Below are 67,752 nucleotides of genomic sequence, written 5' to 3' on the forward strand. Positions count from 1 at the left end.
AATTAAAAGAAGGGCTAGGCTAGGAAACCCATGTGCCTCCCTATGTTCCAAGAAGTGTCTGGCTTTAATTTATATGGGGAAAACAGTAGCATGAAATGAATCATATGGGTCCTATAGCCATGAAATGAGTCTTTCACAGAGAAAGATATGTGGCTTTCGTGGATGTGACTAAGCACTGTTGTTCTTGTCTACTAATTTATACTTCTTGCTTCTTGGTCTGCTTGTTTTTAAATCTTTTAGTATCACTACTTAATCTGTAAAATGATTTTCTAGGACATTTTGTTTGTTAATGACAAGTGCGATGGATTTTATCTAATAATATCAGACAAGATCATGGGGTTGATTAAAAAATATCATACTGTACTTGTAACAAAAGAAGAAAAATAAATCATTCATACTGATCACACTCTCTCTCTCTCTCTCTCTCTCTTCATACGGGACCTACTTGCACTCACACAAAAACAAAATTATGAAGCAAATTTGTAGGACAGAGACTGTGCGTTGTTCAAGCATAAGAGCTCATATTTTGTTAGAAGACAAAAACTAAGTACAATTTCTTGATTATTGTTTCTTAATTGAATTCAAACACATGGTTTTTCATATCAATAAATTACAAATAATGTTATTTTAGGTTTAAGTGATAGTTTAATGGTAACAACATTTTTTGTAGTGCGTCACATTTGTGATTTGAACCTCACCTCTTATTTCCCCATTATCTACTAAATTGAAAAAGAAAATTCTCTCTCTCTCAAAAGACAATAGAATTGAATGTAATAATGTTTTTAAATTTAATTACAAACTTAATTTACTACATCTAAAGAATTGTACATAAGTTTTAATTTTTTTTCTATCTGCATTTTTGTGTTTTTTTGGGTTCCGCACAATAAGTTGGCTGTGATTTAATTAGGATTAATGTTTAGTTAAGTGGAGTGAACTAAATATTGGCAACTTTTATTTCTTAAAAAATTAGCAGATTAATTCCAAGATTTTATGTCCATCAAATGAAGTTTGTAGAGAAAAGGAATTATGGTTTAAGTTTAGTGATTTATTTTATTTTATATTTCAGTTTTGTGTAAATCAATTAATATTGCCAATGGTATATTACTGATTAAATCCCTTAGAATATCAAAACTGTTCATACACTTGGCTAGTGTTGCACTAGATGCAATAGCTTCGGATGGTTGAGATTAAGGGTTGAAAAAAATAACTTTCAATCTTAACTATTAAATAATAATAAAAAAAAAAGTAAGAAAAAGTTAAAAAATGAAAGTAGTAAAAAAATTTTGTGAGAAAAAAATATGGGTAATTAGACCCGGATCCAAATCCCTGAATTGTCAAACTTTCTTCTGTTTTTTTGGGTCTTGCTAATATAATATTAACTTTTACATGGGCCTGACTTTGCACAATTGTGTTTCAGCATTTCGGCCCATAAAACCAGCCCACATTCTAACCTAGGCCCATAAAACTAATAAATCTCATTCTCTTTTGCTGAATATATGCTTTGAATATCGAACTGGGATCCACCAGTTTAGCCATGCAACAATAATTGGATTTGAACCACACATGAGAGAAAAAATAGTTATTTAATCTAAAGTCTAAACCATGTCTAGTCTCTTCATTTGGTTAACCAACTGACATTAAGTTTAGCAAAAAAATTGACATTACTTTACTATGTGCTCTGTCTCTAGGAATATGTATATATCATAAAATTGACACTTTACATTAAACTATGATAGGGGCAAGATAGTGGGTCTTGTCTATTTGTCTGCATATTTAGTTGAAGTGGCCCAAGCATGTCTTGGGTCCAGAATTAATTGGTAGCATACTAGCATGTGGATCTTGGCTACACTTTGGGTATATGATATTTTAGATGGGCTGAATTTCAAAATCCTGACCAGCCTGCATGGTTGGTGGGTGCCCTTTTTTTCTTTCATGTGTGTGTGTGTGTATATATATATATATATATATATATATATATATATAGAGAGAGAGAGAGAGAGAGAGAGAGAGAGAGAGAGAGTTCTACTCACAACAAGATTTGGGGGTAGACTAACAGGAGTGGCTTAATGCATTTAAGGGTCTCAGGCGAAAATTGATTTAAGATTTTTTATATATTTCAATGACTTTTTTTTTTTTTGGAGAAAAAAAAATAATATTACTTAAATTTTATTATCTTGTTTTAGATGCAAAATTACTAATTAATCACATAGAGTTTTTTTCTTCTTTAGAAAATCTATAGATAAAAAAATTGACAAAACTTTTTACAGCTGTTGTGTAACAATTTGATAGTGGTAAGTAAAAAATGTGATTTTAATGATAAACCTAGATGGAAACTAGTAAAAATTTGCTATCTCAACTGTTGTGAAAGATATTGTGAAATTATTGCTCTTTATTTTTTGTGAAAAATGTTATATTCAGTGGTAGGTTCAAATTAGAACCAGTAACAACCTGCCACTTAGGATTCGTTGTGAAATAAAGTTGTGGACATATTATTTCTCTCTCTCTTTCTCTCTCTCTCTCTCTTCTTGTTTTATATTTGATAAAAAATTATTTTATTTATTGGCTAATATTTAAGCTTAATTAATACTATTATAATAAATGAAATTACTATATTGGTTAAAATATGGAGACATTTTTTTACTCGAGGTCTTAGGCGACTGCCTCATTTGCTTCATAGTAAGGCTGATCTTGTAGACTACACCAATACACCTTCCTCTCACATAGTGTGGATTCTATATACGTGTGAGAGTAAGATGAAATACATAAGATGTACTGAATGATTTCATAAGAGATAGGACGTATGCTATATTAGACTAATATAGAAGATGATATATACTTTGATATTAGAGCATCTCCAGTAGTCTCTCTAAATTTTTGTACTATTTGACCTATTTAGTTGAATGCATAAAATGATGTCCTATTCTATGCTTGGGTGTGTATATGTTCTAACATGTACATCAACCAACATGACATAAACTACATTATAAATCACCTTATAATTCAAACGGAAAAACCTTCGCGTTGGTTCTTCAGGCAGTTTTGGGGATTGAGAAGTTTGAACTAAGTAGACATGTAGCATGTTGCAGCAAGGCTCGTCAAACTTATTATGAAATCCAAAATTTTAATCAATTAGGTCATAGTATCAGCAAATAAACACTTAATGTTTATTCGTGTAAGCAAAGCTTTACTCAAGCTAATTATTGCCATCTGATGCAATACTTTTTTTTTTTGGGGGTAAACTAGGGCCTTTGCAAATTCAATTTAAGTTGAAATGATTAAAATACGGAGTTTGGAGAGAATATATTATACAATTAATATTTTTTTCTTCTTCTAAATATAATAATAGAGTGTCACAATATTAAAATTGTGGCACTACATAAATTCTTAGATTTATAATATTTAATTTGAATCATAAAACCAATCCATACTAAATGGGGAGAATCATTGTCCACTGCTCAAGATACTAGCACTAGTTTTTGTCCTTTGCACAACTATTGTTTTGGAACAAATTCGAGTTGTGGGCAATGGTATGCATAGGATTCATAATTTAAAGTTAAATAGATGTAATGGTTGGATATAATTATTAAAAATGCAAAATAAAGGTTTGAATAGAAGGCATGTGAAAGCAATTAGTCAATACTCATGGCTTATAATGACGAGGTAATCTCCAAATTAATAAAACAAGACATAAAAATACGAAATTATCTAAACAAATTAGGTGAAAAAGTTAATTTTTAGATTAGGTGACTTGTTTTTATTGGTGTGGAATATCACGTCAGATTTCCTAATCTCATCCTATCATAGTTCTCTTTTTCTTTTTTTAACTGCACAAATGAAACCAACAACTAGCAGAAAAATGTCATATAAACCCACTTGGCAGGAAAACTACTTCACAAATGATTTTTTATTGAACAAATAATGGATGACTCTAAAAAATATATCAGTTTGTAGGAAAAGTCTTCCTTTGCTATCTTGTACTAAGTCACTTCCCTGCAATAAAAAGGCTGGCCATCTCATTCATTCATCTCATCAAAGAAATAGTTTATAGTAACGTGCCAGCCTAACCTACATGCTCATTCAACAATGCGTATAAACCATTCTCCAAATATTCTTTTTATTGAAGCAGACTGATCTAGGGGAAGTTCAAAGGGAAAAAAAAAAAAAAACATGAACCAATGCATTAGTTTGTAGCATGCCACCCTTTATAATAATATGGGGCTCAAGTTCATCCAAAAAGACTTCTCCAGATAGTCCTTCAACTGAACCATACTTACCTATGTCTAATGCATCTATTAATCTATCATCATTGACACATACAAAGCTACTAATATCGAGTGATTGAATTCCTTTATGGAAAAGTCTTGGGACATTGAACTAGTATGATTATAACCTACCTATGTGTTCGACTGAACTAAGGAAAGTTCTTCTACGCGACTGAGGATTGCAGGTCATGAATGTGTTTAAAGTTTACAAAACATCTCTTAAGGAGTATATTGTTCTGCATTGACAACTTCCAAACAGGAAGGGAATGGCCAAAAGGGGATGTGAACAGAGGTAGGTTAGAATGTTTTTAAGCAGCCTGAGCTGTGATTAATTACATTAAAATTTGAATAACAATATACATGGCCAATTCCTAAAACCTCGGGCTAGCTAGCAAACAGAGAAGACAACATTCTGTTCTGAAGAAAGACATTCATTGAAGAACTCCTATTATTTGCATGCCCATCATTTGATCATCTTTTGCAGCAAACCATCATTTAAGTTTCCTAGATTCATTGTTAAAAGTGCTCCAAGATTTCAAGTTCATGATCATGCCTCTCATTGTATTTTCATCCATGTTAGACTTGTTTTATGAACATATATTTTTGTTGCTCATGGTTACCTTTATAAAAAAGAACAATCATGTCCTAAGGTTATCTTATTTCTATACATCCTCATTTATACACGCCTCATTTACTTAAAGAGTGTTTGATTGACAAAAGGGGGAACATTGCTGATCTTCTAGCCAAGGACTGAAAGAAATGGAGACTGGAACTTTACAACTAACTGTAATTATTGGCAGTCATAAAATATAAAATTTCCCACTATATTCCTTTGTGGCCAAGTAGATTACTATGGAAAATTTATTTTAAAATTCCTATAATTAGGGATAACGATAGGGCAAGACCGGGTCAGATCATGGGTGTCCCACCCTTGTCTTGTAGAGGAGTAATTTTATCCCGCGAGGCCTCACCTCACATTACCCCACCTGGCTCGCAAATAATTTAAAAATATTATTATGAAAAATTAATAAAAATCCAATAATAAAGACAAAAAATTAACAATAAAGATATATATATATATATATATATATATATATATATATATATATATATAAAAAAACTTGCATGGAACCGGTTGGGATGAAATTGCCATCCCTTATTGTTATTACTTGATGACGAGCCGAATAGAAGAAATGGCAATAAACATGCTGCAGTTCAAATCTAAATGAACCTTGCAAGAGCAGTCAGTTGTAACTATGACGATGATATATTAAACATCTGCTCTGAAGTTTGGCAGCATCATTGCAACAACAATATACTATTCTATGAATTTCATTCATTAAACTGAACACATTTTTTCAAGGACTACAAGAAAATTATATTCAGAACATTGATATGCAAATTCATCATGACCGAGAGGTATTTATTTACATACTGGGCTTAATACAAAGTATTCAGAGATACTAAAACTAAAAGCTTCATCCTCAAGTATATAATTTTGTAGAGTTAGCCTTGTATTATGGAAATGAGCATATACATTGACTTACTACTAATCTTTATGAGCACTACATTGGGCTAATAACTAATCTCTGCCATAGAGATGTTACATTGAAAGCTAGTATACCAATATGAACTTATGCAGACTGTTACAACGGGGTCAAAGACACATGAAACTTACAAATGATTTCTGTGCTGCTACTTATTTGGCTTGTGATGCTGATGACCCTAAGGTTTCCACTGTTTCCATTGTTTGTCCTTTAGTATTCACCATCTCATTTGTGCTACAATCAATAATTGTGGGCTGACAGTTTTCTTCCCATGGTACCCTCATTTTCCTGCTTCCATTACCAACACCAGACTGCGATGATGTTCCAGTATTTGGATGAGGGCATGTTAAGTTAGTCTGACATTGTAGGCCAATTGCCCCATCAGTAGATTGCACCCCACAATCACCTTCTTTATACATGGTAGTACCATTGCACTGCTTTTGGAAGGGGAAAATACCCAACTCATGATCAATCTTTCCTCTAAGGTCTAGGAAAAGACTTCTCAATCTCAATACCTCAGCTTCAAGAACTGTTTGCCCTTGTAATTTTCTGACCAATTGCTGGTTCAATAGCCGCAATTTCTTGACTTCCTCTTCAAGATAAGCTGTGTGAGCCTTCTTTTTCTCCCTATACTTCCGAACGGCTTCTCTGTTTCCTGATTGTCTTTTTGGTTTTGAACTAGTTTTCTTTTTATTATTTGGTTGTTCATCTTCTTGAGATGAAAGAACCTGGGTGTGAGAGTGATAACATGTATGTGTATGAGCCGCTTCAGGGCCAGGTGGGTTGCAAGTGTGAGTGTGGGTGCAGGTTCTGGTGTTTTTCAAGAGATCATCAAGAAATGAATCAAAGGATGTTGTAGCCGGAAAATCAATAGACGAATCAGGATTCAATAATTGAACATTATCAGAAAGCTCTACCTCCCCATCATCCATGGTTTCTATCATTTCTATAAATGAAAATTATCTGCAGTCAAACAACTCCATATCTGCTACATCCAATTAACAGTTTTTAGATAAGATAAGCACTACTATTCCAAAAAAGCAACAATCTTTATGCAAAGTCAATCTACTTTATGTAGAATTGAATCAAAACCGCAAAATTTCACTCAAAAGTAAGAAGCCATGACTATATATCACATAATTCAAGAATATATGCAAAGAAGCACAACCTCAGAACAAAATTTATCGATTACCCACAGCATCAAATGTCATAATCAACAAGAATTCCTACTAAACCCACTTAATTTTCTTGACCAATAAGCAGGGACAAACCCTAAGCTAAGCTCTAAGTAGAAGGCATAAGTTATGAAAAGCAGCTTTATTTAGCCATTTAAAGAATGCCCATATGGAGATTCTTCATGAAAAAGATGGAATCAAGAACAGACAAGATTTTTGGCGTTGAAAAATCACTCAACTGCTAAAGAGAATCCAAAGCTTCAAAAGCTGCAAGTGGGAGCAACAGGATAGAACGTTTTTAAAAGCAGAACTTTTGAGTGAAGAATCTAAGGAAAAGCTTAAAAAAATGGGGTTTTGATCAGATTGTGGAAGCTGCAAAAGTCAGCAATTTATTTGATAGTTGCATTGAGATTTGTTTACCTGAATTTTGGGCTTGATTGTCTGACCATAATATTTTCGGTTTATCTGTCAGCTAACCTTGGAAGCAACCTGCATCTCTGAAAGTCTTTTTTATACGTTTTCGCATGTTATAGTAGGCACAAAAGATACAAAAATGTCAACCTGTGGTGTACATAACGTGTCAGACTAACCGTTTAGTTGCCTCTTCTGTCCAAACATTGACCTACCACTTGAAAAAATATATATTCAAAAAAGAAACAGTGAAAAGTAATTTAATTAATTTTGTCTCTTCACCCTTTTTTTTCAAGTATTATTAGCGTTAGGACCCATAGGTAAGTCTTCCGTCCGGTGCTTTTAAATGGATCGCAGAGTCAGCACATGATTATTTTAAGATATAGTAATGTTGTACATGTGTTGACTTTCACGGGCAAACTAAATTCTAAGGCATGACCTTAGCAGCATGCTCACACAAGGCTGCCATGACTTTTGCGTGCCCATGAGCCATGCCATAGCCTTCATATCACCCATTGATTTTAATTATGTATTGTTAGTAAAAGGAAGGAGATAATTGTAACTTATAAGAATAAGAACTTTGATCTACAGACCTAATTCTAATACAATTAAGTTAGTAAATGTTAATGACAAGACTAGATGAGAACCAGTAGAAATGGAATATTACTTATTTTAATAATTTTACCAAAGAAATGGGCTAAAATGATTTTTATTTTTGGCTAAATAGGTTAAAATGAATTAATTTCCACTAGGATAGCTTTCAGAATTGCAGAGGCACATGCACATGTTCAACCTCTTTAAACTATCTAGTAAAATTAGGATGTCGGATGCTAATGCAATTTTGGCCAAGTGAATGAGTGATACCTCTATCTCTTATGACTTGTGACTTGTGAGTATAGAATATTGGATGAAGTCTTGTTAAGAAAAAAAGAAAAGTGTTATTGTCAAGTATTTAGTTAATAAAGTTTTTTCTTCTTGTAAAAATAAATGTGAGATTATTTTTTTTTAAAAAAACAATAAATGTGAGATTCAATCCTAGTTAATATTGAGAGGAGGGGAAGAGAGTATAAAAGAAGAAGGAAAATTAACTTCTTCTACATCGTCCATAGACCAATGGACCTATGAACTAAAAAAAAAGAAAAAGGATTTGGCTGAATAATGGCAAAAAATTGAAAAAGAAAAGAAAAGAAAAGATACATTAGAGGTATTACTATATTCTGCATGATTTACTTGGGCTGTAGAAGTACTTTAAAACTCATAAGTCTGATCCATTTTCATTGATTACAATCTAGGCCCAGTGAACCAATAGGTGGACTGGGCCTAATTTATATTTTTATTCAAGACCTGGGCTGTAGTCTGTTGAGCCTGGTGCCAGTTCAATAAATTATTGGATTCTTTCTATCCTATAAATTCTGGTGCAAAATGTCTTCTACCCAATACTACTTTCCCAAAAATGAAAAAGAAAAAGCTGTCATATACACTAACATGTAATCAATACCATGTAAAATTGAATTCATCACTGCTAGCTTCTAATAAAAGATAAATTGAGATTCTGTTGTCATCCCTATTGCTTGATAAAAGATGGTTATATATATCCAGAAATATTATTTGCATTGTTGAATCTTGGAAGTGAGAGACTCTAGGCCATGACAAGGTGCAACACTACTACCATTATACTATCACTAAGCTTTGTATCATAGTTATAAAAACTGTACCAAACCACCGTGAACCAAAGTATTATTCAGAATAGTTTGGTGTAAAATACCGTATATGCAATGACTCATTATCAAACTAGGTAAAACGAAAGATTGCACAGGTTAAATCTTTTTAACCTGTGGATAAAACCAAAAATACCAATTGGTCTGCATGGAACACAAGCGACCAATATCACAACGATAACACATTAACACCTAATTGATTTTAATCATTAATTATACTAGCCAATGTTCCTGTGTGATGCACGGGTGCAGTTTTAATTTATTTTAAAATATTTTATAAGAAATTATAATGCTTGAGGAATTAATTTCAATTACATCACATGTTTTTAAAAATAGAGTAAGTATAATTTGTTAGGATTAATATATAAAAGAATATGAACCTAATGACCATATTTAAATTGTTAAGTTTACTCAAACGAAAATGGCGGCTGTGAAAGCTAAATAAAAAGAATGTTGTTCTTTCAAAATAGAAAGATAAATGGCACAATTTTTTTTTTTTGCAACATAGGCTCCTGCTTCATTGATCATTGCCTTAAACACGGTTGAGAATTTTAGATATGTAAAAAACTAATCTAAAACGGTGAAACCCATATCTATTTATTTTTAATATCTTCCAGGGAAAAAAATATAACTGAAGTTACAACAAATTTTGAGAAAATCAGTAATTGTTTAAAATAAATTTATCAACTATTATATTATACTTCATGACAAAATAAAAACACTCAATGCAATAGGTATTAGAAGTGTAAATAAACCAAGGTGTTGACAGTAGATTAGTAATCGTACTCCTACCAATTTTTGCATTAAATTTATTAGAATTATTAAACGCTTAGGGTGCAACATATGGATCAAATCTAATGACAGAAAATTGATATTGACATAAAAACTTCTACAAATGTAATAGTGATCATAAGGGTCCACAATGGAAGTGCATTTGCCCATGGAGGATAAAAAAAAAGAAATCAATGAAAATGCAGCAATAATAATATTGAAAAAAAAGAAAGAGTCAAAACAAATGACATACAAAGTGAAACAAATAGAATCATATATCAAAACCAGCATAGAGTAAATGGAGCAACTGAAACTTTTCTTCTTTGGAAGCATTTTAGAGAGACATAGTATGTTGGGGTATTGGTCTCTTCCCCCCCCCCCCCCCCCTTAAACTAATCAAATATAACTTGAATTAAATACTATTCATTTTCATTTCATCAGTGTTTAGCGAATCAAAAAGCAAGCCATACCAAACAAATGCATGTTGATTCACCTCTCACCTAGAATAGCTTACCTTCCATAGCTTGAACAGATTCATTCTTAGTATTTCTTCCTCCACCATAGCTCCCAGCATGAATTATCTTCCTCCTCGGATCATAGCTTGTCAATAACATTTGCTAAATCTCCCTCTAAGATGATATCTCTTGCACTTATCCCAATTGCAAAATTAATAGCCTAGCAGCCTAGCCAACCACTGCTAGTTCAGCCTCCTCCTAATCCATAATTACTCTCCCTTTGCAACTCAATGCTGCAATGAGGTATCGATTATCATCTCGAATAAAAACTCTTGCTCCCAATGTGCTTTGTTCTTTAAAAATTGCTCCATCAAATTTTATCATCAAGGACATCTCTTGAGGAGGTTGTTTTTTATGCTTGATTGGTGGATTCTTATGTGCAATCATATCATTATAGGTCTTGTAGTCTTGCAGCAAAACATTTGGCCTCTTCGGCCATCACACCAGGCAGTTTGTACTGCTATTCAAAAAGTCATTAATTTCTTTAACTCCACAACATCCACGCTATCTCAAAAAGTTCCACCACCACCTCTTCTTCCTTCCCTTCTAAAATTTTCCTGTATGTTTAATGACAAAAAAGTTTGATGAAGAGAATGTATTGATTGGAAAAATTTGTAGAGACAAAATATCAAATTAACCAATCCATTGAATTTGATTCTTACAATTTTGCATTGAATCCATCTTAAACATTTAAAGTAATAAAGGCATACCAAAGATTTGAGTTGTTTGGCTAATTTAATGTGGAAAAATTCCTTTCACCAATTAGCCAAATCCCTTTTACCCATTTAGTCAAAAGACTTTGATATAAGTTGAATTGAACCACCATAATCTTTGTTCCAACCAAAAAATAATTTTCAAGAAAATCAACCTTAAACAGTGATCACAATATGGAAAGAATGTAGCTCATATAAAATGTGAAATTTCACATCACATCAAAAAGAAATTTCCAATGAACATATGGCATGCAACAATAAGTCAATAACATATAATCAAAATTCCAAAAGAATATATATATATATATATATATATATATATATATATATATATATATATATATATGAGTTACAAGATAAAATCTAAGCCACCCAACTGTGCTCTACCACAATGACTGTTATCAAGTAATATGTCTTACTATTTAGTTGAGCTCAGTTATATGGGTTTGTGACCCAAGTGGGGGCTTAAACCAACGGACTTGGCAAAGGATCAGGGTTTTCATTAATCTTTAGAAAAAAATAGAGAGAGAAAGAAGGGTAAAAAGAGAGAAATAGAGAAAGGAGAGAGATTGTAAGAGACAAAGTGAGATTGAATTTGAATGAAAAAAAAAAAAGAATCAAAGGATTGCAAACCACCTATCTAAGAGAAATTTCATTAAACATGTAACCTATAAAGTTGATCTTCCATTGAAGATTGCTTCTTTTGTATCTGTGACAGTCTCTTTTAGCCATCCAGTTCTTGTTCTCTATCTTCTTAAGTAGTGATTATCTACCTTTTTTGGCAATTTCATTTGAGGGGGTTTAACTTTGATGAAGATAAGAGGCAAGAGATAGAGGCAGTAACTGAATTTGGATAAATTAATGGCCAATAAACGTAAGAACAACCATTTTATGAAGAATACCAAGAGGCTGGCAATATGAAACTACTAAATTATGTAGAAGGAGAAATGACAGCTAAGTTGCAAAACACGATGGGATTTCAGTAAATGTTGAAAGCCTTTGTTTTTATAGCTTCCTCATTTTCCATTTAATTGAGGTTGACAATGGCCCATGTATTAACACTGACCATCTTTTATATAACAGTAAAAATATGTTAATGTGACTCTTAGGGTAACAGTAAAAACAACTTAAAAAAAATAGGTTAAAAAGGCTAAATGCAATATTAGAGTGCCACATGGTAGGACCTTATGCACTCTTGCATGAGGTCTTTGCTTTTATATATATATTGATTGATTTTGAGATTTAAATAATTCTGTTATGCTCTAGGGTTTAATGATTAAGCTAAAAATTTATTTTTAGTTTCTATGTGATATGTTGTTTTATGACTTTTGGACTATATAACTTGGTTATTGGATGATTTATGCGAATGATGTGTTTATATATTTATTTATTTTATATTCTCATATGATGTAATTTTTTATTGTTTTTATTTTTATTTTAGTTGCTTTTTATAATTATAAAATATATTAATTAATTAATTAATAAACTCACAATTAAACCACTGAACCACTGGTTGAACCAATTCTTCAACCGGGTCAACTTTCCATACTGTTTTTATAACTATGCTTTGTATTTAGGCTGAGCTTGACTATTCGGATATCTCAAAGACTCAAATTGCAGTGGTGAACTAGCATTCTTAAAATTTCACCCGATTTTGTGGTATAGAACGAAATTAAACAAAACATGCACATACCTCTTGGATCCATTCAATGGTTGTTTCACATTATTATGGATTTTTATCTCTTTGATTGACTTTGCAAAATAATGGAGAAAATTTTCATAAATAAGAAAATTTTAAAATTTTCAAGCTTTCTTATTATCTCATGACTCTTATGACTTATCCAATTAACTTATGTCTCTAGCCATGACATGGTGTAGCAAATTATTTTTTCAAGTGGTAAACAACCTCATTAAAAAGTTAATTTTTTCAAGCCTTCTAGTTTCCAAACTTCTGAACTTACTTATTTAATCCAAATTGAACACCACTCTATTTCAGTAAAAAGTCCTGGACTAATTTTTGGTACTATTGACTTTATTATTAATCTTTAAAGTGCAACTTATACACATCTTTGTTACTTCTTTAGCTGTAATATAATAGTTAGCAATATCTTTGAAGTGCTTTCCTCCATAGTGCTTGGTGTTATATTACTTCTAGTGCGTAACTGCATACATTACTTTCAACTTACATTCATTTGAGTGCCCGAATTCTTGCATTTTCAACTTGGATCCAAATATCTCACGAAAAATAAAATTTTGCTACAAATGTCTAATATGGAAGTGATTTCATTTTCATTTATTTATTTTAAATTTCAATTTGTGTTAAAAAGAAAAAAAAGTATCATCATCATCATCTATTTCTCGAAACAGATCAATTTACCATTGATAATAGTAATAAAATTTTTCTTAATCACCAATTATTTGTAATAATTTTCTCTCCTTCCTAACAAGACTTGCATAGGAAAGGAGAGATCCCTAGGGCAAATTTCTCTGTTGTAGTTCTTGGTATCACTACTTATCAGAGTATAAATGAAGCTAATAGAATTAGTAGCAAGAGCAGAGGAGAAGCTAGCAAGATCAGTCACAGTGCAGACACATCAATAGCAGAGCATAGACAAAACGACAACAATGAGAAGTAGTTTCTATACGGCATGTAGTTTAGTGTGGTTAGATATTTACTTAAGTGACAACACGTGTGATAGGTTGTTAATTCTGTTTTGGTTAGTTATTTTGCTTTCACACTTGTACAGATTAGTATAAATATAGCTTCTGTAATCACTTTTATTTTCAATGAGAATATTCAGTTTTAATTCTCTGTTTTGTGATATGGTATCAGAGCAAATTCCCAAATTCCTGTAGGGTTTTGTTTTGTTCCTTTTTCAGTTTTCTTTTCCAATTTTCCCGAGAAAATCTCTCTGTTTCTTGAGAAAATTGTGCTTCTTGAGAAAATTTTTCTTCGTGTCTGTGAGAGATCTCTTCTTTGTTTGCCAATTATGGTTTCCGCTGCAAATACAAATGGTTCTACAGATGCTTCAACGTCTGTGACTCAATCTCCTTCCACACAAGATTCTCCAATGGACGACCCTCTGTTTTTGCATCATGCAGAAAATCCAAGTCTGGTTCTTGTCACACAGCCTTTGATAGGTGGAGAAAATTATGCAGCTTGGGCTCGTGCAGTGAGAAAAGCTTTACTCACCAAGAACAAATTAGGGTTTATTGATGGGACTCTGACTCTCTCATCACCATTGGTATCTACTCCTTCGAATGTGCAAGCTTGGATAAGGTGTGACAACATGGTTGGCACATGGCTAACCAATTCAGTCTCACCAAAGTTACAAGCAAGCATCATTTATGAAGACACTGCTCTGGAAATTTGGAATGACTTGAAGAATCGTTTTGCTCAGACTAATGGACCTAGAATCTTCAATCTTCAAAAGGACATTGCAGAGCTTCACCAAGGTGAGATGTCTGTTACTGATTTCTTTACTCAATTGAAGGTGTTTTGGGATCAATTGCAAAACCTTAGTCCATTTCCTTCATGTACTTGTGGTAAATGTGTTTGCAATATTAATAAGAGGCTTACTGATCTACAAGTGAGAGAGTCTGTGATAAAATTTTTAATGGGATTGAATGATTCTTTCTCCCAAGTTCGATCTCAAGTCTTGCTTATGGATCCTATCCCATCTCTTAGTAAGGTGTACTCCTTGTTAATTCAAGAAGAGACACAAAGATCAGTACCTAATGCCTCTGTTGCTAAGGTTGATTCTACTGCTCTAGCTGCTAAATTGTTCAATGAACATCTTGGTCCAAATCTTGGTAATTCTGGTGGCAAAGGGAAAGAGAGACCAACTTGTACTTTCTGTGGCAAGATTGGTCATACAGTAGATAAGTGTTATAAAAAGCATGGTTTTCCACCTGGGTTCAAGTTCAAGAACAGACCTCCTATGGCTCATCAAGTTTCTTCAGATGTATTGTCCACAACTTCCCCACTGCATCACCAGAATTCTGTTTTTACTCCTGAACAATGCCAGCAGCTTCTTGCTTTGTTTGGGGCTTCCAATTCATCTCTTGTAGCAACTTCAGCTTCACCCAAGGAGAGTCCAATGGCAAATGTAGCATCATCTTCTGCATCTATTGGTGTTCCAATGTCAGGTATTGACTTATCTCATAGTGTTTTCTCAGCCCAAGTAGTGAATAGAAGGGCTTATGACAAACAAACTTGGGTGCTAGATACTGGAGCTACTGACCATTTTGTTTGTTCAATGGATATGTTGACCTCAATTACTGCTACCATGCAGTCTTTGGTTCACTTGCCCAATGGGGAATCAGCTCAAGTTACTCACATTGGAACTGTTGTTCTTTCTTCTTCACTTACCCTTTATAATGTTCTTTGTGTCCCATCTTTTAGTTTTAACTTGCTATCTGTTAGCTCACTTACACTTTCTCAGCCTTATTGTCTTGTTTTCCTCTCCACTTATTGTTTTATTCAGGACCTTTTATCTTGGAAAACGATTGGGGTGGGCAAGGCTGTTGATGGGTTGTACTTGTTGCAATGTGATACTCTCCAGCACATCTCTTCTTCTTCACTTGCAGACTACTTAATCAATCACAAGTTTCATGCTGCTACTAATCCTCCTTTCTCTGCAGCCACTTCTGCAACTCCAAGTTCCTCTTCTTCTCATCTTTGGCATGCAAGATTAGGTCATCCTTCTGATCTCAAGCTTAGACTTTTAGGTCCTCATATACCTTCTTTACAGTCTCCTTGTAATAAGACTTGTCAAGTCTGTCCTATGGCCAAACTTAAAAGATTACCTTTTCCTTTCAATAATAACATTAGTGCTTGTGCTTTTGATTTGGTTCATATGGATGTGTGGGGTCCTTATTCTGTTCCCACTCTAGATGGTTTCAAATATTTCTTAACAATTGTTGATGATGCAACCCGTGCAACTTGGTTATTCTTAATGAAATCTAAATCTGATGTCAGATCCTTGTTTCAATCTTTTTACACTATGGTTGTTACTCAATTTGGCCACAACATCAAATCCATTAGAACTGATAATGCCAAAGAGTTTGTCATGCCTGATTTCTTCAATTCTCATGGAATTATACATCAGCACAGCTGTGTTTATACTCCACAACAGAATTCTGTTGTGGAGAGAAAACACCAACACCTTCTTTCAATTGCAAGGGCATTGCAAATTCAATCACAAGTACCTCTCCAATTCTGGGGTGATTGTGTTTTGACTGCTGCATACCTTATAAATAGACTTCCCTTTCCCTTATTGCATGACAAAACACCTTTTGAACTTTTGTTTCATAAGACACCAGATTATGATCATCTCAAAGTTTTTGGCTGCCTATGCTTTGCTTCTACTATTGTCCACTCTAGGACCAAATTCTCACCAAGGGCAAGAAGATGTGTTTTTCTTGGTTATCCTTGTAATGTCAAGGGTTATAAACTTTTTGATCTTGACACTCATTCTGTTTTTATCTCAAGGGATGTAGTGTTTCATGAATTTTTTTTCCCTTATGCCTCTTCATCAAATAATTCACTTCCTGCCATTCCTTTGCCCTTGCCTTGTGTTCCTTCTGTTCCTTCCTTGCATGATGATCCTTTTCTATCAAGTCCTTCTACCCCTATTGTTTCTTCTGATTCTATCATTCAAGTCCATCACACTCTTGATGATGATTTCCTTGATGAGCTACCAGAAGCACCTCCTGAACCTATTGCAGACCCTTTTCCTCTTAGAAGATCTTCTAGGCCTGTTAAAAGACCCTCTTATCTGCAGGAGTTCCATTGCAATCAAGTTGCTGCTGATCAGCCTATGCTTTCATCTCATTCAGGTACTTCCCATCCCATTTCTGCTCATGTTTCTTATCACCACCTCTCTCCTTCATATAAGACATTTTGTTGTGCTATTTCCTCTTTAGTTGAACCCCAATTTTACTACCAAGCTGTGTCTGAACCCCAATGGCAAGCTGCCATGGCTGCTGAAATAGCAGCTCTTGAGGCCAATAATACTTGGACTTTGACCCCTTTACCTGCTGGTAAGAAGCCCATTGGCTGCAAATGGGTCTATAAAATCAAATATAAAGCTGATGGTTCAGTAGAGAGATACAAGGCTAGATTGGTGGCTAAAGGCTTCACTCAAAAGGAGGGTGTTGATTACTTTGAGACCTTTTCTCCAGTAGCTAAAATGGTGTCTGTCAAGGTTCTTCTTGCAGTGGCTGCCATCAAAGGTTGGTTTTTGAGTCAACTAGATGTGAATAATGCCTTCCTCCATGGGGATTTGGATGAGGAAGTGTATATGGCTCTTCCACAGGGGTTTCACAGCCAGGGGGAGGTAGTTTGTAAGCTAAATAAATCTTTGTATGGGCTTAAGCAAGCCTCTAGGCAGTGGTTTGCCAAATTTTCAAATACTTTGCTTCAGCTTGGTTTCATTCAGTCCAAGGCTGATTACTCATTGTTTACCAGAAGACATGATGACATTTTTATGGTTCTTTTGGTCTATGTAGATGATGTGTTAATAGCTTGCAATGACAAAGCTGAAGTAGACAGGTTTAAAGTCATGTTAGATGAGAAGTTTAAGCTTAAGGACTTGGGTGACTTGAAATATTTTCTTGGCTTGGAGGTTGCCAGGTCAGACAAAGGAATTGCCCTTTGTCAAAGGAAGTATACCCTTGAATTACTAAATGATGCTGGACTGCTTGGCTGTAAGTGTGCTAAAACACCCATGGAACATAGTCTGAAGTTAAGCAGGTTTGAAGGAGAAGAACTCAAGGATCCTAGTCATTACAGAAGACTTGTGGGCAGACTCTTGTACTTAACTATTACAAGACCTGATGTAACCTTTGCTGTCCACAGACTCAGTCAATTCATGGCCAAGCCTAGAAGACCTCATCTGGATGCAGCATATAGGGTGTTGCAGTATTTGAAAGGAGAACCAGGCAAAGGTCTTATGTTCTCTTCTAGTACAGATTTACATTTAAAAGGATTTGCAGATGCAGATTGGGCTGCATGTCCTGATACTAGGAGATCCGTGACTGGCTATAGCATTTTCATTGGTGATTCTTTAGTGTCTTGGAAGTCCAAGAAGCAATCTACAGTTTCAAGGTCTTCAGCAGAAGCAGAGTACAGGTCCATGGCTGTAGCAACGTGTGAAATAGTGTGGATCTTATATTTCCTTAAGGACATAGGAGTGAATCATGACAAAGAAGCCTTGCTATTCTGTGACAGTCAAGCTGCACTTCACATTGGATCTAATCCAGTTTTTCATGAGCGAACAAAACACATAGAGATAGACTGCCATGTGGTGAGGGACAAGGTCTTAGAGAAGGTGATTAAGTTGAATCATGTTAGGACTAATTGTCAATTGGCTGACTTGCTTACCAAAGCCTTAAGTTTCAATCAATTCTCAAGTCTCATTTGCAAAATGGGAATGCTTAACATTCATACACCAGCTGCTCTTGAGGGGGAGTATCAGAGTATAAATGAAGCTAATAGAATTAGTAGCAAGAGCAGAGGAGAAGCTAGCAAGATCAGTCACAGTGCAGACACATCAATAGCAGAGCATAGACAAAACGACAACAATGAGAAGTAGTTTCTATACGGCATGTAGTTTAGTGTGGTTAGATATTTACTTAAGTGACAACACGTGTGATAGGTTGTTAATTCTGTTTTGGTTAGTTATTTTGCTTTCACACTTGTACAGATTAGTATAAATATAGCTTCTGTAATCACTTTTATTTTCAATGAGAATATTCAGTTTTAATTCTCTGTTTTGTGATACTACTTCAATAAGAATAAACTTGAAATATGCACACATGGCATATATGCCGTATATGCTGGCGGTTGATCATTCAAAGAACAATGTGAGAATATACACTTAGATATGTAGATGTGCAGGTCAAGGAGGTTGAGATTTCACAGTTCTAGGTCGGGAGTCATAAGATGCAATAAGAGACTGAGTTTATATTTTATTTTTTATTTTTTAGAATAGGCTTCTCAGCTGCAGGAACAATGATATTGATCCAGTAAAAATGATTTTGGGTTTGTTGTCAGTTTGTCACAAATACTATGAATCTGCTGTGACATTTGCACCAATATGTTAGAGCTAGGGATTTATGGATGGACATCACATAACTGATATGAGACAACAAGATTTTACGTGGTTCAGCCAACAAGCCTACATCCACGGACAATACCAGCTAAATCCACTATTACCAATAAATAAATTACAAACACTCAACCAAACCCCTACAAACTAATAAACTTATATCTCATGACACCATCAAACTCTAAATCTATACCTCTTTTTTGTTTTTGTTTTTGTTTTTGGTTTTTTTGTGAAACAATCTCCTAAGACCTTAATAGTTAATACATACACTGGCACTCTAGTCACACAAGAAATAAACACTCAAATCACAGCCAACTAGTTACATGTGCATCTTTCAACTCCAAAATACACCAAACTTTGTTCTTCGGAAAAATCCACTTCACATTCTTTGAAGAGCTTCTTCTAACTGTACTATAACCTCCATATAAGATCCCTTTGATCTGAATCCACTCAATCCTTAGAAGCAATGATAAATTCTTCAAACTTGTTCAGAAAATTGGAGTTAGAAGTCCACAAAAAGATTTGGAAGATACTATCGATTGATAAGGAAACAAAGGCAGAAAAAACATGACAGAAACATGAAATAGATAGTGATCCCTCATAGAATCTAGAGCATCATTGGTGCCCCAACAATTCTTCAAAATCGCCCAAGATCATGTAAGATGGAAAGAAAATTATTAGCAAGTGAAATAATCGCATCATAATGTATAGTAAATAGAATTGACATCTAACATGTCAAATTATTATTTTTCTATATAGAAAAAGTGCCTCACTGAGGGGCTCTTCTATCTTAGACCAATCTTCTCCTCTTATTTTGGAGTTTAGGTTTCAGCAAAGAGCACTCCTTGATGCAGAGAAAAGACAGGGAGGATGGAAGTTCCTCTTCTGGGAAGGACTGGAGTTTGTTACAGCAGCTAATCTCCAGTGTCTTAAGAGCAGTAAGGCGTTGAAGACCCTTGTAGTTCAGACATTTAAGATTTGAAAGTCCACTGATGCGTAGAGAAGTGAGATTGCAGGGCAGTAACTTGTCCTCTGGAAATGACTCCACATTTCTACATCCATCTTCAATCTCCAACTGATGAAGACAGTCAAGCTTATGCAATCCCCACTCCATCCCGAGATTGAGTTTTTCACAAAAAGTTATACAAAGTAGACTTAGTTTGGAAGGCAAACCCCCTTCCGGAAGTGATACAAGTTCTGGGCAACTATTTATAAACATTGATTGGAGAGAACCGAGGGTGTGCAACTGATTGGGCAGCTCCTTGAGATTCATACAATTGGAGAACCAAATAAATGTCAGGTTGGGTGTAGGCAATCCTGCTTTTGGAAAAGAGACTAGCTTAGGACATTCCCTATCTCCAAAGCCTCAAGAAACGTGAGCTTTTCTTGAGTTGCTTGTGTCATTGTAAGGGATTCCAGATTTGCACACTTCCAGACAGAAAGACTTCTAAGATTTGGAAAGAAGTGTAATGGGGTGACTAACATGGAATCACAGCTACTCCCTATGCACATACTTTCAAGTGCAAATTGGTGCTTCCCCTTTGCAGGTGGGAGAAACTCTAATTTCTTGCAGTTCTGAATATAAAGAACTTTCAAGGCAGTGGGTGGATATCCGTGAGGAAAGGACTCGATAGAACAACAGTTAATGATATATAAATGTTGTAGAGAAGGGTTCTGTCCATCACTTCTTCAGGTATGAACTCCAGGTCATCACATCCTTGAATTTTGAGGATATGTAGCCATGTAACTTCCATAAGTTCTGATATATCTGAAACTTTCATCCTTTTGAAAGAGGAGAGGTCTTGCAGTTCATCTTGATTGGACCAATTGATGGTTGGAGCATCAGCTTTATCTCTTATGTTTGCAGTCTGAGTCATGTGTGATGAGGATTCCTCGCCACCTCGAGTCGTGGGCAACAAAGATTCTGCAGGTGCTTGAGCTGTGGGGGACAAGGATTCCACAGAAACTTGAGTCATGGGCAATGATGAATTTGTACCGCCTTCACCTCCATATTCAAAGACACTCATTTGGTCCAAGAATGAGGCAACTTTATTGTCACTAGTGAACAGAATCTTTGGTGCGGTGGTCACCTTTGGAAATTGAATAGAGGAACCTGAGCTGGGCTAGATCTGATCTGGTCCTGACTTGGATCTTACTTCTGGGCTGGCTAGATCTACGGCTCATGGACCTATGGCTGGCTTTCCCCAGTTACTTTGTGTGTTCCAACTTTAGACCGGACCAGATGGGTTTCAAACTTGCACATAAACTCTACATGTGCTTTCTTTTGTAATTGGGCCTATACCCGGTCAATTTTTTTAACAAATTCATGTTTTTGAGCTCACGGCCCAGTTATACGATTAGCACCCTTAAACAGCATCGTTGAGGCCCACTTAAAAAGCCCTTATTAAACCCAGCCGCGGCTCAACTGTTTTCATATGAACTTCAATGTAAAGCGGACATTGCACCACCTCCAATCTATGTGGATTGATGCATGAAGCGAGAGAGAGAAAGTAAATAAAAAATAATAATTTATTTTGGTGTATTGAGGTATTGTTCATATGTTATTTTTGCACACTAGAATATTATTGAGCTTGATGCATGGGCCTTTTAATTTGGGATAATTTTTTTTTTTCTTTTTAGTATCAATCTTGAACACTTATCTAGTTATCTATTAGTTACTCTTTTGGATCTTATTCTTGGTTTGTATTTTAATTTATAAACATTATTTATTAGTTATGAATTTACTTTATCATCTATTATTACTCTTAATTTGATATATGTTTAATAGTATATGAACATATAAATGCTTAAAAATATTTATAAATACAAATAAAAAAATATTTAATAATTAATTAATGTGTATCCCCACCATATTGTGTTCTAATTTTTCAAAAATTGTGTGTCGTTGGGTCGTACCCCGTACATGTATTCGTGTATATGCTTCCTAGATTTGCATTATACTACTCAACTCATGATCCATTTTCACATAGAAGATAGTCTGCTCATCTTACACTAGATCACAACTATTGAAATAAATTTGGAGATAACTCTTGAAAGAAACAAAGTAGATATTTTCTTTATTGGAAATTCAAAATTTGGAATGGATTGGATACAAAAGATGTACAGAATAGTAAGTAGCAGCTTGTCCAATTTCCAAATTCAAACATGATGTCTAAGGGGAAGGGGATGTTGTATCTGTGCATCCCAGGTCCATTTTTATTGTTTTAGGCTAATGATATAATTCTTAATGCTTTCAGGCAGAAAAGACTCAATTTACAGAACTGAAATTGGAAATTCACATGCTAGCACCATATCTGTGGTGACCAGTTCACATGTGATGCTAGCATGGCTTGTCCAAACACATGACTAGAAACAAAAGATCAGAACCTTCAGAGACAAAGTGGTACCACTATTCGATAGAACATATACAACTAATTGCTCAAACTGGAATTGCATTCGAAAATCTGCAAAGGGGATGTTCCAATTCTTACCATAATCCTCTGATTTATCTTGTTCACACTGCGGTTTTAGATGTGGACAATACCAAATAGGCTGGAACGTAAAGCTGGCTGCCCCAGTTTGGGCAAAGATTGGTGTTTTAACAGACTCCCAATAGTCTTATGTATCTTGTAAGGTAGGATTTCATAGCCCCTCAGTCATCAGATATGGATTGCAGATCTAAGAGCCTCTGGATGCTAAGAAAGGCTATAGAGTCAGGCTTAGTACACTCGTCCAAATACGCTGGCTAAAACAAAATCAAGTCTAGTTATACAAATTTTTTTTTACAACTTCTGAGATTGACATATGTCGGCATCAACTTCATGGACTTGGACTTTACATTTTCACACATGCTTGCCACTGAACCTAGAAAACAAGTTAAACAATCTATTCTATATGTCAGCTTCAACAAATTTGAGAACTGGAACAATAACGTCTTACAGAAGAGCAACAGAACCTGTTCGCGGCTCAGAAAACATAATACCCATTTCAAAAGATATTTATTAGAAGGAATTAAGGAAACCAGCTGAACCTTCACACAAAGTGAAATGAGGATGTTAATCTACTCTATAATACATGCTTGAGTATGACTTTATGAGAGCTGAAGAGATGAGCTCAGACTACTTTTCTTTTGGGAAGTAGATAAACTCAACAGAATTTACTGGACTTAGACATACTGATATCCACTATAATAAATATGATTTACAAACACTCAACCCACTCTAATAAAACAGACTCACAAACCCTGAAAAGCTCAAATCAACTTATATGTCATCACACCCACCTTTGACTCTCAATCGCAATTTTTTTTTTCATGAAGACCTCAAGATCCAATTCCATGACCTCAGTACATACAATGACTCACACACAAAAAATTAAAAAAAAAAAAGAGTCAAGCCACATATAACTTTTATACACTAAACCCAAAATATACAAAATATTTTTTCAAAGAAATCCAGTCCACACTCTTTGAAGAGCCTTCTTCTAACCATATAACTCCCTCATATAAGAACACTTTGATCAGAAGCCTCTCAATCCCTAGAAGCAATGCCAAATTCTTCAACAAAATGTAGATGGGAGCCCGCAAAAACTATTGATACTATTGATTGATCACAAAGGCAGAATATACAAACCTAAAACATGAAGTAGGAGGCAAAAATGAATAACTGCAGAAGAACACATGTAGAAACTTGAGCAATTGCTGGTGGCACAAGAAGTCTTCAAAGTTGGCCTACATTATGAAAAATGGAAATATATATATATATATATATATATATATATATATATATTTATTATTAGAAAGTCAAGTGCATTAATTGTTTTACATTGTAAAATGAATTGAATTGAGATCTAGCAGGTCAAATTGTTATTGGTCTACATGCAGAAAAAGTACCTCTCTGAATTGCATTTTCATCAAACGAGGACTCTTCTAGACTTGCTCATGAGATTACTTCCTCATCAGCCTCTATGAAAGAGACAAATCTTTTCCTCTTATTTTGAAGCTTTGGTTTCAGCAAAGAGCATTCATTGATGCAGAGAAAAGACAGGGAGGATGGAAGTCCCTCTTCTGGCAAGGACCTGAGTTTGTTACAGCAGCTAATTTCCAGTGTTTTAAGGGCAGTAAGGTGTTGAAGCCCCTTGTAGTTCAGATATTCAAGATTCAGAAGTTCACTGATGCGTAGAGAATTGAGATTGCTAGGCAGTAACTCCTCCTCTGGAAATGACACTACGTTTTCACATCCACCTTCAATCTCTAACCGATTAAGAAAGTCAAGCCTATGCAACCCCCACTCCCTCCCAAGCACGAGTTTGTCACAAAAAGTGATACAGAGTACACTTAGTTTGGAAGGCAAACCCCCACCTGAAAGTGATACAAGTTGCGGGCAATTATTTAAAAACATTGAATGGAGAGAGTTGAGGGAGTGGAACTGATCAGGTAGTTCCTTGAGATTCTTGCAATTGGAGAACCAAATGGTTGTCAGGTTGGGGGCACGCAATCCTCCTTTTGGAAAGGATACCAGATTAGGACAATCCCTGATCTCCAAGGCCTCAAGATATGTGAGATCTTTCTCAATTCCCTCTGGCATTGAAAGGGATTGCAGATTTGCACAATCCCAGATAGAAAGAAATCTAAGCTCCAGAAAGAAGTCTAAAGGGAGGAACATCAGGGAATCACAACTACTCCCTATGCACAAATGTTCAAGAAGTGAAAACTGGTGTGTCCTCTTTGCACTTAGGTGGAACTCTAATTTCTTGCAGTTCTGGATATAAAGCATTTTCAAGGCAGTGAGTGAATGGCCCCCAGGAAAGGACTTGAGAGAGCAGCAATTAATGATATATAAATGTTGGAGAAAAGGGTTTCTGGTCATCACTTCTACAGGTATGAACTCCAGAGCATCGCATCCTTCAATTTTGAGGCTATCTAACCCTGTAACTCCCATCAGTTGTGATATTCCAGAAACTTTTACGCTTTTAAAAGATAAGAGGTCTTGCTGTCTACCTTGGTTGGACCAGTTTTTGGTTGGAACATCAGCTTCATCCCTAAAATTTGGAGTAGTCATGAGCAATGAGGAGTCTGTGGCACCTTTAGTTATAGGCAATGAGGAGTCTGTGGCACCTTTATATGTAAAGACAGTCATTTGCTCCAAGAATGAGGTAACTTTATCTTCACTTATGAACAGAACCTTGTCCTGATAATGTAAAGTCCTTTTGTGTAATGATGCCTCTGTCATAATTGCAGTCACAAGTTCCTGAGATTCAGAAATCTCAACTTTTACTACAGAAGGAAGTTGCTTGGGTAAGTTTCCCTTCAGCTTGGGGCATCTCCTTATACAAAGCTCACATAAGCTAGGGAATTCTCCACCTCCAACTTCAAATGAAACCCATTCTTCCCATTCCGACATCCCCTCAAATGTTAGAGTCTTCAAACAGTTAAATGGCTTATCCATCCCACAGAATTCAGGACCCACGCTTTTCACTGCATCCATCCATTCAATAATGAGGACTTCAAGAGATGGTAGCTGTCCAAGTGGTGGCAAGGATGAGCAATTGTTGCAGTTGCTAAGACGTAGGGAAACCATGCCAGAGAATAACATATGCCCCACCCAATTTGGAAATCTTGTACCACAGTAAAAATTAATGCTGAGCTTCTTCAGTTTACTATTAGGCTGTAGCGCTTCAAGCACATTTTCCTGATCAACAGTATTGTTACTCCATTCCAACACTAGCTCATCAAGGTATTTCTTGGTAAACAAACGGGCGCTAGCTGGATCATTTTCAGAGACTACATTCTGCAACTTTGAAATGTGAAGCGTCCCATGAAGATCCCGAAGACCCCCCAACTCTTTAAGCATCGAGCCACTTCTTTTGCCCACAACAAAGTAAGGCAGTGTTTGAAGTTTTTTCAATCTACTCAAGTTTTTTGGCATCTCATTTATGTCAGTTCCACTAATATCAAGATGACGCAAGTTAACAAGCCTCCACATGTTTTCTGGCAATTTGGTGAGAGAATGACAATTTGACAATATGAACGTTTGTAAGTTGCATAGAGCACAAACTGATTCAGGTAACCACTTAATTCCAGTGTGAGAGAGATCAATGTACCGTAAATGTTTCAAATTGCCTATCAAAGCAGGTAGCTCAGTGATATGATAATGAGATAAAGAAAGCACACGTAGGAATTGCAGTTTGCACAACATATTCTGCAGTTCGTTACTACTTAAACGACATGATTCATGATCTAATGGCAAGAATGTCCTTAAAAACTTGGCTTTATCAATACTTTTAAATATCACTGAGGAATCATATTTGCCTCTACAAAGAGATAAATACAGGGTACTTACAGAGATATGAGACAAATTATTATCCTCCAATCTGCAAAAATGTTTCCAAGACAGATGAGCAGCCAAATCATCCACAAGATCATGCATCAGAAAACGTGAATTATTGGCATTTGATTGTTGAAAAAAAGACTCCAATAACAATTCATCAAAGCACTTGTTACCATCATCTTCCTTTCCACGATTTTGCAGAAGACCTTCTGCCATCCATAAAAGAACCAACTTCTCTTTCTCAAATTCATAACCCTTGGGAAATATTGAACAATATGCAAAGCATCGCTTTAACTGTGCAGGAAGTTCATCATAGCGCTTTCTTAATTCAATTCCATCTCCACTCATTCCTCTAGGTAAAGAAAAATGGTTTAAGCGGTTTAGTAAAACTCTCCACTCCTCAACTTGTGGCTTAGAGCGCAAAAGAAGCCCAAGTGCTTTTACTGCGAATGGCAGGCCCAAAAACTCCTGCACAATTTCTCTGCCAATGGTTTCTACTTCGGGACATGAACTAGGCATTTGGTCTCCTAAAGCAAATTTTGTGAACATCAACCAACTTTCTTCATTTGACAATGACTCTATATGATAAGTACATACGGTGCTAATCTTGGATGCAACTTCTGAATCGCGTGTAGTTACAATAACACAACTTCCATTTGCAACACCTTTCAAAGTAGATTGTAAGGATTCCCAGTCTGCATAGTTAAAACTCCCCACATCATCCAAAACAAGAAGAAATCTCTTTCCCTTAAGGCTCTCTTGCAAAGACTGCAAACTAAACGACTCAGAAATTGCTTTTGTCATCTTATGATTAACGGGGTACCAAGCCTTGATCTCAAAATGCTGACTTACTCTGCAATCATTGTAAACGAGCCGAGCAAGAGCGGACTTACCAACCCCAACCTCGCCCACGATCGGAATCACAGACAACTGTTCACTCTTTACATCATCAGACAGCAAAAGACTAATAATAGCATCTTTATCAGCATCTCTACAAAACACTTCATGATCATCTACCAAAAAAAATGAAGTTATGGGCATGCTAAAACGCTTTTGTGGATCAGATATTATTCCTAATCCCTTCAAACCAAGTACATCTCCTTGCTCCATAAAGAATTCTAACCTGTCAAGCATCTCCTCCATCTTTTTTATCACCTTGATATTCCATTCCAGACTTGATGACTTGGTCTGAGATTCAGCATCCAACTTGTGTCTTAAACTTTCAGTGCACATCTCATCCACGAGATCCTCTGTGTGGTAGACAACATCTTGAAGCTCGTCCAGCCACAATTTGACAACTGGGTTTTTGTTCTGCTTCTCCTCAGCTTCATCGACCATCACAGTAAGATACTGCAGCACAATCCTTAAATCTTCTAGCAATCCAATTCTGAATTTATTTGTTCGAAAGAAGTTGAGTGAAAGCAAACTGTACAACAGCTCCTGAATTGCGGCTTTCACCGGAGAGCCAGCCATGTTACTTTTTTTTTTTTTTGTCACGAAAGAGTGACAGCAGAAACGGTGAAATGAAAAGCAAATGGTGGACTGGATCGTGGAACAGTAACAGAGATGAGCTCAGCGGCACAACGACTTGCTGAAACACCACCCCTGTAGTTGTAGTTAGGTGGGTTAAAAAAATCTAAGTTTGATTAGATTAAAAAAAAAAAAAAAAAATGGACGGTTGAGAAAGGATAGTCTTTTGATAAAAAAAATGGACGGTGAAATTATCAGTGTTATAGGTACTATTTAAAGTTATTTGATAAAATAAAGAGAGAAATTGAATTTTAGCAATGGTGTTGCCAAAATTGCAAAAAAAGTAGAATGTGTCAGGGAGAGAGAAAATTAAATTTCGGTAATGAGATTACTGAAATTTTTGTCCTGTCCGTATTGTCAAGCCTGCCGGTGAAGTGCCCAAAATGCTGAAATGGAAACTAATTGTGGCCCAAAATGCTGAAATGGAAACTAATTGTGGCATTGGCATTGTTGAAAATGGGAGGAAAAAAAAAAAAAAAAAATTGTGGCAACCAAGTTGCCGAAAATGGAGGGAAAAAAAAAAGATACTACGTCCACAACTTTTTTCACAACAAATTACAGGTGGTTAGTTGTTATTGGTTCAAATTTGAACCTAACACTAAGATAATTTTTTTGCTCCAATAATAATAATAATAAGTAACAACCTGCTACTTAGGATTTGTTGTAAAAATGTTGTGAAAATGTTGTGAACGTATCATTTAAAAAAAAATCATGGTGCCGAAAAAAAAGGAAAAAAAAAAGTGGCAAATTGTTTTGTGGCAATGGCATTGCCGAAATAGAGGAAAAAAAAAAGTGTCAAATTGTTTTTTTCCCCCTCTATTTCGGCAATGCCATTGTCACAAAACAATATGCCACTTTTTTTTCCTTCTATTTCAGCACCACGATTTTGTTTAGAAATGATACGTCCATAATATTTTCACAACAAATTCTAAGTGGCAAGTTGTTATTGATTGTTATTATTGAGGCAAAAAAGTAATTTTAGTGTTAGGTTCAAATTTGAACCAATAACAATTAACCACCTGTAATTTGTTATGAAAAATGTTGTGAACGTAGTATTTTTTTTTCCCCTCCATTTTCGGCAACTTGGTTGCCACAATTCTTCTTCTTCTTTTTTTCCTCCCATTTTCAACAATGCCATTGCCACAATTGGTTTTCATTTTAGCATTTTGGGCATTTCACCGGCAGGACAAGAATTTCGGTAATCTCATTACCGAAATTCAATTTTGTCTCTCTCCTGACACGTTCTACTTTTTTTCTTGCAATTTCGGCAACACCATTGCCGAAATTTAATCTCTCTCCTCATTTTGCCAAATAACTTTGAACAGTACCTATAACAACAATAAACTCCATTTTTTGTAATTTTTAGCCAAAAGACTCTGAGAAAGGGGATTGAATATAAACTTTTAACCAGAAAAAAAAAAAAGAATATTGAATATACATTGAATTTTTTATTTTTTTTAGAGAAAATAAAGAAAAAGGGCATTGCATATGTAATTATCGCCCCATGTACCACAATTTCTACATATTAGAAAGTATGAGCCAGTACTAGTACTTGAACTCACCACCTCTTAGCACTTGGTTCAAAGAGATGGATCTTTTTGAGGGCTTTCTACCATTGCACCACACTCACCGACGGTGAATATACATTGGTTTAATAAGCTAGCTAAGGCCAAAAACCTTGTAACTTAGTTGTTTGATACCTCCTGATATTTCTAAAGAAGACATCTAGGATTCAAGTCCTTCAAATTCCAAGTATTAATTTATCAAAAAAATAAAATAAAGAATCAAGTTAATAATAACTTCCTCAAAAAAATAAAAAAATAAAGGGACCTTTAGTTGAATTTTATAAATTAATAAAAATATATACATATATTTATATGTATGTATGTATGTATATATTATGTAGCAAATTTGGTGGAACAACAACATAAAATTTATTTTTTTTAATATAAAAAATCTTAGATAAATTGGCAGTAAGAAGAGTAACACAATCTAAGAACATCTCTAGCAATCTCTCTGAATTTTTTGAATGATAGAGGGTACACTATGTATTTAAGATAGACGGACATCAATGGATAAACTACGTTAAAACCCATTATACTAAACAATTAAACCCAAAAAACTAGGCTAATTAAACAAAAATTATCATTACCCTTTACCTTAAAAAAATAATAATAAACCTATTACACCTAAGTCCTAACGTTTAAAACCCAAAACACTTGGTGAATTAAACCCAAAAAAATACACCACTAATTAAACCCTACCCCTTTTTAATTGGACCACACACTGGGTCTGTTTGGGATTCGCTTATTTTGCTGAAATAGAAATTTTTTTGCTGAAAGTATTATAAATAAAGGTAAAAATTAACTAAAATAGTACAGTGGGGCCCATAAAATAATAGCAAAAATAGGCTGAATAGTAAAATAAATTGACTTTTTAATTTGAAGCCAAACACACCCACCATGTAACACCTTGGTTATTAAGTGTAATTTGGAAGAAGCTTGAGGAGCAAATTGGAAATTTACTCACAAGATATTTTTGGGGCAAATTGGTAATTAAGCTTTTCAACTTAAGTCAGTCCCTCCCCCCCCCCCCCCCCACTTCTTTCTCATTTTCACGTTGATCTCTCTCTCCCTCTCTCGTTTTTCTTGTGCTACCAGCCTCTCCTTTCCTCTCACCCAAATCATACTCCCTTCTTCATCTCTCATGATCAGCCACCATTAGATCGTCCCTCTAGCCACCATGTACTTCTTTATTTGTGCCATTTCCCAACAAGAATTTAAGGTAAAAATCTCCCAGACCCTTCTTCTAATGTCATGGGTATCTATCCTATTTTGTTTGTATTGCTCTTTGATGTTGTGGGTTTTGTTTTGGGGGATGTTTTATTAAGGTGTTGGGACATTTAAGACTTTATTTGGAGGCTATTAATTTAATGAGGTGAATTGGATGTTATGTTTGGCAACCATGTGACTTGGGTTTCTTGAGAAATCATATGGGTTCTTGATTTATGTTGAGGATTAGATTGATTTTTGAAAGTGAGATCCTTGCATTTTGGGAAAGATTTTGACATATGTGAAAGCTGATGGTATTGATTATGAAATTGTTTAAATTGATATGTACATTATGCTTGTTGCATACTAAGTGTTTGATAAATTGCTTATTTGAGTTATGTGATTGAATTTCTCGCTTGCATTATGACGATTGTTATATGAGGTTATGGGTTGCATTCTTAGTGGTTAATGTGTGCTACCACATGTATCTTTAAGGTTAATCAAGTTTCAAAGATTTTGGAATAGTATTAAAATTATAGTAACTTTCTTTTGGGACTCCAAATTTGTCCCTAACAGATTTGAGTCAGCTGCAATAGGTGATTTTTAATAAATTATAGAAAAATCATTTTGAGCTGAATTTTTTATGGTATATACTACACATATAAGAGTTTATCCCTATTTAATTTCAATAATCGGATAACTTTTCATGGACCAAACAATTTTTACAAAATGTCTGGCCTGCTATGTATTCAATCTAAAAGTGCGATGAAAAAGTTGAAATTTTGTGGAATTTACTTCAAATCTTTGTTGAATGGATTGGCTTGTAAATTTATGTGTTTTCTTCGACATGTGTTTTACTTGGTAAATTTTAATAATGGTTTGGTTTAATCATTTAGTGCTCAAAAGAGAAACTCATGAGATATGTTACCTCTATTTTGAATTGATGTGTTTTATGTTATGTTTATGTGTGCACATTACTTGCAGTGGAGATTTAAAATGCTTTGATTTTGTGCTGTGGCACTATGAGTTTGTATGCTTGTTTGGTTCCCGTTTGGGAATGAGTACTTGTCTTAAGTTGGGCAAGCTAGGCTTTAGCGTATTTGATTTGATTTAAGGGATCCTTTTTGATTTTGGAGACAATGTGATGATAAACTTTGCGATAGGCCTTGTTGTTAATAGGCTTGATCCTTAGTTTTCTAGGTTTCGAGATTCTTGGTGATGGACTTAGTGACGGGATTGGTTGATTTTTTGATGCTCAGTTGAGGTAAATTGGTTGGCTTTCCAAGGTAAGTAGCTTTTAATGAGATTTTTGGAAAATAACCACGTTGCATAAACTTTATTTTTGGGTCAAACACATTTTGAAAAATTATTTGTGGAATTATGTTTTCTTAAAAAGTATTGTGTTGAGACCCTGTTATATATGATTGTATATGAAAAGAGTATCATGTTTAATATTGAATATGGGGAAATGCATGATTTGTTAGTATGGAAGAGATAAACATCTTTGATATAATTCTTGGGAATGAATTTTATGGATTTATTGCATTATTTGCAAATTCTAAAGATGTTTTATCTTGACTTGTGATATTTGATAAATTGATAGAAAATGTTATTGACAAGAAATGATTTTGGAAAATTTGGGAACCTTGTGAATATATTGGGTATTTCAAAGATTTTTGTGAAACTACTTGAAATTGAATCGTGTTTTGAATTCATGTAATCTGTGAGCTCTTTATGTTTTACCCTTGTACCGTAACGTGTGATTACTCGGTGATTACCTAGCTAGATACTATAGTCTGTGTGACATTGATATCTTAGCACCCATCTTTGTGATGGCATATGAGTTCCGTCTTTGTGATGGCAGATTAGTTCTGGCTGTGTGTCGGCGATGAGTTCCATTTTTGTGACCGCGTTGTCACGTGGCCTTGGTTTGGATTTTCAGGTTTTAAAAGGATGTTTTGATAGCTCATAGTAAATAATATGTAATTTCATGTTGAAATATTTTGAGAAAGCTTGGTGCTACATTCTTTTAATCATTCTTGTCATTTTATTAAGAAAAATGGTTTTGCATGATCCAAATGGAAATTCCCAAATTATGAAACATTTTGTAAAATGCTCATTATCACGAAACTTGTATTTCCTCCACCCCCATTAATTATGTTACTTACTGGGCTTTAGCTCATTCCACTTTCCTACAGTTTTACAAATAAATTAGTTATACATCGGGCATGGAGCTTAGTTTATTGGTGGTGATTAAAGTACTATGCTAAGTGGGAGATTTATGCTATAAAGTGCTAGTGACTCAACTTACTAAATTTGTTGAGGCCATAGCTAATACTACTGGAGATTGGGCTTTTGAGGTTTGTTAGCCTTGAGTGTGGTAAGCCTAGATTTTTTGTTAAGGTTGTGTACTTTAGAAAGGATCGTGACTTTGTGTTTATTTTATGTGGAGCAATGGATTATTAAGTACATTTGGACACACATGATTTGTAGTTTGTATTGCTTGTAAATGTGTCATAGAGCTCTAACTTGTATTGTAGAGAGATCAATATATTTATTTACTTTATCAAATGGAAAGAAAGAAAAAATCCCATACAGTCTCTCTCGAAGGCTTGGTTTCTTATGCTTTAGACTCTTTTGGATTTGGGGCGTGACACACCAAATGCCCCATCTTATCTAAAAAAAAAAATTAAATAAAAAAGGCTGACTTTGGTGACTGAAGATTCACAGCTCATTTAAAAACTTTGACAATGTGTGTGGGGACTAAACCACATGGTGCAATGGTGGCTTGGTGCAGAGCACCTAACAATTATCAGCAGAAAATGCTGGGACCATCGAAAATGGCCTTTACCAATCACAACTCATTACTAGCCAATGAAAATAAGCCGAGTAGCCTATATTACTATTGGAGACGTTACAAAATTTCAAGTTTCAACACTTGAAATGCAATTTCAAGTTTCGACTGATTTTTGTTTCTCAAAAAAAAAAAAAAAAGTTTCGGCTGATTTTTTGTATTTTTAAAGTGCAAATTCTACTTTGAAAATATATTATTTCAACACGATTTTTTTTAAATGTATATAATCCAAGGTAGTTTCTAAAAAATATGAAAAATTGTAAACAAATATTGACAGATATTTTGAAAATATTGCTTTAAAATTTATTTATTTTTAAATTTTTATAAAAAAATAATAAGATAATTAATTTATTTTATGGATTTTTATGTTTTTGATGAAATAGATACCAATTTTTTTTTTAATTTATAGAAAGTTTCAACTTATAGTGTCTGTTCTTAGAGATAGCTTTTTATTATCAAATTAGGGTTCGTTTGGTTGGAGAGGTGAAAAAGTGGAAGGATATAAAAGATTTTATTTTCTCCGTTTTTTGTTTGATTGGGGGTGCAAAAGTGGAAGAATAGAAAAAATAAGTTTGAATAAATTTACTCATATACTCTTATTAAAGAATGATACCTAATTAAAACAAAAAAGTGACAAATAGCTACAAAAAAAAGAGCTATCACCCAAATTTTTTATAAAAATAAAAATCATGTCCAAAAAAAATTGCATCTAGTAAAAAAAAAAACCTTTCACGCCCAAACCCTAGAAAAAAAAAAAAGAGGCAACATCAATGCCCAAAGAAAATAAAGAAAGAAAGAAGCAACTGGCAACGTGACTGCCCCAAAAAAAAAAAAAAAAAAAAGAGGGGCCGGGGGGGGGGGGGGGCTACGTTGTTTCCAGAAAGAAAAAAAAAAAAAAAAAAAAAAGCAAAAAACGAGGGGCAACGTTGTTGCCAGAAACAGGAAAAAAGAAAAAAGAAAAAAGAAAAAAGAAGGCAACGTGGAGAAGGATAAAAAAAAAAAAAAAAAAAGCAACTTGAAGAAGTTTATGTGTACATGCACATGGCATTTTTATGGGTTAAGAAAAAATTTATTCTCACCCAGTTTTTTATTTTTTTGAGAGAAAATATTTTGATAGACTCGGAAAAAAAAATCTAAACCTCATAATTTATTTTCCTTCTTTTAATCTAACTTTTTTTTGAGAGATAATTATAGTATGTTGCTAATTTCACAGTTCCAACTTTTTTTCCTATAAACCCTAAGCACTCTCTACATAGAAATGTGTCAATTCAGTTACAAAGCCTTTGACTCCTTTTTACCCAACTAAATACACTGCAAAAAAAATTTCCTCCTTATTTTCTTTCTAAAATTTTTCATCTCTCTTATTTCACTCCCAAACAAACACACCTTTAAAACATTATTCACTTTTTAATATAAGCAGAAATTGATCTAAAGATTGAATTACAGGTCTCATCAAAACTTTGTTTATTAATAACTACCGATATTACCGTAAGAAAAAATTAATAATTACCGACAGTACTTAACATTATCTTTTAAATAATATTTTTTTTTAAATTTATAGTATTATTTAATTTTCAGCCACTATCGGGGCTATCGGTCACCACACTCTGTGCCTATAGTCAACGAAATAATTAGCCATGGAAAAACTGACTGCTTCTCAACCCTATATCTCTTCCTGTTGAATCCTTTCTTTGCAAAGCAGAAAAAATGGTTTGGGAAATTTTGGGAGAGTCATTGCTTTCTGCACTCTTTGGAGCTTTGTTTGAAAGGCTGGCATCTCCCCTGGTCAGAAACTTCTTTGGAGACAGGGATTTCGATCAGACACTCTTTGACAAGATGAAGACAGTTCTGCTGACTGTTAACGCAGTGCTGAGTGATGCAGAGGAGAAGCAGATCACAAACATGGCGGTGAAAGAGTGGGTCAATGAGCTCAAAGATGCTGCCTACCATGCTGAAGATTTGTTGGATGAGATTGCCACCATAGCTTTGCAATGCGAGTTGGAAGCTGAGGCTAAGGTCAAGGGAAAACAGGTAATGGGTCTATTCTTTACTCGTAATCCAAGTAAAGAAGATAAAGATTCCAGTCTCAAACTTGATAAAGATATAGAATCTAGGCTCAAAAATATAGTTGAAAGGCTGGAGTTTTTAGCACAACAAAGAGATATCATGAATTTCAAGGAAAGTGTAAGAGGGAAGCCATTGTTGGTTTTGCCCACAACTTCTTTAGTTGATGAGTTTGAAGTGTTTGGTAGAGATAAGGATAAAGAGAAGCTAAAAGAATTTTTGCTTGCTGGTATTGCACAAAAAGAAAACAGAATCCCTGTGATTGCAATAGTTGGGATTGGTGGGGTTGGCAAGACAACCCTTGCTCAGCTTTTGTATAATGACTCCGAGGTAGAAAAATCATTTAACTTTAGAGCATGGGCTTATGTTTCAGAAGAATTTGATGTTTTAAAAATAACTAGAACCATTTTTGAGTCGGTTGCGTCAAGGAATTGTAATGTGAAAGACCTCAATGTTCTTCAAGTCAAACTAAAGGAGAGATTGAAAGGAAAGAGATTTTTGCTTGTTTTAGATGACATTTGGAATGACAATTTTATTGATTGGGATTTGTTGTTAAGCCCTTTAAAAGCTGGAGCCCGTGGAAGTAGAATTATTGTGACAACTCGTAATCAAAGTGTTGCATCAATGATGCGTGCTGTAGTTACTTATCGTCTGTTGCATTTGTCAGATGAAGACTGTTGGTCACTATTTGCAAAACATGCATTTAGGACTAGCAGCCCTGAGGAACATCCAACATTAAAAAGGATCGGTGAGAAAATTGTGAAAAAGTGTAAAGGCTTGCCTTTAGCTACAAAAGTACTTGGAGGCCTCTTGCACCCAGAAGTGGAAGCTGAGGAATGGAATAGAATACTGAATAGCAAGATATGGGAATTGTAATGTGAAATTGATGTATTGAACTCACTGAGCTACCAGCAAACTTTGGAATCCTTATTAATTTACGTCATCTAGATGTGAGTGAAACCAACTTAAGAGAGATGCCCCTTGAATTTGGAAAATTAAAGAGTCTCCAAGTGTTAACTGATTTTTTTGTGAGCAGAAATAGTGGGCCAAAAATCAGTGAATTGGGCAAGCTTGCACACCTTAGTACAGTTTCCATCTCAAGGATGCAGAATGTAGTTGATGCTACAGATGCTTCAGAGGCCGACTTGAAAAGTAAGCATTGTCTTAATGAATTAGCTTTCACATGGGCCTCTAACACTCATGAAGTACAAAATGAAATAGACATACTTGATAATCTGCAACCTCATAAAAATTTGAAGAAGCTTACAATTGAAAGCTATGGTGGTTCAAGGTTTCCCAATTGGTTAGATGATGTCATTTTCCCTAACATGGTGTTCCTTTGTCTTAGCAAGTGCAAAATTTGTACGTCCTTACCACCACTGGGTCATTTATCTTCTCTTCAAGGGCTCTACATCATAGAGATGGAAGGATTAAAAAGGTTGGATTCTGGATTTTATGGGAATGGCCACTTTGGAGTCAAGCCTTTCCGATCTCTTAGAACTTTGTTGTTTGAGGAGTTGCCAAGTTGGACACACTGGATACATTTAGCAAATGAAGGTGAACACTTCCCCTCCCTCCAACAGCTTCATATACGTGGATGTCCTAAATTGATTGGGACCTTACCAAAGCACCTCCGTTCCTTGAAAGAAATGAAGCTGCATGATTTGGATGCTTTGACGACCCTGTCCCAGGAATTGTTTGAAGGCAACTCTAGTTTCCAACGACTGGAAATAGTTAATTGTCCTTCTCTCAATTCCTTTCCTGGAGGCGATTCTCTCACTAATGTAAAAGCACTTTCTATTTGTGATTGTCGAAATTTAAAGCCCTTCCTACTTGAGCATACAATGCACCCATATAGAGTCCTTGAGAGTTTGCAAATATTGAGAAGCTGTGATTCTCTTCAATCTCTACCATTAGGTTTATTTACCAAGCTTCAAGATCTTCATATCGAGGAATGTAGGAATCTCAAGTCCCTTTCAATTCCAAACAACCTTCACTTTGATCTCACATTTCTTCGAAAAATGAAAATCAAGGATTGCCCAAATCTGGAATTCTTTCCAGAAAAGGGGTTGCCCACTCCCAACCTACAATCTCTTTTGATTACCAATTGCAACAGTCTGATGCCTCAGAAGGAATGGGGCTTGCATAGAATGGTGTCACTTGTTTTGAGATTGAAGGTGGATGTAGTAACTTGAAGTTGTTTCCAGAAGAGGTGCTGCTGCCCAATACCCTCACTTCTCTTCGTATCAGCAGACTTCCACATCTCAAATTCATAGGCCAAGGGCTTCAGCACCTCACGTTGCTAGAAAAGTTGGAGATCAATTGCTGTGAGAAGCTCGAGTTGATGCCAGTAGAGGGGTTGCCTGCCTCCCTTTTTTCTGTTCAAATCCAAAATTGCTCTTTGCTAGCGGATCCTTGCCAAAAGGATGGAGCTAGAAAGAGGTTCAGCTCCAGTGTTTTTTCAAGCAGCAGTCAAAATAAAAAACTTATTATGAATAGCGCACTATCCACTGCCTTCCCCCGTCCCTAAAAGCCCTCCTCTCACCAGCAGCAAAGGCATTCCTGCGGCGGCAAGAAAGGTAGTTGATTTGTTGGAAAATTTGGGGATAGAAGGAGCTTTCTTTTATCTGCATGACCAGGGGTTTCAGCATCGTACTGCTCCAGTCCATCCTGAAGAGGGTGTTCCATCCTTGTCATTTATCTGGAGCATAAAATGCTCTCTGCTGAGACCAAAACTCCATAGTAAGACAAAATATTGGTCCAAGATAGCTCATATCTCTTGCGTAGAAACTAATAAGGAAGTCTAGAAGAGTCCTTGTTTGAAGCAATGAAAACACAATATCACCAAGGTAATTTTATTACTCAGTTGATGAATAGCAATTTGACCTGCTAGACATCAATTTAATTTACTGTACATTGTGAAATTATTATTGCATTTACTATAATCTTTTCTTTCCATCATGTATCATAATATATCTAGGCTAATTTTGAAGACTTCTGGGGCCACCAGCAAGTGGTCAAATTTATGTGGGTTCTTCTGCAGTTATTCACTATCCCTTCCTACTTCATGTTATGTACAGCAAACAGGAGGATTTTTGAATAAGTCTGGCTCCACTTCTGAAGTTTTTATGCAAGTTATCTGGGCAGTAGTTTTTTTTTTTTTTTTTTCCTGTAATTATGTGAAATGTTAGTCCTGAGGTTATTATCATGTATATTGTATCAGCTGACATCTTTCTAACGATTCTGAACTATTTATGATTGCTTCTAATGATTCTGTAGCATCGGCCCAAAGTAGTTTTCTTGCATGGGGAGTTATATGCTCAGAAGAAGGCTCTTAAGAAAATGTGCAGATGTCTTTAACGAATTAGTTTGGTTTAATTTTGGGCTGGAAGATGTATGTGTATTTATCTATATTTTTCTGTGAATGTGCTCTTTTTGTTTTGGGGTCTCAGAATTGTGAGTTGAGATTGATTCATTCACACAACACCACCCCCCCTCCCCCAAAAAAAAACCACAGAAAAAAAAAAGTCAACTGCAACCACAAAGAGTTGAGGTTAAAGTGAGTTGGGGGTAATCTACTTCCCAAAAGAAATTGAGTCTTGAGGTTTTTTCTCCAGTTCTCATACCCAAGCATACATTAGAGCAGATCTACATTTTAATTTCATTTTGCATGACTGTTCAACTGGTTTCCTTATATTACATGTTCTTTTAGAAGTGGGTTCAAGTTTTCTGAAGCTGGCATATAGATTCTTCGCAAATTTTCAGGGTTCAGTGTCAGACATGTATGTTAAGAAAGTCACTGAAGTTGATACCCATATGTTGTTTTAGCTGGTATTTTTGCACCATTATCCTCTGCACTACTGTATTGCCACTCTTAGCATCCAGAGACTCATCACTTCAATCTATATCTGAGGAGCTAAGAAATCTTTCCTCACTGGAAATGCTAGACTTCTAGGAATCTGATAAAATTTAAATCTTTGTCAAAGTGGGGCCGCCAGCTTCTCATTCTAGTCTTAACAATCTGTTATTATCCTCTTTTAAAACTGCAACAAGAGCTAGATAAAAGAGAGGATTGGCCCAAAAACATATTTTAGTCCATGTCTTTTGAGATTGTTTAAGAAAAGGTAAGTGTAGTTGGGTATGGCTGCTATAATGAAGTGCAATTCCAGTTTCAGCTATCTACTTGCTTGTTCACCAACAAGTACAGTGCTAACATGTGCATTGGAGTCCCCTTCGGCTTCTATTAAGAACTTTCAGGTTTCCAATTTCAGTTCTCTCTGAGGGAATTTTAGGGTTAACTTGGGCTTCCGTTAATTATATTTTATGTTTGTCAAAACGGGTTGAATGAAGCTCAGTTTATGTTCCTGGTAGCCTTATTACAGTTTGTGTTCATATTAATTTTTGGGCTTAGTGCACATTGTTATTTTTTTTGTGCTTTCTTATGTTAGTGAAGAGTGTAGAGCTTTGATATGTGATCCACCATAGGTGGATGTTGCCCTATACAATATGTTAAGAAGCTATATTGGCTTGCCCCCAGGCCCCAGCCCCCAGCCCCATCCATAGCTGTGCAGTTTCTCTATAGATAATTTGTTAAAAATTTGCTCATGATGGTGTCTAGAGGTACATATCTAAACCTTAATATTTTATTGATTGTTCCTTAAATCTTACACTCTGTTGGGGACTTGAGGTCTAGAAAATTTCATTGGAAATCGTGCTCAGCAATTTCACCAACCCTATCATCCTGGGATCCGGATCCTCTCCATTTCTCTTTGAAATGGAGAGTGTCCATTTCATGGACAGGATCTCTTTAAAATAAAACAACGGTCTAAAAAGTGCCACGTCAATTAAAACCTAAAATGCTCCAACTCAACTATGGTTAACCTCTACTCAGTAAACCCACCTGACCTAAACAATTTTTTTTCTAAATCTCTCTCTTCTCCAACCCATCTCCAAGCTCCACTCTTTCTCAACCCTGCCATTGCCGCTGCAACCATGACCCTCGTTCCAAACCACCTTTGTCACGAGGGCCAAATCTCATAGCCCAGCATCATCAAACTGCTCTGCCGGAATCACTGCCCAGTAAGTTTCTCTCTCTGATTTTTTTATTGATAAGCTCTGTTTGGTTGCTGGAAAATCGAAGGGAAAATAAACTATGATACTGCTATTTTTTGATTTATTTGTTGGTGCTGAATTTTTTTTTTTTGATAGAATGGTTTCTTGTTGTGTGTGTGTGTGTGTGTTTTTTTTTTTTTTTTTGATTTTTTTTAAGCTTTTGGTTTTAAGCTTGATGGGGTGTTTCAGATTTTTGGGGGATTTATGGATTTTTTGATCTGAATTTGTTCTTAAAGCAATGGGATTTATGGGTTATATTTTTGATACCATGCCCAAGTTTCTTGAGACTAGGATAAGAAACACAAAAAGGAAAACCATAAGCAAAGCTTTTTTTTTTTTTTTTTTTTTTTTTTTTTTAATAAACGGCAGAAGCAAAGCTAGTTTAAGATAAAGGATGAGTGAAGAAATAATTATTGCAAAATACTCCATGTGCTTTTCATAAGTTAAGAAAAAAGACGTGAAAATGACCATATAAAAGAAAGGCATGAGTGATTTTTTAAGCACCTAGACATGAATGCACTAATTCCCCTTACAAGCTTAGAGCGTTGTCAGTTATAAGGTCAATTATATTGGCTTGAGGATGCATAGACTCAGATGTAAGATACTGTGAATGTTCAATTTGACTTTCAATTTGTTGTTAACTATTTTCTTTCTTTTACCCCCTTAAAACATGGTATTGGTTTGTGAGCAATCATCAAGATACAATCTCTTTGTTTTACTTAATTATTATAGTTCAACCAGTTGGAAATAATGGGGAAGTTTATAATATGCAGGATTGGCATTTTTTGGATATTGCTTGTAGGTTTCATCAATGCTTGATATACTTCCTGCGTTATTTTGAATCATCAATTACTGGCAAAATTTGCCAAACAGTATAATTCTGAAAAAGATTTAGGCAAACGGCATACGTTTAAAGTTTATTAGTTAGTTAGACTCTTTTTTGAAAATTGAGTACAGCAAAATCGACTTTCAGCCAAAATCAATTTTAATATACTCGACTTCCAACCAAAAATCAGCTTTGAGGTGAATAAAAAAGAAAGTCAAGTATAGTAAACTCGATTTTGGCTGAAATTTTGGCTGGAAGTCAATTTTTCTGTACTCAATTTCCAAAAAAGAGTCCAACTAACTAATAAACTTTGAACGCATGTCATCCGCCTAAAATTTTCCCAGTATTATACTGTTTGGCAAATTTTGCCTCAATTACTTGAGGGGAAAGACTGTCAAAGTGTCAGGTATTCTAGGGGACTGCATTTCATGTGTCGTGAAACTTCAGATTCTAGAGTTTTGATAACAAAAAGGACTTATATAATGAAGAGACATCCTACCAGGAAAGGGTGGGGCAAGTTGAATATCATAAGACAAGTCAAAGTGATCAAGCTGTGAGTCTGTGACTGAAAATTGCAAACCATGGCGGGAATGTGTAGTCAAGAAGTAGGAGACACACCAAGTGCAGAATTATCATTATATTATGACCTTTGTAATCAAGTGTATATTTCAATAGAACTCTTGTTATATATGTCTATGTTTCTATTTTTTATACTATTACTCTACAAGATATGGAATTACCCTCACGGAGAAATGAAAAATTTGCCGAAATATAGAGTTAAAAATGGCCCAGCCATCCTCAAACGATACAACTAAGAAATTACATAGAAAATAGAAATTCATTAAACATATTTTCATAATGTTAATAATATATCACATATATGATCACTGTTCAACTAAAAAAATACTCAAACATGTACACACAAAACCAACATCTTTAAGTATCTTCTAAGCCAATTACAAAAAATACCAAAAATTTACTACAAACTTTGCAAATAATCGTCAAAGTTGCCCTACAAGCTAGAATACATCAAATCTCAATCTTTAGTTAAACTGAAACTGAGCGAATTTTGCATTACTAACTTCAAGATACATTTTTTTTCAATCAGTCATGGGATACTTCAAAACCTTTTCTTCAAAACAAATAGGCAAAAATTAGTGCATGGAACTTCGCATAAAGCTTGCACTTGATTTCTTGAACACTTGTACCCCTCTTTAGACCTTTTCCAAGGTTAGGCTGCGCCAACTCATTTTCTACAAAAAGAAAAATCAAATGCATTATGTACATCAGAAGGGGAAAAAATCCACAAAGAAAAATTTCTCAAAAATCCATACCATCAAGTCAAAAGCTCTACATTTGTTTAGCAAATACACTGACAAACTTCAAGTGGTCCATATACTTAGTCATGAAACTGAACTAACATAAGAACATAAGCATTATCTTCTATTAAACATACCTTCTATTTGAAAAACTGAACCAACATAGGAACAAAAGCAATATCTTCTACCAAACATACCTTCTATTTGAAGGGGAATTGGGTAAGAAGCTAAGCAAAATTCCAAACACTTTTGCGTAAAAAGAACATGAGTTCAAAAAGGCTTGTTCCTACATGCACATTGCATCAAGCCTGAGCCTTGAGTCCAATAAAAGTTTTTAAAATTATAGTACTTATTGAAACTTACAAAATGAAAAAGGCCATTTAATAATAAAAATTTAGATGACACATATTTCTGCTTTTATATGCAGCAAGCCAAATGTTCAATGTTTCAAACCCTTCACACAAGCATTTTGACCTATCAACTCAAAAGCCCATTTAATAATGTGATGCATACAAACATTACAAGATCAACTGAAATGGATATTTGATTTAATATTATGCTTACCAAAAAACAAAAGCAGTTCAAGATCTAATTCTAAGAATAGGTAATATGTTAATTAAAAAGTCAAGCACTAGCTAGCTATGATACATTGGGCATATGGTGCAATGTAGAAATATGATGCCAAGCTGCAAAAAATGTTATGATACAAATTTAGTTGAGAATTCTGCAAAATACGACTGATACACAAGTACTATTGAGGACAGAAATTTCTACAAGGTAAGTAAAACTTAAAAGAATTGTTACTGCATAGAATTCAAGTGGTTCAGCCAGGAATTAGACAGAAATTCAAAGAAGCACCTTTTGCATCAAATCAACCATATTTTGTCAATGAAAGCAAAGGTTTAACTCAGCTTACAAGCTAAAATGAGAAAAGGAAATGAGATTTTGATGATGAAAGATTTGTCATGATAATGAGCAGCAAGAGTTTGAAATTAGGCCAAGTAGAGCCAAAATTATTCATTCCACGGCAGAGCATTCTGACAAATTTTAATCCCGAAGCTCAAACCAACAACTAATAAAACCACACAAAAAAGAAACCAAATTCAGCACCATTAAAAAAAAAATATATATATATAGCAGTATCATAGTTTTTTTTTTTTTTTTTTCCATTGTTTTTCCAGCAACCAACAAAGCTTTTTAGTAAAAAACTCATAGAGAGGGAAAACTTACTAGGCAATTTCTGCGCCGACGGAGCAGTCCGACGATGCTGGACTAGTGTGAGACTTGGCCCACGCGATAACGGTGGCTAGGCATGAGGGGTCATGGTGGCAGCGGAAATAGCAGGGTTAAGAGAGAGAGTGAAGCTTAGAGATGAGTTGGAGAAGAGAGAGATTTTGAAATTTTTAGAAAAAATGGGTTTGCTGAGTAACCACAGTTGCGTTGTTGAGTTAGGTATTTGTATTTTAATTGACGTGGCATTTCTTAGATCGTTGATTTATTTCAAAGAGATCCTGTCCATGAAATGGACACTCTCCATTTCAAAGAGAAATGGAGAGGATCCGGATCTATCATCCTGGGAACACCATTCCCCCTCCTCATGTGGCTAATCTTGATTAGTTTGTTGAGAGTACATAGCTGACCCCAAAAAATTTATATATATAGAGGTATTGTCAACTATATATGCTGACTATGTTGAATCATTTGTTGCACGTTTTGCATTTCACTTGCTCAAGTGTACTCATTCTCAAGGACCTGTTCTAAGCATCTTGGTTACTCTGCCATGTGACGGTGTTTCGGTAATCCTCCAATAAACAAGTTTGGACCGTACAGCTTTTGTCTTTAAGGGAAATTCACGTTCCCATGGACGGCGGCAACTATTGATGCAATTGGTTGCATGCACAACTTGTTAATGATTCTTTTTTTTTTTTGATAAGTAACTTGTTAATGATTCTTTCAAAATCAAGAAGTGAATCTAGAACACCAATGTGGTCTCAACCATCCACACTTCGAAGCTTAATGTCAAAGACAAGTTTTTCTTTGATAAAAGCCATGGAATTATCTATTTTTTAGGAGATTTCTTATGCCGCCTTGTTACTTGATTTTCCTACATTTAAAGGACGTTTTAGGAGGCTATTGATGGAAAACCATTCCTTCAATCCTGTAGCCATGATTGATGATAAGTAATAGTTTGTAAATGTTGAGATGTAATTCATGGAGTGTGGTTGAATTATTGCAAACTTAACTATGTAATTATATCCAAAAACTTTATTTGCAAAATTGAACCTAGGAAATGGGAACTCTAACCCATTTTAAGGTGCAATGCTACTACCACCCTACTATCTCTCAGCTTTGTATTTAAGCTGATCTTGCCCATTGGAGATCTCAAAGAATTTTCTCCAGATTTGGCGGGTATGGTAATGAAAGAAAATAAGTACAGGATTGATTCAATGGTTGTTACACATTATTACTATGATGGAGAGGATTTTCATACGTGAGAATATTATAAATTTCTGAAGGTTTTTTTTTTTTTTTTTTACCTATTATCTTGTACTCTCACAGCAAACTTCAATTAGTCTATTATTTGTACAAGTAAGAAGCAACTTAATTAGTTTTTGCCAAGATTCTTGACATTTTATTGGTTGGCATCTCCTAGTGTTTTCAATAAAAACATTTAGGATTCAAATCTCTCCACGTCTAACTCTCAAATTTTTTAAAAAAAAAAAAAAAAATCTAATTTTTGAACCTTTTAGAATCCTTACTAACCGAAGTTGAATGCCACTCTGCATAATAAATCTTGGACCAACTCTTGATATTGAATTAATCAATATTGCTGCTTTAAAAGTCCTTAAAGATGTAAAGGTGTCAACTTATTGCACTTCTTCTTCTCAAAAAAAAAAAAAAAAAAAATTTATTGCACTTCTTTGTTACTTCATGGCTACCATATAAAAGCTAGCAATATTCCTATATAGGCTATAATTTTAACCAGTCCAAAGATCTTATTATTGTTGTACGATCCACTCGAAGCTCTAGGAAAGATGAGAAGCTTAAGTAGGAAATTGTATTGAGCCTAAACAGTTGTTGCACCAGTGCAACCATTAGCCGTATGTTTAGGTGGATTAAGTCACTCCTTTTTGAGATTAAAGATATTAAAAACAAAAAGTGCTTGTTGTTATATTGCTTACCACGTAATGCAAGCTCCAAATAATGATTTGATGTAAAAGTCTTTTGGTTTCACTATTTTCAATGAAAGTATGAATTTCTCTCTCTCTCAAAAAAGGTGAAAAAAAAATTACACTTTTTCACTCTAAATTACCTACCTATTTTACACATATTATTTGTACTACAAAAGTCTATGATCGGCTCTCCAAACTAAAACCCATTTAAGACTTCCTCCCATCACTTTCTTAATTAAGTATAATAAAATGTAGTATTAAAAGACCAGTTTACTTTTTTTTTTTGGGTAAACAAGGGAGTTTATTAAAGATCAACCAGGAACAATTTCACAAACATTAGGATAGCCTATTATGATACAAACCCAGAAAATCAAAAAGCAAAAGGGGGTTAACAACAGTTGGGGGAGCAACAAAACGTGATCCACCATCAGAGGAAAAGGCTTCTAGTTTCACTAAAGTATCAGTGCAGAAGTTTGCCTCTCTAAAGCAGTGCGACACCTTAACCTGAGGCAGCTGTAGCAAGATATCCCTGTAATCATCAACAAGTCCAAAAAAGTCCCCGTTAGACCTACAATTGCTAGAAATAAGGGAAATTGCTGTTGTTGCATCAAGCTCGACTTCTACCGCTTGGGCTTGGATATCAACACACAAAACCAGTCCCTCTCTCAGACCCCACAATTCTGCTGCAAGGCTTGAATTCGTAGCAATCTTTTTGTAAAACCTGCGACCCACTGTCCATTGCTATCCCTGATAAGTCCTCCACATCTAGCAAGCCCACTAGCACTATTAACTGAACCATTAGTGTTCAACTTATACCACCTAGCAACTGGTTTGGTCCATTTTACTTCCTTCAAACCCAAATCTTTCTTGTCGGACTGATTGGCAACACAATATATGAACTCTCACACCTGCATTTCAACATGCTTCACCAGATTTGGGTTGCAAGCACAGTTTTTGAAAGCTTTGTGATTTCTTTGGAACCAAGGGTTCCATATTTCGAGGAAGAACTGGTACCAGTTATAATCTTTGTCAACTGTTGGGCTAGAGCTTTTGGCATTTAACAGGAGCCAGTGGTCAAGATCCAAAGAAAAGTAGAGCTAGAGTTTAAGGGGGCAGCCTGCCAATCTCCAGAAGCTTTGAGCTATGGGACATTCCCTCAACACATGCAAAATGCTTTCTCTCTCTTCAGGGCATGAATCGCATCGTCCTAGCCCATTAATGCCTTTATCACTAAGGACACTTTTCACGGGGAGGCTTTGGTGGAGACACTTCCATAGAAACATTTAGTTAGGGGAACCCTCTTTGCCTAAGCCAACAAATAGACATTTTTTGGGTCGAAATTGCCATTAAGATTAGAAGTCCAGCTCCAATGGTCTTCTCTATCCGAGAATCTACGAAGGGGGTGGATAAAATTGCATTCTTAATATCTTAAGGCAGATCAAAAGACAGGCAACTTAGGTCCCAGCATCCATCTAATATTTTATCTCTAACCAAAAGATTCTCCTCCCCTCTAGTTAGGGGGCCTTCTAACAATGATCTCAAACATCTTGCATTAAGCCATTTATTATGCCAAAAGCTCAGATTGCTATTGCTCCCTATAATCCGCTTAGAGCCCAACTCACAAATAGCCTCGCCTTTCTTAATAGCAGTCTAAACCTAAGAGTGAGCCCTTTCTTACTTACTCCCCGAGTCGATATTTCTTGCGCAAAACTTGATAGGACATATGTGAATCATGTTAGGAACATATGTCAATATAAAATTGGCTAATCCTTTGACAAAATGCACTTTACTTGTAATTGGGTAGATTTAGGATGTGTTTAATACTTCAAGGAACAAGGTTTCAAGTTCAAGTGTTAAAGCCATACAAATCTGTCCAAGAATCAAATGAAGAAGTGCTGGATTTTAAAGCTCGACAACTAATATCTATCGAGGCTTAAAAGGCTGTTCTAGCCAGATGCTCGACAGCTTCTCGATAGATAACCTATCTGTCGAGGTTTATAAAAATCAGTTTTTCAGATCTGATTTCACTCCAATCCGTGAATAGATGTTTGAGCTTTCTTTTCTCACAACCCTAAACATATATAAGGATTATTTTAAAGGCCGTCAAAGGTTGCACAGTTGCACAAGTGTAAGGCAACGTTTTGTTCATGCAAATTCTGACTGGAGATAGAATTTTCCCTAGTTCATCTTTCTCTTGAAGAAGCTGCTGTGTTTGTACATCGTAAAGTTTTGTAACCAAGGAACTTTGTGATCTTCATCGTGTTGATGAACTGAAGAAATTTGTAACTAACATCCTTCTTAAGTTGGTAATTAAGTCGCATACTGGGATCCGCGAATCTATTGGTTAGTCACGTACTAAGAGCCGTGCATTGAAAATGAGAGATTGTCACTACAGAACAAGTCCAATTGGGTATTGGGGTAAGGGTTCAACTGTAGGTTGGTATAAGGTACTGGGATTCCTTTACTTGTAACCGTTTGTTGTGATAATAGTGAATTATCGGGAGTGGTGACCTTAAAATCACCCAGTGGGGTTTTTGTCGTATAGGTTTTCCCCATTCGTAAACAAATCACCGTGTTAATTTATTTTCCACTGCATTTTACTTAGTTGGTGATTTGTTTGTGCTGCAACACATATTGTATGTTAATTTGATTAATTAATCAACTTGGCTAATTAATTGGTTAATTCATCACAAGGGGTCAATACACTCTTGGCCTATCAAGTGGTATCAGAGCAGGCACACTATGATTAGGGTTAATCTTTGCTGTGAGATCCATTAACCCCTGTTTGTCATGGATAGAGGACAGTCTCTTATTATACCTCCTTTATTTGATGGTACTAACTATGCATACTGGAAAGCACGCATGAGAGCTTTCTTGCAGTCATTAGATGAAAAGGTGTGGCAAGCTGTGGAGATAGGCTGGACCAAGCCAAAGGAAGCGTTGGCCGATTGGGATGATGCTAAGATCAAGACGACTAACTTCAACAGCAGGGTATTGAATGCTTTATTCAGTGCAGCCATGAATGAGGAGTTCAAGAAGATATCCTCTACTGAAACTGCAAAGGAAGTATGGACTATCCTCTAGACAACCTATGAAGAAACCAAGGCTGTCAAGGATTCGAAACTTCAAAGACTTACCACAAGCTTTGAAGAGATTAAGATGGAGGAGGATAAGTCATTTGATGAAATCTATGCCAAGCTTAAGGAAATAGTGAACTCAGTCTTTAATCTTGGGGAAACCATTCCCGAACCCAAGATTTTTAAAAGATGCTTAGATCTATACCTGAGAGATTTCATGCCAAGATCACCGCGATTGAGGAATTGAAGGATATTGACAAAATTTCTTTGACAGAATTGGTTGGCAATCTGCATACCTATGATCTAGAATCGAGAAATCGAGTAAGAGCAAGAGTATGGCACTGAAGGCCAAAAGCAATGACACGGATAAGTCTTCAGATGATGAAGATTCTAAAATGAAGTCTTACATCACTGGGCAATTCAAGAAGTTCATAAAGAATGCCAATGGAAAGGGCTTTGACAAAGACTATAGGCAATCTAGTTCTTCTCAATTTAAGAGACAAGACAAAGGAAAGAAGGATGCTAGGGATGGCGGTCAGTACACTGTTCCCTCAAGACCAAAGTGCTTTGGGTGTCAAGGCTTCGGTCACATGAAACAAGAATGCTCGACATATCTCAAGACTATTGGGAAAAGTAAGGCACTTGCTGCTATCTTAAGCGACACCAAGTCTAAGGATGATTCTGATAATGAGGATGATGAAATTCTAAATGCCTTCACTTCCACTATAAATCCTATTGAGAGGATTGTTGAAGATGTGGATGAAGAAGAGGACTTGGTGGAGTCTAAATTTGAGAAGATGGATGAACAAGATGACATCCACATCGCCTATGCAAAATTATACAAGGTCTCGAAAAAATATGAGAAATTGTATAGGTTGGCCACCAAGAAGCTCAGTGATGTGGAGCTTGAACGAGAAGAAATCTCCACAAAGTTTGATAAAGAAAATCAAACCATTGGAGCACTGAGATTTGAGAATAAGTTCTTGGCTGAGAGAACCAAAAAGCTTAAAGCAGAGCTGTTTCAAGTCAGAGCTCAACTTCAGAGGATTTCAAGTGCAAAGCTTGACGAGATGCTTAGTTTTCAGAAATCTGCTTCCGATCGAACTGGTTTAGGGAATGATTTCTCTTCTCCTAGTATTGCTTCTGCTAGTACTACTATTTTTGTTTCTCATACTAATAATGTTGAATCTGAGAACAATGATGTGAAAAATGTGTTAGTTAGTGAGAACATAGACAAGGGTAAATCTATCTTAGGAGCACCCCCTAAGCTTGATAAGAAAGAGATTAAGAACCCTAGGGCTAAGAAGGGAAACACTCAAAAGCCTAAATAGAAGAAGCAGCATCTCTATTATCATTGTCGAGCAGCTGGACATACTCGACCTAATTGCCATAAGTGGTTAGCCACTTAACAGAGCAACAGTATGATCTCATCGAGAAACCAGAATCAGTTTCCAGCCTCATTTGCTCCTCTTGGATATCTACTCAAAGCCCTCATGTTCCTTTCGAACTTGAACGGTTTCAACTCTTCCCCCTCATCGCTGGATCCAGGGTTTGCAAAATGGAAAAGTTCTTCCAAGGTGTGGAAGGAAAAAGGCTCCAAGTGATTTAGTCACTTTTTCTCTCTCTACCCTTCTTGTTTTTGTTTTTGTATTACTTGTGTGTTTTGCTTTCTTCCTTTTGAGTCAGTCTAGTTTTATGCATTTCTTTGTTTAACATATTTTTGTTTGTTTATTTTCAGTTTTGATTTATTTTGATTTTCATAAAAATCAAAAAATAATTGAAAAAAAAAAAAAAAAACAGTGTGTGTTTGTGTACATTGGTACTTGTGTACCTTGGATGACCATTGAAACAAAGTTTTCTAAACTTTATATCTTTTGTAGCTTAGATGACCATCTTGATACACAACTAAGCAAGTGAGCTTTGTGGCTCGTGTTTGTGATGAGTAAGATTAAGTAATCTCTTGTACTTAAAGCTCGTATCACTCTTTTTGACGGGAAGAACTAGAAAATCCTAAGAGAAAGACATAAATAACCATCTCACCACTGTTGCCCGTCAATCATGAAATGACATCAGTATGCTTCGGCATAACAAAAGTGTAATGTCAAAAGCTTAACATAATTGGATATTTCTTTTCTCTCTCTTATATGCTCATGCATGATATGCTTAAAAGAAAAATAAAAGCAAAAAAAAGAATCAAAATGCTTTATATATGATTGCAAGCATGTCTTCTAGGAGATGTGAGAGTTATAGGATGTATCTCAAAGGTAATAGTCTCCATCAAACAATCATGATTGTGTGTGAGTTAAAGTGGTTTTCTCATATCTCAAATCTTCATAACATGTAGACACTTATGCAATCTTGCGATGTTTTCACACACAACACGCAATGGTTTTTGCTACTCTTAATACATGTGCAGGTACAATGTGATTTGGCCATCACAAGGAATACATATGTTAATTTATGCTTACTAAACTGTCTTAACTTGTTTTTGAAATATAAAATTGGTTACACTTATTTAATGCGTGTGTGTGTGTGTGTTTTGGATCTAAATGCTTGACATTTTTTTCTTGATGAGGGATGATTTTGAGAGCTTAAAATGTTGGTTGGATCTTTGGTTGAGTAGCATGTTTGATTGCATTCATGTCTATATTTTTCTCTTCTTTGAAAAACTGTTTTTAAGAAATCTCAACAGCTTCTCGATACCTCTCGACAGCTAGACTTTCTATCGAGACCTTTGACCTTCTTTTTATAGCATTCTCGATAGCTACACGATCCATAGAGGAAGTTTCTGGATGCTTGATAGCTTCTCGATCCATCAAAGTTCATTTGCTGTGGACACCTCTCGACAGATCCTCGATAGCTAATTCTCGCATTTTAAAGGTCGACACCTCTCGATCCATCGAGCTTTATGATTTTCTATATATATGCTTCGGCGTGATTTTCTCTCATTTCTCTCTGATCTCTCTCGACAAAAAATCACATCTCTCTCTCCCAAACACTTCTCTATCACACTCTTCATCTTCCCCACTCAACCTTCGGTCTATTCATTGCATTTTTCACTAGTATGATCTCTTCTCTAGCCTTTAATAATACATTTCATGCTTTTTGACCTGGATTTTGGGATTTTTTTTGAAAATTTTTGGGGTTTTTCAAAATTGATGAAGTTTTTGCTTCACATCTACATTGTAACAATGTTTCATGCATTTTAGATGTGTGTTTGCTTTGTTGCAATGATGTGTGTTGGTAGGTTTGGATTGGGTTGAGCCCATGATGTTTTCAAGTTTGCATGTCACATGTTCATGCATTTTTCATGCATACATACCTTCAATTCTTTATATTCTTATATATTGTTTTGTTTGGTGCTTTTCTGCATGTCTCTCTCTCTCCCTCTCTCTTTCTTGCATTAGTCTGCTTTATGGCACCTAAACGCAAATCCACTCCGTCCCAGAACCCTCTTCGTTCTGGGGCATTTTCTTCTTCTGACACCACTCCTTCTCACGTACGGTTCCGTGATGATAAAGCCCGTAAGGACTTTTCGGAGAACTTTTCTTGATGAGGCATTCATTCTGAAAGCCAAGTCATTCTATCAGATTTTTCTGATACTGACCTTCCCACTGTCATCTATAGTCAGGGTTGGGGGTCACTGTGTGACATCCCGGTCACTTGTCCCTCCGTGATCATACAGGAGTTTTACTCCAATATGCATAGATTCGATATTTCTGTACCTCATTTTGTCTCTCACGTTCGAGATACGTGCATCGAAGTTACTCCGGATATTGTATCCAAGGTACTACACGTTCCTAGGGTAGCTCATCCTGACTACCCTAGTTGCAATCGTCTGAGGACTCTGTCCAAAGACGAACTCTCGCCTCTATTTTATGAGACACCTTCATCTTGGGGTGACTATCAAAACACCCCTTGCTCGGGTTTTGCAAAAGGTCTGAGGTTCCTTAACATGGTGATGACATTCATTCTCCATCCATTGTCTCACTATAACTCTATTACAGAGCCTTGTGCTCGATTTTTGTTATTCCTCTTAGTGGACATTTCTATTGACTTTCCTTCTCACTTCATTCTATCCCTTATAGATGTCTATAGGGATACGACAACTCGTGATAAGCTCATTTTTCCTTCCACTATCACAAGGCTTCTTCGCCATTTTTTTGTCTCCTTTCTTGAGTCTCCTCGTTTTACGGTTATGAGTGCCATAGACGCTGCTATCGTTAGACGAAGTGAGGCCCCAGCTTCGACCGAGGAGGCCATAGACCGAGATGGCGACTCCTCTAGCTTCTTCCACTCCATCCACCTCCGCTCCCTTTTCGTTTGCAGATGGAGTGACTCTCGAGGCCATCATGGCACAGCTTGTGCGAATGGATGCTCGCGTTGACACACTCTGTGATGAGTTGTGTCAAGTGAACACCTGTGTGACGATAGGCTGCCATGGGTGGTTTCACTGCTTATACTTCTCCATCTCCTTCGGCTTCAGAGGATGAGAGTGATGATGGCTCCGACAGTGATGATGCTGATGAAGACGATGGTGCTAGCTCACCCAGTGATGATGAGATGTCTACTTGATTTACTTACCCTTTGTCACTCGTGACAAAAAAGGGGGAGTAGTTTTGATATGAGAGTAGTCATATACATAGGGGGAGAGTTAGTTAGTATAGGAGATTTTTGTTAGGGGGACTGTTTATACTTTGAGGGATGTAGTGAGGACTTATGTATTTTTTTTTCTTCTTTTAGAGATACATTGTTCTTACATTGTGATAGCAAACCTTGTACTTATGATGTTATATATATATATATATGATGAGGTTGTTATTATAGTTCTTTCACTTATCTTTACATGTGTTGTTTCTTTTCTCTCTTTATGCACATGCTTCTTATATATTGTATGCAATCTTTTATTTCTGTTTCACACTAAGATGCTGAGTTTTGTTTAAAGTGTTTCAGAAATACAGGTTGTCAAAGTCTTCTTACCATGAACTCTCTTCTTGCAAAGTTTTTCAAGAGTTTATGTTAGGATAGATTTTATTGTATTCAACAAGTGAGTATGAGTTGAGTGATTTATGACTCCTTTCATGTGTTCATTTATTTGTTGTGGTTTTGTCACGGATTGCCAAAGGGGAGATTGTTAAGACATATGTGAATCATATTAGGAACATATGTCAATATAGAATTGGTTAATCCTTTGACAAAATACATTTTACTTGTAATTGGGTAGATCTAGGATGTGTTTAATACTTTAAGGAACAAGGTTTTAAGTTTAAGTGTTAAAGACATACAAATCTGTCTAAGAATCAAGTGAAGAAGTGTTGGATTTTAAAACTCGACAGCTAGTATCTATCGAGGCTTAAAAGGCTGTTCTAACCCAATGCTCGACAGTTTCTCGATAGATAAGCTATTTGTTGAGATTTATGAAAATCAGTTTTTTAGATCTGATTTCACTCCAATTTGTGAATAGATGTTTGGGCTTTCTTTTCTCACAACCCTAAACATATATAAAGATTATTTTAAGGGTCGTCAAAGGTTGCACAAGTGTGAGACAAAGTTTTGTTCATACAAATTCTGACCGGAGACAGAATTTGCCCTAGTTCATCTTTCTCTTGAAGAAGCTGCTGTGTTTGTACACCGTCAGGTTTTGTAACCAAGGAGTTTCGTGATCTTCATCGTATTGATGAACTGAAGAGCTTTGCAGCCAACATTCTTCTCAAGTTAATGATTAAGTTGCGTATTAGGATCCGCGCATCTATTGGTTAGTCATGTACTGGGAGCCGTGCATTGAAAAGGAGAGATTGTCACCACAGAACAAGTCCAATTGGGTATTGGGGTAAGGGTTCAACTGTAGGTTGGTATAAAGTACTGAGATTCCTTTACTTGTAACCATTTATTGGATTCTCGGGAGTGGTGACCTTAAATTAAAATCACCCCATGAGGTTTTTGCCGTGTAAGTTTTCCCCATTCGTAAACAAATCACCATGTCAATTTATTTTCCGTTGCATTTACTTAGTTGGTGATTTGTTTGTGCTGCCATGCATATTGTATGTTAATCTGATTAATTAATCAACTTGGCTAATTAATTGGTTAATTTATCACAAGGGGTCAATACATTCTTGGCCTATCAAAACTTCAGCCCAGCCAGCTTCTCTACAGTGATGCAATCTCCAACACAACTTAGCAGCTAGATTCAGATTTCTTCCCTTGGCCTCTTGAAGGCCCAGACCACCTTTTGCTCTAGGTTTTGTGACTTTCTTCCAGTTAACCATATGAATTTTCTTGACCAAATCAGTAGAACCCCACAGAAAGTTCCTATTCATTTTGTCCAAGCTATTTAGAACTCTAGAAAGAAGCATGCATCCTTGCATTACATAAGAGGGGTTGGCCGAGATGACTGCCTGTGACAGAACAACTCTAGCTAACAAAGATAGCATGTTCGCCTTCCAACCCTGTAGCTTTGGTTGGACTCTCTCAATGACAAAGTTAAAGTCTTGAGAAGAAGCACCCTGATGTTTAAGAGGGAAGCCAAGGTACTTGCTAAGATTGGGAGTGGACCTTGTACCAAGCACCTCACACATCTCACTATGATGCTCTGAACTGATGTTTGAAGAGAAATATACCTTGGATTTTGAGAAGCTAACCTTTTTCCTTGATAGCTCACAGAAAGTGTCCAAGGCTTCCCATATATTACAGCAATTCTTCATGTCAGTTTTGGCAAATAAAAGCAAGTTGTTGGCGAAGAATAGATGGGAGAACTCGGGACCATTCCTAGAAGTTTTCATAGGGTCCCAAAGCTTAGCACTACACTTCTCCAAACTATGATACCCAAGCAGCTCCATGCACATAATAAACAGATAGGGGGACAGTGGGTCCCCTTGTCTGATTCCTCTAGAAGGCATAAAAGACTCCAACTTCCCCTTATTGAAGAGCATTGAAATGGATGAAGTTGAGACACAACTCATAATAAGCTTGATGAGGTGCGAAGGAAATCTATAGAGCTTCAGCATATCTCGTATAAAATGCCATTCCAATCTGTCATAGGCTTTTTCCAAGTCTATCTTTATTGCCATGAACCCTGCCTACCCTTTCTTCAAACTCATGGTATGAATGAGTTCCTGGGCTATGATCATATTATCAACCCCCATTCTTCCTAGAACAAAGGCGGTTTGGAGAGGGGATATGAGATTAGGGAGATAAGGCCTCAATCTCTTAACTATCATTTTTGTGACGACCTTGTAAATAGTGTTGCACAGGCTGATGGGTCTAAAGGAACCCAAATTATTAGCCCCAAATCAACCATACCACATGTATCCAAAAACCCTTTGAACAATTGTACACGCTTGGGGTTAAGGGGGTTTCCCCCAAGTTTGTCATGATTGGATAATAGTTCGTTATAGTCCCCTAACATAAGCCAGGGTAGATGGTGGAGCGATGCAACATTTTCTTAATTTTCCCAAAGCAACTTTCTTTCCTTAAACCCGGCGCTAGCATAATTGAAGAGAGAAACTAGAAAAGGTTCGAGGCATGTACCTTAAGCACGACATGAATTTCCTGTTCCATCTTTGCTTGTTAAGTGACCTCCATAGTGTCAGAGTTCCACAAAAGCCAAATACCTCCTGAATACCCAAAAGGGAATTTGCATGGATAGCTTCATCAAAAGGGAATGTATCAGTAATTTGCTTTGCCCTATCCCCACCTACTTATGTCTCCGTAACAATCACCAGATCTGGAGAATGGGCATTAACCAAATCAAAAAGAACACGCTGGAAATGAGGGTTTAAAGCCCCTCGACAGTTCCATAAAAGGACATTCATTGGATAGGATTGGGTGGGGTGAGGTGAGGGCCAGTCTCATAGGGACTTTGGGCTCCCATCTTGCTTAACACCTTCCATTTTGTCTCCCTTAGGATTTTCCTAGGGAATACCTCCCCCTTTCCCATGATTATTGCATGCTCTAGTATCCCCAATGGATATTCCCTTGAGCTTATCAAAAGGTTGAGTGGTGGGAGTGGGCAGACACTTGCAGCAACATCTTGTTCCTCATATTCCCCTTGCAGCCCACCGCAACTATCCTAGAGTTCAACGTTCTTCTTTCCACGGCTTTTTCTGGGCTGTTTGATTCTCTCAAGCTTCACTCTAGAGAGAGAGGCGATAGCGCTCTCCACTCAAAAATCTTGGCTTCTGCTTCTGTTAGCCTGTCCGAGGGGAAGACCCACTAAGGCTATGTCCATTCCATCCATGCCAGATTGCTTAGGGGGAGCATCCCTGACTTTTGACTTGTCAGCGTCAAAGGAAAAATGTGGCTCCAAGCTACCATCTCAGCCTGATCGAACCAACCCCATATCATCGTTGGACTTGCTTTTATTTGAGTCATCATCTCCTCTGATAAGGCCATTACCTTCCCCTGGCGAAAAAGTTTCCACTAGTGCTTGCTTCTTTCTTCCATGAGGGCTACCTAAACTCTCCCCTTTCCCACTGGATTTACACACAGAAGAAGAACCATGCGACTTCTCACCTTTAGATGAACTAATCTCACTAATCTTGAGGCCAGAGGTATTAGGGAGGAACCCAATCCCTGCAGCAAAGGAGAGGGAGACATTAGAAGATTGATTCGAGGGGGTATCCCGAGGAGAACCAACAGCTCCAGATGCCATGCCTTGTGAGGAAATCCCACTATTTTCCAACACAATATCTGTGAGATCTTGTCTTCCCTTTTTCCTTTTACCGTTAGCAGGCCCACGATGGGACTTGAAGTCATTCCTAGGGGATTGGTGATTGGCTTGAGGCATGTGGGCTTCCCTACTTCCCTTTGTGCGTAAGTCAGACCCATGAACTGCCAAGGGTGCAGAAGCACGTGGTTTTCTAGCTTAGGGCCCTACCTTTTTTCTTCTAACTAACATCCACGGCCCATACTCCTTATTCACTCCTCCATCTAGATTTCCCTTCGATTGGGATTCGAGCCTATTGGTCCCACTTCCTTCCCCTCTACCTTGCACACCTTCCTCCTCTTGTCTTTGCTTGGGGCTGCTTACCTGAACCGTGTACAGTCAGGCTTCTTGCCGATGTCTAACACGACCACATGAAAAACATAGAGAGTTAATCCCCTCATACTGGACTTCTTGGATCACCCCTTTGAAGGAAAAATTCTGGTTTTGTATCTCATACAAAACACATAGCGGAAACAACAAACAAGGATCTATTTCATTTATGATTGATAACATGCACTATGTAAATTTCAAAATTTAAGAACAAGATGGCGTACCTTGGTGTGGAGAAATTCAAAACAAAGATTAGAAGCATTTGGGAACACTTTTAATCTTCACTCCAATTCCACTTTACGCCCAAGATGTGTGGTCTTTCAATCAGTTTTTCAAAGGGAGAATGAAAGTGTGTCTCACACTCTCTCACACACCGTTTCTTATTTCTCTTTTTTTCACTAATAAAAATTCTGTATGTTTCTCCCTTTATAACCAATTGATTATCTAATTGGGCTGGCCTATTGGGCCTTTCCAATTGGGCTTTAGTGTGTGGCTTGGAGTGAGACCAAAAGGGACCAATAAGACACTAGCTCCAATGGGCCTTGGGCTTTTCCGTCAACTCTTGACAAGTCCAAAGTTACCATTAATTATATTTAATACCACTATATAAATATAATTGCACTCTAAGCCTTATTAATAAATTATATCCCAAGACTTTATTATACACGTAACCCCTTCATAAAATATTCGTAGTAACACAAAGTCATAAATGTAGACTGCCACTTTGTAAATTACTACATCTTATCCTTGAGTACCCGGTTTAATTCTTAAAAGTTATTCATTATATATTTATAAAATCCAATTTCATAAATATATACTTTAGTAATTTCTTACTAAAGTGGTTAGGCCTAACTCTCTGAATAACTGAACCCGTTAAACTTATCTCAAGGGAATACTTTATATCTCTATCAAGAGACTATGAATTCCATCTTGAGAATATATGTTCCATCAACACTAAATGTGGTTGCCCAACATACTGAGGTTTTGACCATCACTTTAGATCTCACGCCTGATATATCAAAGCAACCTACACCTCATGATCAGGTCCATTATTCTCTCAGGATTAAGAGTTCATGCAAATAGAAGTCGTGAGATTTATTATTCATTTGACAGTCGTTATGAGAATAATAAATCTCACAGCGGTCCTGTTCAATATGTCTTAACTCTTAAAACATATCAATATACCAACTAGAAGTCTCCACTTCCATGATCAAGACAAATCATCTTAGTTGACACGTTATAGTCTTTGCAGATGAAATGCCCAATTTCATCACCGACTGCAAATTATAAATTATGAGTTTACAAAGAACTTGTGATTTACATCTTCTGTGACTTTTCACATAAATCACATACAATGCATCTCATGGACTATATGATAATGTCCCATATTTATATTACCATTATTTTAGATAATAATAAAATAACTTTATCAATCACAATATTAAGTCATACATCATGTCATACATAATGTCATACATAATATCATACAATAGGATTTAAGGGCACTAATCCTAACACCCTTCCAGAAGGATTCTTCTTACTAGAGGCTTGTTGATGTCTACTTGGATGCAAATCTTAGCATGTATACCCCTCGTTTTCGAGGTTGTATTGGCATCAATCCTCAGAACTGGGCCGATAGCATTATCAATCTTTTTCAGGATAGCAAGCTCATAATATTCAAAGGGGAGTTCTGGGAGCTGAACCCATACTGCAACCAAGCTACACATGGCCAAGGACGGTTTAAAATTTGGTTCCTACATTCTCATGGTTAGGTAGTGACCCCCTACAAGCCATGCCCCCCCCCCCTCTGAGAACCTTATCATAATCCTCAACAAGTCCAAACCTTATCAGAAAGAAGTCCTTCTCTAGGTCTACACAATCTAACCTGCCCGCCTGTTTCCACACTCTCATCACCTTAGACTGCAAGAAATGGAAGCCCACCGTTCTCCCATAAACCTTTACTATTAGGGCATGGGCCCATTTAGCCCTAATGCAATTTCTAGTTTTCGGTTGAAGGTTCACCGCTATCAAATAATAATATGCCAATTAAGATATCTAGTACTCCTGAGTCCTGACTCTTGACTCTTGATGCATAAACAGTAATGACTTAAATTCAAGCTTGGGCCGTCAACATATTCAAGAAACTAATATTGCTTTGGATCCATGTCATACGCAGCCCAAGTCCAAGTCTAATCCACCAAACGACACTGCTTTAATAGAGGGAATCGATTTTTAACCGATTCTAACGGCTAGTCATAGTGTAACTACATTGAGTTATTAGAATCTCTCTCTTTTGCATAGATTTTGTAGGATTCAGATCCTCTAGATTTCCTAGGGTACTCTACCTATGGATTTCCTTAAATCCTAACTATTTTTTAATGATTTAATGGTCTAGATTCTACCATGTCAACATTGCACTAATAATATTCTTAAAATAATAAAATAATGTTGCAAACAAAACAATTAAGATTATTGTTAGTGGAAAGCTGATATGGAAAACTCTAGACCATTAAATCATTAAAGAATGGTTAAGATTTAAGGAAATCTGTTTGATAGAGTATCTTAGGAAATCTAAAGGATCTGAATCCAATTTTGTAATCTGTATATACTGTCTTGTATTGATATTTCATATTCTTTTCATAATGAAATCAATACAAGACACTATATATATATGTGTGTGTGTGTGGGGGGAGGGGGGGGGGGGGACGAGAATCTAAGAATACAGACAGATGGGTCGAGGATATCATTGTATGTATAGACCTAGAAAAATGCTAACAACACATCCTCAGGAATATATGGACAACCCCCTACCGGTACAAGAAAACCACAACAGCCAAGGACCCTGAGGATACCTATGCACTCTCAGGAGGCTGAGATCCCATGCTATAGGCCGTCAAGCACAAATCGAGGATGAGAAGGAAGCTTTGTCATCAAGCTAGGAAGGAAAGAAGATAGATAAAGTATCAATCACCTCCACATTCAATGCTCTGCATCCACTTAGCTGACCGCATTAATGAGAACATGATCCCTGAATAGTGTCACCATAGCTTATAGTCTAATGTGGAAGCCTTCTAGTAAGGTCCTAATGGGACAAGTATCAAGGGAAGTGAACCATGACCCTCCATATGTAGGGCTTAGATGCACCTTAGCTGACTATATAAAGCACAAGAATCCCTAGGGAAAGGGGATTGAAAATTTTTAAGGAAGAAACACTTGTAATCTCTATCTCGAACTAAACTCGAGGAGCTCAATACAAGCCCTTTGAGGCTATCTTTCAATAATACTTGCATAATTATACTTAATCTTAATCTTTCCAATTCCAAATAGTTTAATCTACCCAAAAGAGGGTATATAAGGTTGATTAAGCATCCCATCCCTACAAATTAATTGTGTGAGCAAACGTATCAAGTATCAACCTTTAAACTTGTCTTATTTTCTTGCCGCCACAATATAGATTACAGAAATATCTCTTTGTTATGTCTGCAATCTCTAGTTTCTTAGGAGCTTTCAGCCTTTATTCTCACAAATTTCAATTAAGAATAAGCTTGTGAATTTACGAGTCTAATTTTCTTAAAGATGTTTCTGAATTCTAATGCTAAACCCTAATAATTATAGTGGCACTTTCATTTTCATTTTATTTATTCTAAATTTCAATTTTGTTAAAAAAGGTCTAATTTTCTTTAAGTTGTTTCGAAATTTTAATTCCTAATGTGTACTCTAATAATTGTAGGGGCAATTTCATTTTCGTTTATTTACTTTAAATTTCAATTTGTGTCAAAAAGAAAAGAAAAAAGGCTGCATTTTGCTACTTTATTCTTGATAATCGATTTTCACATTGAAGATAGGTTGTTCTTCCTCTAGCAGACAATGGTTATTCACAACTATTGAAAGAAACGAACTAGACACTTTTCTTTGATGGAGAATTTGGAATTGATTGGGTGCAAAACTACAAAAGATGTACAAGAAGAGTAACAGCAACTTGTCCAATTTCCAAATTTAAGCATCATGTGTAAGAGGGAGTGGGGCTTGTATTTGTGCATCCGCTTCAACATACTTTAATAACTTTTAACTTGAAAGCCACAAAATTAAAAGAAACTATTAATTTCCATTAGTCAAATGACTAAACTACAACTCCAAGTTTTAACTATAGCTTTAAACAGTGAATAAAGATAAATCATCTAAACGTAGGAAACAAAGCAAAAACCTATATATATATATATATATATATATATATATATATATATATATATATATATATATATATATATAACACATAGATCTGCAGCTACACCCCAACAAGCACATGCTATGTAATAGAGGGGAAGATCATTTTTTTTTCCACACCATTCAACGGAAAAGGCAATACAACAGCATATATTACAAACGATACTAACCAACAGAAGAAAACCAGCAATGATGTATTGGCACTTGGGTTGCCAATCTAGCTACAGACTTCAACCTATTTACAACTACAGAGGGTACCCAAAACACATCACAGAAGAAACCATTTTGATTCAAAAAGCATAGATCAGCTAGCCTAGTACTGTCTAACCAATCAAAAGCTGATTTCCTCTTATAATTCTGCAGAAGACTCCTACTATTGCTGAGAACCAAAACAAGCTGAAAGCCTTGCTCCTTTGCTGTCAGAACAGCTTCAAGCATAGCCTTCAGTAGTGCCCCTGTTGATGTTCTAGCATTGCTACTAATTACCCCAAAAAACACCTTCTCCCCTTGAACTGTTACAGCTTCATAAGCAGCACCATATCTATGTGGAACACTGCTTCTACTATCTACAAGCTTGAGAATCAGTTGCAACTCCCCTGCTGCACTTTGTCTCACTGACCTGAAGCCTCTATCCTCCCTGCCTCCTGAGATGCCAAGGTTTGAGTTTGTGTCCCTGTACCTGCAAGATAGTTGTTGAGCAGTTAGTATCACTTCCACTGGATTTGGGGTAGTTCCTTGGTGAAGCACTTTGTTCCTGTGAGTCCAGACAGTCCAAAGAAAAGTAAGAACATCTTGCCCATAGCATGTTGAATTCACATCATTCCTATTATGCCTTGAGATGAGTTGCTTAATCCACTGTTGAACAGAAATATTGGTGAGGTTAGATGTGTGAATGGACAAAATAGAACCATGCCAGCAAGCTCTTGCAAAGGGGCATTGTAGGAAAAGATGAGTATGACTTTCTTCCTCCTCATTACACATAGGACATCATTTAACACTTGAAATACCCCTGTTGTATAAATTGAGAAGAGTAGGAAGGCAGTTATGCAAAGGTTTCCAGATGAAGGTACTAATTTTCAAAGGAATCTTAATCTTCCAGAATGACATCCACCAGCCTTTGTGTGCTTGAAAAGGTCTAGGTTGGCTTGCTACATCCTGGGTTATAATCTCATAAGCTTTCTTCACTTGATAATCCCCCTTACTTGAGAATTTCCAAAGAAGTTGATCCTGCACAGAATCAGTCTTGGATATAGGAATTTGAAGAATTTCAGCTGCTTGAGGAAACGGATACAAACTTCTTACCAAATCTACCTTCCATTGTCTATTACTATGATCAATTAGATCCCCCACAGGTACGGAACTCTGATCTTTGAAGATTTAAATTTGGGGTCCAGCTCCTATGATTTATTGGAATTTGATACCCATTCCCCACTCTCCACCTGCCTTCCTTCAAAATATGATTCTCTTGTTTTAAGATACTTCTCCAGACCCATGATTGATGAGGTTTTGGCCTACACTCTTGAATAGTACAAGCTGGGAAATACCTAGCCTTAAAAGTTCTAGTTAAAAGGGTTTGTGGATTTTGAATGATTCTCCAATACTGCTTATGCAGCATAGCCTAGTTCATATACCCAAATTTCTTAATACCCAACCCACTAAGATTCTTGGGTTGACTAACCCTATCCCAGTTGATCATGTGGAGCTTATTCTCACCAAAATCATGGCCCCACCAGAAAGCACGAATGATTGAATCCATCTTGTTGCACACATACTCAGGAACTTTAAAACATGCAAAAGAGTACAAGGGTAAGGATTGAAGAACAGCAGTAATTAAGGTTGTTCTGCCAGCCTGTGATAGAAGTTTGGTCTTCCAACCTTGAAGCTTTGATTTTAATTTATCAATGAGGAATTGAAAATCAACAATCCTATTACCTCTCAATTTAAAATGAACACTAAGATATTTACTGGGTTGTTGAACAAAAGTAACCTGAAGGGTTCTGGCAAGGTCCCTTTGTTCCTCCATAGGCATGTTTGGTGAGCAAAACACATCATATTTGGCTAGATTAATGGATTGACCCGAGATGGAGCAATACTAATTCAGAATGAGTTGAAGATTATGGACAGTAGCACTGTCATTCCTAAAAAACAATACTGAATCATCAGCAAATAGTAAATGAGAAAAAGAGAGACCACTCCTACCAACTCTTACTCCTCTGATTTTCTTTTTTTTTGATAAGTAAGATGTTTATTGATATAAAAAATGAAACACCCTAGTACACAGGGAGTGTACAAGGGTTAAACAGTCAAGAGCACAAATTACAAGAATCTAAGAAATCAAGAAAAGATAAAGATGATTGGTTCTGCAGAGCAGTCAACCAATCTCTAAGGGTTCTAAAGAAAAATAGCTTCAAGTCTGAAATTGATCTCTCCTTATCTTCAAAGCACCTGCTATTTCTCTCTCTCCAAAGACACCACAATAAGCAATGTGGAACAGTCATCCATATATGCCCATTTCGATGGCAACCAAATTTGCCTTGCCAACATGCTAATAGCCCCACTATAGATTGCGGCATCACCCAGCTAACTCCAAACAATCCAAACACCATTGCCCACATATCCATTGCAACCGGACAATGGAGAAAAAGATGATCAACCGATTCACCATTGCACTTGCACATGTAACACCAATCCAATATCCAAATCTTCCTTTTACGTAAATTGTCAATCGTTAAGCACTTCCCCAAAGCAGCAGTCCAAACAAAGAAAGCAACACGAGAAGGAATTTTCTGTTTCCAAATACTCTTCCAAGGAAAGCAGCAATCATTGGAGCCCACTAAGAGACTGTAATAATCCTTAACCATAAAACCCTTCTTTCTATCAAGTTTCCAGCACATCTTATCCTCACCAAATCCTTTCACCGAAGCACCATAAATGGTATCCATAAAACCAGCCAATGCCTCTAATTCCCGAGCATGCACACCCCTAAAGAAACTTACTCCTCTGATTTTCTTAAGATCCTCAGCTTAGGTTAGGGAAATGGAGAGGATGTTGGCACACAATAGGAATAGGTATGGAGATAGAAGATCTCCTTGTCTTAAGCCTTGAGATGATTTAAAGGACCTAGTCATGCTTCCATTTATCAGCGAGGTATACTCAACTGAAGACACACATTCCATAATCCAATTGATCCACTTGGAATCAAATTTCATTATGGTGAGGACAACCTTAAGAAAGTTCCAATTGACTCTATCATAGGCTTTAGACATGTCTATTTTCAGCATTCCAAATTTATCCCTTCTCCCTCTTTTTTTCCTAATCACATCAAGGATCTCATGCGCCAAAATGATATTATTTGAGATATTTCTACCTTTGATGAAGGCATTTTGGTATGGTGTAATAATGCTATCCATGATGGGCTTCAATCTGTTAACAAGAACTTTGGAGATCACTTTGTAAATCACATTACATAGGCTGATAGGCCTAAAATGAGAGACCTCCTCTGGATGAGGAATCTTTGGAATAAGAGTGATAAAGGTTTGGTTGAGGGCTTTAAGGAGAGAGTTTGAAAGAGGGGAAGATCATATAAGAGCGAACAAAGTCATATGGTGTTTAATTAGAATAAAAAAATAGGAAAAAAAAATCTACCAATTAAATATTAGAGGATTATTGCTTTGTGTTAGAATTAAAAGAAAAAAAAATTCCTTTGCTTTCCAAAAGGAAATAATAAGTCTTTGAGAAAACAATTGTTTAAAACACAAGTAAAATAAAAAATAAAAGAAGAGGGATGGTTTTTCAAATTGAGATTACCCAATGCTACTATTTATTATTATTATTATTTTTTTTTATAATTGCAAACATTTAGCTGATATGTAATTCAAATTGAGAGATTTTATTTTATTTTTTTTAATTCAGAAAGATTGCATAGCAATAAAGTAAGCATTGTTGTTTCTTTAAGGATGGCTACATTACTGATGTGGTGTTGTGGTAATATCTAATAATCACAGTGTTGCGTTCAAATTTTTAATAAAACACTTTCAAAAAAACAGCATATTGAGGTAAGTCAAAACAACCTGAAGCGAAATCCAACTCTTTATTGAGCCAAGATAATTTTCAAGATGATAAATCCAGTTGGTTGAACTCAAGACACCATTCTCTTCTTGTGAAACAGAAGGAAAAGGTACAAATAAGTTGAACACATATCCCAATATGTGCAAATTTTAATTTCATAGAACAACTTAAATTTAAATAGTAAATATGCAACATCAATCATGGAAAAACTATTAAAAAAAATTAGTAATTCAAGAAAAAAAAATTCACTAAAAGAAAAGTAAAACTTTTACTCACCTTTTCTTAGGAATATGTGCTCTGTGCTTCCTAATCTTCATTTTACTGCTTAAAAAAAAAATTCACAGATTGCAATTACATCAAGAAATAATGAGATGAAAACAAACAAACAAACTCAATCAAATTTATAAATTCTTAAGAGCAGTTTAAAATCTTGTAATCCAAATTGACTTTTCAGGCCAACAATACTCAAACTAAGGGTGAGTTTGGATACCGCTTATTTTGCTAAATATTAAAAATTGAAAATTGAAAATAATAAAAAATATTTTTCGTGTATTGTTCACTTTTAAAATTACTGTTCATTTGCCTCTGTGCATTGTTCATGTCCATAAACAGTGCAAGAGGCGTTGCACTGAAAAAAAAAGAAAAGAAAAGATGGTGCAAAACGCAAAATGTGGAACGTGAACGTAGCCGCTGAATCCAATCGCTACCTAAAGCAATTACCGGATTAGTAAAACTAAATAAAAACTATAATACTCCGTTGTTTTGTACTCAATCGAAGAGAAAGTGAAAGAGTAACATTTTTGGATGAACTCGTTGCTCTGGGCTAATACTGTTGTAGAAGAAGAGAGCAGCTCTGATGCGAGTGGAATTCTCTATGTCGTCTTTTGTAGTTCTTGTTCCAAAGACAAAGGCCCCTTTCTTTCATTTAGTAGTTGTATTGTGGCTTTTTGATTTTTTAGGGGTAGAGGCGACTGAACGAGGTATGAAGAGTTGGAGAAAGGAAGATTCGTTCAGTTGAGAGAGAGAGAGAGAGTAAATTAAGAATCTTCCAAGAAAATCCTTGTGTTCATAATTTATGGAGTCAATGGACACCTATATGAATATTTATGGTATGATTACCATATAATACCAAAATTAAGAAATAAT

General features: G+C 35.9%; 2 protein-coding genes, 2 long non-coding RNA genes and 2 pseudogenes across 5 annotated transcripts; 3 read left to right on the top strand and 3 right to left on the bottom strand.

Annotated features, from left to right (window-relative positions):
• Positions 1-5,753: 5,753 nt before the first annotated feature.
• Positions 5,754-7,561, bottom strand: LOC142615087 (basic leucine zipper 24-like). Of its 2 annotated transcripts, none has more exons than XM_075787776.1 (2): positions 7,405-7,561; positions 5,754-6,794 (listed from the first exon to the last, which is right to left on the bottom strand). In XM_075787776.1, the coding sequence occupies exon 2, from the start codon at positions 6,751-6,753 to the stop codon at positions 5,962-5,964; it is 792 nt and encodes a 263-aa protein (XP_075643891.1). In that variant the 5' UTR covers positions 6,754-6,794; positions 7,405-7,561; the 3' UTR covers positions 5,754-5,961. The 2 variants fall into 2 exon arrangements, with proteins under 2 accessions (XP_075643891.1, XP_075643892.1); XM_075787777.1 differs by having other exon boundaries at positions 5,754-7,251.
• A 12,350-nt stretch (positions 7,562-19,911) lies between these two features.
• On the bottom strand, positions 19,912-21,253 carry LOC142616921 (putative disease resistance protein At3g14460; annotated as a pseudogene).
• Positions 21,254-23,383: 2,130 nt separating this feature from the next.
• Positions 23,384-28,145, bottom strand: LOC142617492 (putative disease resistance protein At3g14460). The gene is made up of 2 exons (XM_075790375.1): positions 24,118-28,145; positions 23,384-23,955 (listed from the first exon to the last, which is right to left on the bottom strand). Exon 1 carries the CDS (start codon positions 28,025-28,027, stop codon positions 24,164-24,166), a length of 3,864 nt encoding a protein of 1,287 aa, XP_075646490.1. The 5' UTR covers positions 28,028-28,145; the 3' UTR covers positions 23,384-23,955; positions 24,118-24,163.
• Positions 28,146-30,748: 2,603 nt separating this feature from the next.
• On the top strand, positions 30,749-32,346 carry LOC142618013 (uncharacterized). Its single transcript, XR_012841136.1, has 2 exons — positions 30,749-30,868; positions 32,048-32,346. It is a non-coding gene; the product is annotated as an uncharacterized LOC142618013 (long non-coding RNA).
• A 2,972-nt stretch (positions 32,347-35,318) lies between these two features.
• LOC142614991 (putative disease resistance RPP13-like protein 1) lies at positions 35,319-38,426 on the top strand (annotated as a pseudogene).
• Positions 38,427-38,517: 91 nt separating this feature from the next.
• On the top strand, positions 38,518-39,051 carry LOC142614992 (uncharacterized). The gene is made up of 2 exons (XR_012840627.1): positions 38,518-38,622; positions 38,754-39,051. It is a non-coding gene; the product is annotated as an uncharacterized LOC142614992 (long non-coding RNA).
• Positions 39,052-67,752: the final 28,701 nt, after the last annotated feature.

This window comes from Castanea sativa, chromosome 11 (assembly GCF_040712315.1).
Source record: "Castanea sativa cultivar Marrone di Chiusa Pesio chromosome 11, ASM4071231v1".
Taxonomy (NCBI): Eukaryota; Viridiplantae; Streptophyta; class Magnoliopsida; order Fagales; family Fagaceae; genus Castanea; species Castanea sativa.

What these genes read in the sequence shown, in the direction of transcription:
- LOC142615087 (XM_075787776.1), bottom strand. Translation starts at nt 6,753, where the DNA reads ATGATAGAAACCATGGATGATGGGGAGGTAGAGCTTTCTGATAATGTT.
- LOC142617492 (XM_075790375.1), bottom strand. Translation starts at nt 28,027, where the DNA reads ATGGCTGGCTCTCCGGTGAAAGCCGCAATTCAGGAGCTGTTGTACAGT.